General features: G+C 35.4%; 1 protein-coding gene across 3 annotated transcripts; it reads left to right on the top strand.

The window, feature by feature from the left end:
- The first annotated feature begins 16,516 nt into the window (after positions 1-16,516).
- On the top strand, positions 16,517-48,272 carry LOC149777847 (uncharacterized). Of its 3 annotated transcripts, none has more exons than XM_089938270.1 (16): positions 16,517-16,667; positions 24,586-25,492; positions 26,985-27,055; positions 28,100-28,174; positions 29,270-29,389; positions 30,366-30,491; positions 31,905-31,979; positions 32,509-32,632; positions 35,427-35,522; positions 37,960-38,049; positions 38,770-38,865; positions 39,811-39,934; positions 40,575-40,748; positions 42,727-42,821; positions 43,523-43,593; positions 45,224-48,272. In XM_089938270.1, exons 13-16 carry the CDS (start codon positions 40,703-40,705, stop codon positions 45,726-45,728), a joined length of 717 nt encoding a protein of 238 aa, XP_089794396.1. In that variant the 5' UTR covers positions 16,517-16,667; positions 24,586-25,492; positions 26,985-27,055; positions 28,100-28,174; positions 29,270-29,389; positions 30,366-30,491; positions 31,905-31,979; positions 32,509-32,632; positions 35,427-35,522; positions 37,960-38,049; positions 38,770-38,865; positions 39,811-39,934; positions 40,575-40,702; the 3' UTR covers positions 45,729-48,272. The 3 variants fall into 3 exon arrangements, with proteins under 3 accessions (XP_089794396.1, XP_089794398.1, XP_089794397.1); XM_089938272.1 differs by having other exon boundaries at positions 42,714-42,821; XM_089938271.1 differs by having other exon boundaries at positions 29,270-29,395.
- The last annotated feature ends 23,817 nt before the right edge of the window (positions 48,273-72,089 follow it).

The following is a 72,089-nucleotide window of genomic DNA, read 5'->3' as shown; positions in this document are numbered from 1 at the left end:
CGACTCGCTATCAGTACTTCAGTCACTATACAATAGAAAGCTGGAGAATCCATTATTGAAAAACATACTCGTCAAAAATACCGAGATGAGTGTCTCCCACGAGATAAAATTTTGCTGGTTACCTAGCCATATTGGTATGAAAGGTTACGAAAAAGCTGATCGCGCTGCTAAAATGGCCCTTACATTAGAATCATCTGATTTTAAAATACCATATACTGATTTTAAACCTTGTATCAGAATGTTCTTTCGTCAGAAGTGGCAGACATCATGGAATGATGCCGTGAATAACAAACTTCATGCAATCAAGCCAACTCTAGGAGAATGGACTCCTTCCTACAGAACCATTCGTAGGGAGGAGATATTCATTGCAAGAATCCGAATTGGTCATACTTATATCACCCACACCCACATACTATAAGGTGAAGACCCAACAGAGTGCGTTTCTTGGAATGAACCATTCACGGTCAAGCATTTTATGATAGAGTGCTTTGACCTACAACCTACGCGCGATCGTTATTACATTGTGCATGACATGAAAGAACTTTTTGATACTATAAACATCACTCGTATTATAGGTTCCTGAAAACCGTAAATATTTACTCTAAACTCTGACTTTTATGCTATCACCTTGTGCAGCTTTATGCAATATATATATACCGTCCCATTTTAATACCTATTCATCTTTTTTACATCTCCCGTTGATCGGGAAGCTTTATTTTGCACCGTTACCATCTTACCGTTTTTAATTTCAACCATTTGTTCTTTTATATCGCTGGTCGATATATGACCTTTTATCAGTTTTAAAAGATTATACAAATAACACTTTGTTTGGCGCTAAAAAGCCTAACAGTACTGATGCGCCGTTAAAATTCAATCAATCAATCAATCAATCAATCAAATCACCGACATATTTACATCCAGGAACTGGTACATACACGTGTACTGATTTGACAATTTGTACCCCATCGCTGCTTTTGGACTATGAATGGAAAGTCGCTGATGGCCTTCACAGCAGTGATCACTTTCCAATCTCTCTTAAAAATACCAACGTTACAATTGACGAAGCGGTTCCACATTGGAATTTAAAGAAGGCCGACTGGGCCAAATTTGAAACACTTTGTACAACTAGACTTAATAGGGATACTGTCTTAAACCACAAATAACTCTTTTCAATATTTTACTTCTGTTTTAATCGACATTGCAGAAGAATCCATTCCCAAGTCCTCACCAAACGGTAAAAAACTCTCAAAACCATGGTTCACAAAAGAATGTAAAGAGGCCATTAGACAACGCCGAGAAGCACTGAAACATTTTAATAATCGTCCAACTCCCGAAAATTTAACTAAGTACCGTATTGTTCGGGCCAATGCTCGCCGCACTATTAAACAAAGTAAAAGAACATCATGGAAAAAACATGTTTCAACTCTAAACTCTCGTTCCTCTATCAAGAAAGTTTGGGATAGGATCCGCAAAATCAATGGAAATAGGATATACAATTCCTTTTGACATCTCAAAGTAAACAACAAGAATATCAATTCCAAACATGACATTATACTCATACTTGCTGATAGCTTCTCAAAAAATTCCTCATCCTCTAATTACTCAGAAGCATTCAGAAGATTAAAAACTCACAAAGAAAAGACACGGTTGAAATTCACATCGAATAACTCAGAAAGTTAGAATCAACCGTTTACACTGCATGAGCTGAATGAATCTCTGAATAAGGCCCACGATACATCCACTGGGCCTGACGAAATACATTACCAGTTTTTAAAACACTTCCCAGAACCTTCATTAACAGCCCTTCTCGAAATTTTCAACAATTTATGGATTACTGGTAATGTACCTAAAATCTGGAAAGAGGCAACAGTAATACCAGTTCCCAAACCCGGTAAAAATAGCGCAGATCCTAACAGCTATCGACAAATTGCGCTCACAAGCTGTGTGTGCAAAACAATGGAACGAATGATCAATTCTCGGCTTGTATGGTACTTGGAAACTAATAATTTAATATCTCCTTTCCAAAGTAACTTTCGATATGGCCGGAGCACCAATGATCATCTGGTTAGACTAGAAACATTTATTCGAGATGCATTTATCAAGAAAGAACACTTAGTAGCGGTTTTCTATGATTTAGAAAAGGCCTATGACACGACATGGAAGTACGGGCTACTAAATGACCTGCACGATTTAGGTTTAAAAGGCCGTCTGCCCTCTTTCATATCCAACTTCCTAGCAGACAGAGAATTCAAGGTACGAGTGGGTTCTGCTCTCTCAGATCTGCACGAGCAAGAGATGGGTGTGCCCCAGGGCAGTATTTTATCTGTAACACTTTTCAATATCAAAATTAATAACATCACCAAGTGCTTGACTCCTGGTGTGGATTGCTCGCTATATGTTGATGATTTTCTCATATGTTATCGATCGAAGCACATGCATACAATTGACAGACAACTTCAGCAAAATATAAACAAGATTCAAAATTGGGCCAGTGCAAACGGTTTCAAATTCTCGAAGTCCAAAACAGTATGCTTGCATTTCTGTCAGTTACGAAAACGTCACGATGAACCTCACCTCACGCTGGACGGAACACCTATTCCAGTTGTTGAGGAAGCAAAATTGTTAGGTATTATCTTTGACAGAAGACTGACTTTTATTCCACACCTAAAGAACTTGAAAGTTAAAGGCTCAAAAGCACTTGACCTACTTAAAGTAGTAGCACACACTGACTGGGGTGCTGATAGAAAAGTCATACTCAATTTATATAGAACGTTTATACGGTCCAAACTGGACTATGGTTGCGTTGTGTATGGTTCAGCCAGAAAATCATATTTGAAAATGCTTGATCCAATTCATCATCAGGGCATAAGACTGGCTCTGGGAGCATTTAAAACATCCCCTTGTGAAAGCCTACTAGCTGAAGCGAACGAACCACCATTATCGCAACGTAGAGAAATGCTTTCCGCACAGTATGCTCTGAAATTAAAATCAAACTCTCAGAATCCTGCTTTTTCGGCTGTTTTTCAACTCAACTTTTTACACTACACGATGGAAAAAAATCTGAGACAAACCCTTCCGTCTTCCACAACTGTTATCAAGAACTCCTCACCGAACTTAAAAGCTACACCAGAATTTACACTGATGGATCAAAGGATGAGGAAAACCCTGCTGCAGCCTTTGTTTGTGGAAATCACACAACGCAAGTTCGCTTACCAAATGGAACATCGATTTTTTCAGCCGAAATCATAGACCTTGCTCTGCAACATATAGCAATCAAACGTATTTTAAAAAGTATTATCTTCCCTGACTCACTATCAGTACTTCAGTCACTACACAATAGAAAACTGGGGAATCCATTATTGAAAAACATACTCGTCAAAAATACCGAGATGAGTGTCTCCCACGAGATAAACTTTTGCTGGTTACCTAGTCATATTGGTATTAAAGGTAACGAAAAAGCTGATCGCGCTGCTAAAATGGCCCTTACATTAGAATCATCTGATTTTAAAATACCATATACTGATTTTAAACCTTGTATCAGAAAGTTCTTACGTCAGAATTGGCAGGCATCATGGAACGATGCTGTGAATAACAAACTTCATGCAATCAAGCCAACTCTAGGAGAATGGACTCCTTCCTACAGAACCATTCGTAGGGAGTAGATAGTCATTGCAAGAATCTGAATTGGCCATACTTAGATCACCCACACCCACATACTAAAAGGTGAAGACCCACCAGAGTGCGTTTCCTGCAATGAACCATTCACTGTCAAGCATTTTATGATAGAGTGCTTTGACCTACAACCTACGCGCGATCGTTATTACATTGTGCATGACGAAAGAACTTTTTGATACTATAAACATCACTCGTATTATAGAGTTCCTGAAAGTCGTAAATATTTACTCTAAACTCTAACTTTCATTGAATCACCTTGTGCAGTTTTATGCAATATATATACCGTCCCATTTTAATACCTATTCATCTTTTTTACATCTCCCGTTGATCGGGAAGCTTTATTTTTGCACTGTTACCATCTTACCGTTTTTAATTTCAACCATTTGTTCGTTTTTATCGCTGGTCGATATAGGACCTTGTATAAGTTTTAAAACATTATACAAATAACACTTTGTTTGGCGCTAAAAAGCCTAACAGTACTGATGCGCTGTTAAAAATCAATTAATCAATCAATCAATCAACCAAACCCCCTTCGATGTTATAAGTGTCAAAAATACGGCCATCACGAAGACCGCTGCTCAAAAAGCCAAATATGTGACCGATGCGGAGACATTGCCCATCAGGAATGTGATTGTTGAGCAACTCCGCATTGTGTCAAGTGTGGAAAAGAGCACCACGCAAATTCCAAGGATTGCGATATCTGGAAACAGGAGAGGAAAATTCAGAGGGTAAAATACATAACTAATATTCCCTATCCAGAAGCCAGAAAACTTGTACAGGCGAAAACAGCCCATCCTGACCCATCCTTCTCCACTGTAGTGAAGAGCAATCCTAAAACAACGAAGGACGCTCAAACACAAACAGAAACACCCGATTCAACACCAAATTGAAACACACCCCATTACCAAGCACAGAAAAACACGGCATCTACTCAGACTACATTTAATAATACCCAACCACCGAAATCACGAAATAGTAAAAAGTTTCACGGAAACAGTCAACAAAAGGGGTCAGATGACCCCATCAAACCATATAACAGGTTTGGAGACATTGAGAGCATGGATGCAGAAGAATCTGCTCTATGCGCTCAAGGTAGCGCTAGAACTAACAACAAAAAATTCACACCGTACTTCCTCCAGAGAAATAACCACATTGCCTCCGCGAAAGGTCTAACTAGGTCTAGAATCTCTAGTATAAACTTATAATGAAGAACACCATCATACAATGGAACTGTAGAGGACTTAAAGCCAACTATCACGGTATTCTTCTGCTTGTAAACGAACATGATCCTGCAGAACTATGTCTACAGGAAACATTTTTGAAAGATACGGACATCACACTTAAAAACAACTCCCTGTTTAACACCTACTCACAGAATGTTGACAGTGCATCAGGAGGAGTCTCTGTTATTGTGAACAAGATAGCTCCTCATAGCTTCATTAATTTAAACACCAATTTACAAGCCATTGCTGTAAGCGTCACTCTACATCGAGTGATTACATTTTGCTCTATTTACTTACCAACAAACACTAACCTACTACCAAACAAACTCGACAATCTTGTTCAACAGCTTCCCGCACCCTTTGTTTTACTCGGGGATTGTAATGCCCATAGCATTTTATGGGGATCAAATCATATAAGTGACAGAGGTCACAAAGTTGAAGACTTTATTTCTAGACACGATCTGTGCCTATATCACAGCAAGACACCAACATATTTACACCCAGGCACGGGTACATACACATGCATCGATTTGACAACGTGTTCTCCTTCGCTGCTTTTGGACTATGAATGGAAGGTCGCTGATGATCTTCACAGCAGCGATCACTTCCCAAGCTCACTTGTAAATCTTAACTCTACAGTTGATGAAGTAATTCTACAATGGAATTTAAAGAAGGCCGACTGGGCCAAATTTGAAACACTCTGTAAAACTAGGCTGAATGACGATACAGTTTTCAATGTTAACGACCCTATTCAGCATTTTACATCTATTTTAACGGACATTGCAAAAGGATCTATCCCCAAGTCCTCAACAAACTGTAAAAGAACCCTAAAACCTTGGCTCACTAAGAAATGTAAGGAAGCCATACGACAACGCCGAGAAGACTTGAAAAAATTTAACAATCATCCGACGCCTAAGATATGGAAAGAAGCAACAGTAATACCAGTTCCCAAACCCGGCAAAGATAGCGAAGATCCTACCAACTATCGACCTATTGCACTCACAAGCTGCATGTGCAAAACAATGGAACGAATGGTCAATTCTCGGCTTGTATGGTACCTGGAAACTAACAATTTAATATCTCTTTTTCAAAGTGGCTTTCGTTATGAACGAGCAGCAACGATCATCTGGTTAGTCTAGAAACATTCATTCGCGATGCATTTATCAAGAAAGAACATTTAGTAACGGTTTTATTTGATTTAGAAAAGGCCTATGACACAACATGGAAGTACGGGATACTAAAAGACCTGCACGATCTAGGTCTAAAAGGCCGTCTGCCCTCTTTCATATCCAACTTCCTAGCAGACAGAGAATTCAAGGTACGAGTGGGCTCTGCTCTCTCAGATTTGCACGAGCAAGAGATGGGTGTGCCCCAGGGCAGTATTTTATCTGTGACACTTTTCAATATCAAAATTAATAACATCAGCGAGTGTTTGACTCCTGGTGTGGATTGCTCAATATATGTTGATGATTTTCTCATATGTTATCGATCAAAGCACATGTATACAATTGAAAGACAACTACAGCAAAATATAAACAAGATTCAAAATTGGGCTAGTACGAACGGCTTCAAATTCTCAAAACCAAAAAAGCAATGTATGCATTTCTGTCAGTTACGAAGACATCACGATGAACCTCACCTCACGCTGGATGGAACACCTATTCCAGTTGTTGAGGAAACAAAATTTTTAGGTATAATCTTTGACAGAAAACTGACTTTTATTCCACACCTAGAGAACTTCAAAGCTAAATGCTTAAAAGCACTTAACCTACTTAAAGTAGTAGTGCACACTGACTGGGGTGCTGATAGAAAAGTCATCCTGAATCTATACAGAACGTTTATTCGCCCCAAACTGGACTATGGTTGCGTTGTGTATGGGTTAGCCAGAAAATCGTATCTTAAAATGCTTGATGCCATTCATCATAAAGGAATAAGACTGGCTCTGGGAGCATTTAAAACATTCCCGTGTGAAAGCCTGCTAGCTGAAGCGAACGAACCACCGTTATCGCATCGTAGAGAAATGCTTTCCGTACAGTATTCTCTCCAAGTAAAAACAAACCCTCTGAATCCTGCTTTTTCGGCTGTTTTTCAACCCAAATACAAAACCTTATACGAAAATAAACCAAACGCCATACCTTCCTTTGGCATTAGTATATCATCCAGCCTTGACAGTACAAACATTGATCTTTCTACAATTCAGAAAACGTCTATCTCCGAAATACCACCCTGGCGAATGAAACAACCAAAAGTACTTTTTACGCTACACGATGGAAAAAATCGGAGACAAACCCTTCCGTCTTCCACAACTGTTATCAAAACTTCCTACCGAATATAAAAACTACACAATAATTTATACCGACGCTCAAAGGATGAGGTAAAGGCTGCTGCAGCCTTAGTTTGTGGAAATCACAAAATGCAAGTTCGCTTACCAAATGGAACATCATTTCTTTCAGCCAAAATCAGAGCAATAGACTTTGCTCTGCAACATATAGCAAGCAAACGTATTTTAAACAGTATCATCTTCTCCGACTCACTATCAGTACTTCAGTCACTACACAACAGAAAACTGGGGAATCCATTATTGAAAAACAGACTCGTCAAAAATACCGAGCTGAGTGTCTCCCACGATATAATATACTGTTGGTTACCTAGCCACATTGGTATTAAAGGTAACGAAAAAGCTGATCGCGCTGCTAAAATGGCCCTTACTCTAGAACCATCTGATTTTACAATACCGTATACTGATTTTAAACCTAGTATCAGAAAGTCCTTACGACAGAAGTGGCAGGCATCATGGAGTGATGCTGTAAATAACAAACTTCATGCAATCAAGGCAACTCTAGGAGAATGGACTCCTTCCTACAGAACCATGCGTAGGGAGGAGGTAGTCATTGCAAGAATCCGAATTGGTCATACTTATATCACCCACTCCAACATACTAAAAGGTGAAGACCCACCAGAGTGCATTTCTTGCAATGAACCATTCACTGTTAAGCACTTTATGATAGAGTGTTTTCACTTGCAACCTACGTGCGATCGTTATTACATAGTGCATGACATGATAGAACTTTTTTATACCATAAACATCACTCGTATTATAGAGTTCCTGAAAGCAATACATATTTACTCTAAAATCTAACTTTTATGCTGTCACCTTGTGCAGTTTTATGCAATATATATACCGTCCCTTTTTAATACCTTTACATCATTTTTCATTAACATTCAACATTTACATCCCCCGTTGATCGGGAAGCTTTATTTTTCACTGTTACCATCTTACCGTTTTAATTTCAACTATTTGTGTTTTAATATCGCTGGTCGATATGAGACTTATCATAATTTTTAAAAGATTATACATATAACATTTTGTTTGGCGCTAAATAGCTTTACATTGCTGATGCGCCGTTGAAAATAAAATCAATCAATCAATCAATCATTATACCGTCCCATTTTAATACCTTTTCATTTTTTTTTATTAACATAGAACATTTACATCTCCCGTTGATCGGGAAGTTTTATTTTACACCGTTACCATCTTACTGTTTTTAATTTCAACCATTTCTTATTTTATATCTCTGGTCGATATAGGACCTTTTATAATTTTTTAAAAAGATTATACAAATAACATTTTGTTTGGCGCTAAATAGCCTAACAGTGCTGATGCGCCGTTAAAAATAAAATCAATCAATGAATCAGAGGAGAATGAGTCAGTGCAAATTGAGTGTGATAAGCGTATAATAGATGGGCTAAACCAAACTCATCGAGCTCGAGATTTGACTCTGATCCGAATTTCCTGTGATTCTGGGCGATTAGTGGTACTAGTATTAGTAGGCCTACCCTTACTCCTACCTCGTGGACAGCGTACTAACATGAGTTTATACGTGTCAATGGAGCAAGCCGGGTGTGATTCACAATCTGCGATGTTTTTTAGCCCAATATTTACAATTTGAACATATTCCGTGAATATAATCCAATAAATTGAGTAGTCCACTTATTTAATACCGGAAATATCGAAAATCATTGTAGAAATATTTGTAAAATATCGTTTACCTTTTTATTCGATATTTTCGTTTAGATCGTCCGCAATATGAGTTCACATAATGATTACTACAGTACTGAGCCTCGTTTGTTTGTGTGCCATATCAGGACATTGAGGCCTTAGATGGAAGCATAAACAAATCGTAGTAAATATTTGGCGTGGTTTGAGTCAGAAATTCTGCTCATTAAAAGTAAATAAGGTTTCTCGGCAACTTTGAATTTGCACCAGGAAGCGATAATTCGCCACTTGATTGATACTAACATAGCGTAGAATATCCAAATATGGTCTGGCAAGCCTTACGTATAAAAAGGGGTCACGGCGAGAGTCTCGCGTTATCTGTCATGGCGGACACGGTGAGGCTAGTGTAACAATGTTAATTTATTTTATCGTGTTAGGACTAAATAGATTCAAACTAAGCCAAACTTCTTTACAGCATGATTATACTTTTGTAGTAGATTTCTCCACTGTTTGTTTTTCTGACTTTAGTAATGCTTTGTTTTTGTGTGTGCTCCATTACATTATATGGGATTAGTTCCTAGCCTCAACCACAACAAATCAAGCTGAGGCGAGGACATCGTAGCTAGGCGATTAGTGTTATGTTTTGGAGTGTCTGGGTAGTATGTTATTACGTTAGGGATACGGTTTTTGGCAATATTAGCTATGTATCCAAGAAGTCTGTTTCAGTCAATAGCTTTAGCTTTTCTCGAGCTCGATATATATTTGTATTTATTAAAAAAAATGATTTTACGGTTTAAATTGACGCGTATTATTCCCATACTACCTCTGATTTAATCTTTGCACCTCATACAACTTTATTTGATATACGAGGATTTTGAAGTCACTGATCACGATTTCCTGTCAGTAAAATTGTCTTTCGTGCATGATATACCGCACAAGCTCATGAATTTCCCTGACATAAAATACAAATACTTTTAGTAAGGACTTGTCGAAGAGGAATATTCACATCGAGATAGAATTATATTTTGGCTTTACGTCATTCTTCTGAATCAGTCGAATCTCGATGGAATAGTTAGATACCGCAACCACCACTACCACTACCACTACTACTACTAATTTAATATAGAATTTATGAAATGAATTGAATGTCCAACGTTTGCATTCCATTGCTTTCTTGTTGTCACAACATTGTTTATGATGCCGTTATTATTATTATATTATTATTATTATTATTATTATCATTATTATTATTTCAGCTACTTACGAAAATGGACATAAAAAGAAAATGTTTCACAAAAATGAAAGAAATGAAACGAACAAAGATAAACATTTTCAATAGTTTGCTCCGCCTGCAGTGGTCTCCCATTTGTGTATGAAGAAGAATACAATAAGGTATAACTAATAATTTCGTTATCAAAAATTGAGTACTCTTAAGTACTCTTAAGATTTCTTTTAAAGTTTTCTTTTTTTATTACGATAAGGTAAAGATAGAAATATCTTAATACAGCCTTTGAAGATGTGTGAAAGAGTATTCCTACGTATCCATAAAAATGCATGGAGACAAAAAATATGCAGTTTCTTGGTCGGCCAAAGCCAATCTGAAAGAGATTGTACAGCTACATGGATCGACAGTACAACGGCTAGGTCAAGCATTGTACTCTACACCTGTTACTAAATGCTTGCTTAACTCTCATGACGGCGTATGAATCCAAATCACACGCATCAGCCGAATAATCTGGGTAAGATGTGCTGTTCATATCGAACATCACTGTAACATTACATTATATGACAGCTTAAAGTGATGTAAACTGACACTACCGTATACAGCCACAATTGATGCCTAAATTCAAACCAACACTTAGCCACAACATATGCCTCAAGTTGTTTAAATTAACTGTACCGTATACAAGCACTCATGATGCCTAAAGTAGTTTAAAAATAACTATACCGTATACAACCACACATGATGCCTAACGTAGTTTCACAACCACACCAGATGCTTACATTAATTTAAATTAATACTACCGTATACAACCACCTAAAGAAATGTAATCTAACACTCCCGTATACAGACCCATCTGATGTCTAGCTTAACTTAAACTACCACTAACACTACCATATACAACCACCTTTGATGCCTAAATTAAACTAACACTGCTGTATAGAACCATACATGATGACTTAAGTAATTGAAACTACATGTAAAACTACCATATACAACAACGAGTGATGCCTGAAGTAATTTAACCTGGCACTACCATATACACCAACACCGGATGCCTGAAATAATTTAAACTAACAATAACGTACACAACCGCACATCATTCTCAAAGTTATTTAAATTTACACTATCTTATAGTCACACCTCATGTTTCATATAATTTTAGTGAACACTACCGAGCCCCCGTATGTAAAATGTAACAATTTAATCAATTACATAAACAATATGAAATCGAACATGACATTTGAATGATTCATTTTCTCTTAGAACTATAATTACATAATGTATTTTAATTTCAATTACCCGTTTTGTTATACCGATAAAACAAATTTCACCATAGACTCGAGTGAATGATCCAACTCAAATTGCTGGCACGTCAGCATAACCTGGCTGCTTCCGGTCCTTTCCAAATCCCCTTTGGTGACAGATCACCGTTGCCGAATTTCTTTCTTTCTGTTTCTCTTTTCCTCTAGCCTCTTTAGGTCATCAGTCGTAACTTGGTTGTAGACTACTCTATTTTCCACTACGCAGTACATGTATAGAATTATTTGTTCCTTCAAATAAAATATATTCTACAACCTAAATATCTGTGAGTTTTTTTCTTCAGCGATCGAATAACATTCCCACTATTTTTACTTCAGATATAGCTTTATCGTAATTCAAAAAAACTAAGCTAATATGGTCAGTTCGCAACCTGTATACTGATACATACAACCCTATTATCATAAATTGATATCTTTTTAGCATGTAGCCGCATTCCCAACTGGAACCACAAGAAAACTAGACCTCTTTGAATAACGAGTACATCCCACTGCGCTGTAAATTACTAGCAGATCGATGGACCACACACGATGATCTATTGATCAAATGAACCCCCAACTCAACTATATAAATGAATTGACGGACTTTACGTCTTGTTTGAACTACACTACTGTCTAATTAGCAATTCATTGAGACAGACAACGTAACATAAATTTTTAACATACATGCTACATATTACTTAAGACAGATACATTAATTATCACAATTCGTATGAGATTAAATCATGAAATTCCTAAGATACATGACTTATCTTACATGCAAACCACTAAATCAGAACATTGATATCAATAAAATATTGTATAACATTCTTACAATACTGCATCAAATAACATTCAAAACGAATGTACGATTAACTTGTGAACTTAAGGAAAATCGAAGCATGAACTTAAAATAAATAAATTCAACAAATAATTAAAACGTTGCATAAATAAACATATTGTATGTGATTGAGACTAACCGTTGAGCCCATTCGAAACTAGCTCTTCCTATGCAGCCTCTGGTACCGTGTCTGTCAAATTCTTCTAGTCCCACGTCCCTTCGACGATTTATTTTGCGAAAAAAAATACTTGTTAATCTCCTCAGACTTCCCTTTCGGCAGAAAAACTTGGACAGCCGAACTTCGCATAGCAAATTGCTTAAAATATTGAGTTGTTTCTTGGAAACACACTCAATTTTTTTTTTATCTAAGCCAGAAAAGACTAGCTTTTTCTAACAACCAATTTTTTCCCCCGCCCTCATCGAAGTCAGAATAATTCGCCATAGTCCGCCTTTATTAATAACTATCCTCGAAAAGCAAAATTTATGAGACATATTTCAAATGACCCAAGGTTTTTCTAGCTTACTCTTGTTCGTCATTTTCGCCTACGTAAACTTACGTTAACGTGGCTCACTTCCCTCTGTCTCAAGCAAGAGAAGTTAACCATCATAGGCTACCATTTTATTGCAAGTCTTGCCCATATGTCTAAGCTAATGGTTCTGCGTCGCACTGACCAAGACAAAACTCATTGTGGGAATATCTACAAAATTTTGCACTATTATATATATATATATATATATATATATATATATATATATATATATATATATAGAGAGAGAGAGAGAGAGAGAGAGAGAGAGAGAGATTGAGATGGATGGATAGATGGATGGATGGAATGGACGGAGAAAGACGGTCGAAAATATATATAGATAGATTGATAGATGGATCGATATTCTGACAGACAGACAGACGGACGGACAGGTAGATAGATAGATAAAGTTTTATGTTTTTTACGTTTTGCGAGCAATTAGGATAACAAAGGATCTAATCATATAAACTACGGGACTTTCTTTCTCACGCATTTTATCTTACATGTCTCAACATATTACTGTTACGAAGATACTACACCATTTTGTTCTTAATTGTGTACCTTTATGCTATTTTATGAATTAAATATGCTGCTTCCTTGTACCTTTCATCTTCTAAGTACGATGCTTTAGAATGTAGATAAGTCACGTACACGTTTTAGTTAAATGTGTACAAGTACAAAGTCGTGTTACGTTGATGTTGTATTCTGTCAGCAGCTATCGGCCATTGCATCCAAACGACGAAACACAAGCAAAATCAAGGTTAAAAATTCCAAAACTTACAATTAATAAATAAAAGTGCCAAGCACCTTCATCTTTCTGACGGGAACTTTCTCTCATCCTAAGGAGAAAACAAAGATGCCCATATAAAACTTTTTTGAATGGAGGTTTCTGCCACTTTGAATCAAGATCTAAGATTTGTGGAAAATGGATTTATCTGCATCGAGTTTAATCAGATGTTTAAAAGGTATCATGGGCCAAGGGAGAGAAATCTTCCACGACTGTCCCAAGAGTTCCTGCAAGTGGTCTGCCAGGGATTTAGATTTACATGGACTACAATGTGCTGAATTTGATGTATGTTTTCCTCTCAATGACTTGAACACACGGTAGTAGCATGATATGGCTCTTACAATAATCCTAGTTAACTAAGCTAACGAAATAACAATGTCATTCGGCTATACAAACCTCGTCAAGGCCGCTGGGTAAAGGTTGGATAAAAAAAAGTCATGTTACGTTATAAGACCCTGAATTTTTTTTAAGATTCGTTTCCAGCCATTTTCCGCAAGAAAGTCGGAAGTAGAAAATAGTACCTTAGCTATAGTAAAATTCACATGATCCATATGACTTGTACTATAGCTACGGTAATATGTTCTACTTCTGCCTACATAGACATTCATCACCAACTATTTCAGTAAAGGGTGTCGTTTTTTAGAATTTGAGTCTACATACTTTTAAGTGGCAAGTATTCGCTTCATTTAGATTCATAAACATCCTTATTCCTATGGAAGGTCATTATTTAGACGTCTCGATGGTGCAAACGGCAAAATCGATTTTAGAGTAGTTAGACATTTTTAGACGAAATGAACCTAAAGGTGTGATGCAGTACAATCCGTATTGAATGTCGCGCGCTGTGATGTCACAATGAAGGCTACGCATATTGATAAATAAATTCGTACTACCCTCGATTGTGACGATTCCACTCGAAGCGCTCTTATTTAGACCCATGTTTAGTACATGGCTACCATTGTAAAAGTCCATAGCGATATTTAATTTTCATCTGGAAGTTTCTTGGTGACAGTCAAGGTGCAGAGCATTCCATAATAAGGACTGAATAGACTTTGGTAAAGAAAATTAGTGTCAAATTTTCTAATGACACTTTATATTCAATTTAAAATGAGTAAATGCGCATACATGACCCATGTGACTTGTTCTATCGACAATATCCGGGATGTATTTCTGTAGAACAGCTTTAAATTGCGCACTACATGTTTATTTCTCTCAAAAAAGATTAATCAGGTTGAGTAATTGAAAATCTGAGAATATGATGACAATACAGTTTGTAGGTTAATTACTGGCAACATATTATGATTAACAGGGATAGAGATGACTTTCATAAATTTATTTTGGACCGCTCCGGTGGCCTAGTGGTTAGAGCGTCCGCCTCGGAAGCGGGAGGTCGTGAGGGTGTCTGGATTAGGATTTTTAATTTAGCTTTAAAATAAATTCAGTCATATCGCTACGATGTCTGCAGTGTGGCAGGTTATAGTGATGTCTAGCACCGGCGCATCAATGCCGCAGACATGTAGCATCACATATATCTACAGAGCAAAGTAATTTTAAGTTCAATATCATATAAAACATGTTTACAAGTGTATTTCCAAATGCCGTGCTGACAGGAGGCCCCTCGTGTAAATCGCGAGGGACTTGCCAAAAGGATCCAAATCGTGCCCCGCGTTTGCTAGGCCGGTGCTGACATCATGTTCCACCCATTCACTTTATCCTGACACCAGGCCGACCAGTGCCAACACTAACCACTTAATGCTGATCGCCAAACGACGCAGCTGGTAGTACCATTTTTTAAGTATTTGGTATGATTCCACCGAGGTTCGAACCTGCGACCTTCCGTATTCGAGCGGACGCTCTAAACACTTAGGCCACAGGAGCTGTCTCTAACAGGTTGTCATTAACATTTAAAGGAAGTCAGATAATTGAGACCATCATGTGCTGGTACTGTGTTACTGTCGCTCTTACTATTATAAACAGCTGAATTAGTTTTCCTCAATTTGACTTCCAATGTCCAGCAAATTCTCTTGTGAAATAGTATGGATGACGTAGCTAAAGTTGCCTTTCTGAACCTGAAGATAAATACCAGCTTTGTATAGGCGTCCATTTTATTCCTTTCACATACAGGTACTGGAAATAGAACACAGGACCAAAGATGTGAATGAATTACCAGCACCATATACGGACCTCAAATACATATTTCTGTGTAATAAATACTCCAGAACTCAAACACACAATGCAAACAAAGATCCATATTCGGCCATATCTATATACCTTTATAGTGAAAAGAGCGATATGTATACTGATATTAACCTTCTGGTTATTAGAACTTTTCAATTCTATTTAATATATGGAGAGCTATTACATATTACTGCCATGAATATTTAGGAAACATTTTATTGGCCAGTCTGAATATTAATAATAATAATAATAATAATGCTCAGTATATATATATATATATATATATATATATATATATATATATATATATATATATATATATGTGTGTGTGTGTGATCTTGATTCAATAAAGTATGTAAATATGTCATAATAGAAGCCGAGATAAGAATCTTCAGTCTATGACTGACAGCTTTGTATGAGAGAAAGAGAGAGAGATATTGAATATTACGCTCTTACTGAAAAACAGCAATGTTGCCTATTTTTGGCAAAGCTAGAAAGCCATACGTCAATCACAAAAAGAAGCAGAAAAATAATCAGCTCATGTACATAAATATAATTGGCAGATTGACATTAATATGGTCTTTTTGAAAATACATGATAACTGTTTAAAATAAATTGTAAGATTTCATCTACACGGTCAGGTTAAAGCCATGCCTTTAAATGTGTATATGATCTTACATTGAACACGTGACTAGTTGATTAATTAGTGTTGTTTATAATAACAAGGTTTTTCCTCTGACACACTTTCATTTCATGCATTACAGCCTCAAAGTCACGCCGACAATGCATCCATGATTACAGGTATTTTAATTGTCCGATGAATAAGTTTTGGAATATTTGATTGTGGTTACACGACGGGTCATATATGTGGTAGATTACACTTCCTGTTTAAGCGTAGGAGTACAAGCATGTGAATATCCAGGTGAGCAGTGTTATATCTTTAGTTCATAACGCCATTGTATATCTTCCACTAGTACATGTACATTTTGCACATTTGTTAGAAGAGGTTTTATCTTGTACAGAAAATAATTACGCTTTATAATTGTCCAATAGTCTTGTGAAAATCTTTGCTTCAGTACACATGAATAAGGCAAAGCCAGTTGCGAACGAGTCTTCCTCTCTTTGTGTGTAAATCTCTAGTCTCAGGGGGCCCCGGGTGGCCGAGTTATCTAAAGCGCTCGTCTTAATCGATCACTTACTTCTATTAGCGTGGGTTTGAGAGCCATACTCAGCCACTGTGGATATGTAAGAAAGTTTGTCAGTAGTGTCTCGTAAGTCGGTGGTTCTTCCTGGGGTTTTCGCGGGTTCTTCCTCTCCACTATTAATACTGGCAGCCATGCATAGCCTATCGTGTGCTGAAAAATTGCGTTCAACCCCACAACAACAACTGGAGTTTTAACGGGCTCATTCTCCACCAGTTATGCTGGCCGCTATGTGTACAACTATCGTGTGCTGAACAATGGCTTAAAGGGCACAACTCTTTTAAACAGTCACACCCACCCCTACCACTAACCAATGTTCTCTGTGCATAATATAGTTACTGTATTATACTGGGAAAGAAGTACAGCACTTTTTGCTATTAAAAATAATAGAGAAGACAACTTACGTATTAAATTATTGTTTGTAGTCTCCCTTACGAGATTTTACGTTTGTAGTCTCCCTTACGAGATTAACTTACATGGGTTAACTTCCTTTTGATTCTACGTTTATGTGTGTCAGTCATGTGTCTGCACTGTTTAGTATAGGTATATGTACAGCAATTTTTGACATATATATATATATATATATATATATATATATATATATATATATATATATGTGTGTGTGTGTGTGTGTGTGTGTACTTTATATATGATGTACACATAGTACACAGGGCCGGATTTACCCATTAACTCGTAATTTAACAAGGCTAATAGCCGTGGACCTTCATGTTTTGACATTCCTTTAAGCCTTCCATTTGAATGTCATACATCCATACATCCTTAGGCCCTTGCCATCTATTAGCTGTAGGCCCCTCATAACCTTAATCTGGTCTGATTCCCATCTATTATCTGTAGGCCCCTCCTAACCCCTTAATCTGGTCTGATTCCCATCTATTATCTGTAGGCCCCTCCTAACCTTAATCTGGTCTGATTCCCATCTATTAGCTGTAGGCCCCTCATAACCTTAATCTGGTCTGATTCCCATCTATTATCTGTAGGCCCCTCCTAACCCCTTAATCTGGTCTGATTCCCATCTATTATCTGTAGGCCCCTCCTAACCTTAATCTGGTCTGATTCCCATCTATTATCTGTAGGCCCCTCCTAACCTTAATCTGGTCTGATTCCCATCTATTAGCTGTAGGCCCCTCATAACCTTAATCTGGTCTGATTCCCATCTATTATCTGTAGGCCCCTCCTAACCTTAATCTGCTCTGATTCCCATCTATTATCTGTAGGCCCCTCCTAACCTTAATCTGGTCTGATTCCCATCTATTATCTGTAGGCCCCTCCTAACCTTAATCTGGTCTGATTCCAACCTATTAGCTGTAGGCCCCTCATAAGCTTAATCTGGTCTGATTCCCATCTATTATCTGTAGGCCCCTCATAACCTTAATCTGGTCTGATTCCCATCTATTATCTGTAGGCCCCTCCTAACCTTAATCTGGTCTGATTCCCATATATTAGCTGTAGGCCCCTCCTAACCTTAATCTGGTCTGATTCCCATCTATTATCTGTAGGCCCCTCCTAACCTTAATCTGCTCTGATTCCCATCTATTATCTGTAGGCCCCTCCTAACCTTAATCTGGTCTGATTCCCATCTATTATCTGTAGGCCCCTCATAACCTTAATCTAGTCTGATTCCCATCTATTATCTGTAGGCCCCTCCTAACCTTAATCTGGTCTGATTCCCATCTATTAGCTGTAGGCCCCTCCTAACCTTAATCTGGTCTGATTCCCATCTATTATCTGTAGGCCCCTCATAACCTTAATCTGGTCTGATTCCCATCTATTATATGTAGGCCCCTCCTAACCTTAATCTGGTCTGATTCCCATCTATTATCTGTAGGCCCCTCATAACCTTAATCTGGTCTGATTCCCATCTATTATATGTAGGCCCCTCCTAACCTTAATCTGGTCTGATTCCCATCTATTAGCTGTAGGCCCCTCCTAATCTTAATCTGGTCTGATTCCCATCTATTAGCTGTAGGCCCCTCATAACCTTAATCTGGTACGATTGTATGTTTATCTGATGGTATCACTAGGACACATTTACTATATGATCATTATTCATTGTGCAGTAATGTCTTTACTTTTCCGTTTATATGTGTTTAATTTTGAGTACGTAGTAAGTAGTAAACACAAAAGGGCAATTAAAGCACACTTGTGCTTCTTATAAACTCTCACAAAACTTCACCGATAATGGAAGCACGGATATGGGGGAATACGGGTGGCTGGTTAGGGCACCGGTGGGGTTTGGGTCCATTTTAAAGAGTGCGGTTCTTTTCTTTAGAAGGACCAAAGGCGACGCTCTCCTGCTTCGCCATTTCGTCCAGTGGAAATTTGTGACGGGCCTGGACAGAAGCGTTAATTTAATTCAGAACGTGCAAAGTATGATAGGAAAAGACAAAAGATAAGCATAGGAAAGCATAAGAAGAAAGTCCTCATTTATTGAGCAATTTTGAATCACGTTTTGCTTAATAAAAATAAGTCTAATAGGACCGGCTGGATAAGAGCAACAACAACACCAAGAACAACATTAAGACTGCAATTCCTGTATGTATGCAATGTTTAGTTTTATACCTGTTTCAACAAATGTACAGATGAGGGTTCGTAGTAAAAGGCACATTTGTTATTGTGGTCACTCCTTAGCCCCTCCATTTATAAAATGTTATGCATACTTAGGGCCTGTTGTCATTTTGCAGATAGTTGTTTTCCTAATTAAGTGTAATAAGTAATGTAAGTCGCATTGTTGACTAATGAAATATTGTTCCATTCGTATTGAGAGTAAAATTAAGAGACAGTTTTCATGATGAGATCGTAACGAATTCTATCAGAATAATATGCATATTTTGGACTAGATACTATTGCTGGCCTTGTATGGCACGTTTAAAATTATCGTGATACGAATTATCGTATTTTAATTCTCAGACCTCAAAGAGAAATGCGTTAAATGTCATTTGTGCTTTGTTGAGGTTGTGTCTGACATGCTCGACATTGGTGATATTCGTGTTTTGAATACTGAATATGCAGAGGTCATTTCTGTGTGATTGTATTACAGCGAGCTTCACGACGGAGTCGAAACCATGAAAATGTAACATCACGCAAAGTGCGTGAGCACAATAACGTGTCACCAAAATCGTTAAAAGTAAGCATGCATCTTGTTCCAAAATAGTACATTCATGACAAAGTATCAACACGGACATTTCCCCCAAACGCACTGTTAGGTTCAGTTTATATTCAACGGAAATTCATTGCGGGAGCAAAGTCAAGACAGAGACATGCGATATTACCATAATATCGTTAACTATAGTTTCCATTTTTTAAAAATTATTTTCTGACGAGACAACCATCAAAAATTACAAACTAATCATTCCAAAGGAAGCTAACTATTTGACAATGTGTCTCTGATTAAAGAAAACGAACTATTGTCTTCGACATTGCATTGATAAGATTTCAGCACTCTAACATCACATGGTAATTGAAATATTTTTTAGGGACTTGACCGATTCATCTAACTAAACATACTTGCACTTAGATACAAAATTATGATTCAGTTACTCTACATAATTAGGGAGGTTTTTCTCAGTGTTTATATAGTTATATATACATAAACGCATACATACATACATACATACATAAAACTCGCTGATATTGCAGAGTTTACTGCTTGAAACAAATCAAAGTATCAAAGAACATAAAAAGTCCCGTGTAATATAACGCAGAAGTTGAGAATAAATAACTTTGTCGGATGAAAATTAATATGCTTTTTCCTCCATATCCCAACATAATGCGAACATAATACTATTTAATAAATTGCTGGTATAATAATGTAACCCATTCAAAATTTAACCCATTCAAAATTTCTACATGCATGATATTTTTCGACCTTGAAGTGAAATTACAGTAGATTGTTAAAATATGACAAAAAAGCATGTGTTTGTAATAGCTACATTTATAATTTAAAAAAAAATGGTTTTGTAACAAGAGAAGTAAATTGGTTCGAAGATCATTATGATTTTTCTCTTTGATTCCATCCAATATTACATTTTTTCTTGGAGAAAAAAAAATTGGTGTGTTTGCACTTCCTCGTCACCATTGCAATGTGTTATTTATAAATATCGGTGATATGTGACAATCCAAGGGCACATGGATATTTGTTCGGCACATTGCATATATAAAAAGCAAAGACTGTTTGTGACAATTGTTTTGTATTAAGTAGCATTTTTATCAATCTGATTAAAATCTACTGGTCTAGGTGGAGACCTGACCTCTTGGGGTCATGGCCTGTTGACCTTTGTTATTATCTAAATCGCTAATTTTATCAGCCGATCAGGTGTGTGTGTGTGTGTGTGCGTGTGTGTGTGTGTGAAAGAGATTTAGATTTGTAACTTAGCTTTAACAATTTTTCCGTTATATCGCTACAATGTCTGCAGTGTGAGAGTTTATAGTGATGTCTAGCACTTGTGCATCATGTCGCAGACACGTAGTATGATGTCCCACTCAGTCACATTATCCTGACACCAGGCCGACCAGTCCGAACACTAACGTCTTGATGCTGAGCGCCAAGCGAGGCAGCTGTTAGTATAATTTTTGTAAGTCTTTGGTATGACTTGACTGGGGATCGAACCCACGAACCCTCGTTAATATCCTTATAGAAATAATACGAAATATTGACGAGGAACCGATGCCTATAAATGGTGGACAAGGTGGCGCTTTACCGTATTATTTTTTGCTCAGGGTTAGAATTTTAAGGAAAAAGAATTTCCTCGGGTGTCCTCATTGGTTATACTGGCTATTAAAAAAAGATCTTGTATATCTTAGATATAATTCAAAGACCCTTTAATTCCCTTTCGTTTGGTGTATGATTAATGGGCGTAATATGGATTATAAAGTATACAGCTTTGCCTTAATCCAGATGTGCAGCTTTCAAAAAAACTGCTAGCTCCACTTGGTCATTTTCATTTCCTAGACTTTAGAGGTAAATTGTTAAAAAAGGAGCCGATAACTTGTTTGACATTTTATATATTTGTAAAATCATACATCGCACTTTCAGAAGCTGGTATTGTCTAGTTGTGCAAATTTCATTTCCTGTTTTAATAGGAGCTAAAGATAATGTACTTTAGACTAATTCAGGCTGATTTTGTTTTAGCACAAGGGAGCAGTAATTTTAGCTAACACTGTGCTTAGATCATGTACAATTTCAATAAGTACTATGTCCAAAGAAATGACAGTCACATTACATCAAAGTAACATATCAATCAACTTCAGCTTACAAACGTCACACTCTCAAAATTACATATTAACTTCCAAAGGTGTAGATGCAACAGCTACGAAAATATTTATACACATTACTAATGTAGTTGAAAAAGAAATATGCACTGACAGACTGACAGATGGACTGATAGACATATAGATAGATAACGACGATAAATAGATGGATGATTAATGCGTGGTTGGTTACATATCTAGGCATCATTTGAGATATCAAGCAAGGACTTAATATTAAGGAGGGTCCCGAGTGGTCTAAAGTGCTCACCGCTCCAGATCACTGCCATCTCACCTCTGTCTGCCTTGGTTCGAGTCGAAGGCACGGCTAGCATCTGTATGTGGGTAAGCCTGCCAGCATCATCTTGTGGGTCGGTGGTTCTTCCCTGGGTTTTCCAGAGTTCTTCCTCCACCAGTTATACTGGCCGCCATGTATAGCCTATCTTGTGCCGAAAATGGCGTTAAACCCAAGAACAACAACTACTTAATATTAAGGAAAACTGCGTAATTATATTTTATTTTTAAAAGATGGATCGTTATTTTGATAAATACTTGGGATCTGAAAAGGATATTTATATGACGATTTGGATACCAAGTAAATCTCGATAAAAAGTGTTTATTCGTCAGAAACAGTAGTACAATGTGCCATGTGTTAGGGGAAATAGCATAAAATCCATAGAGAAGGATAGGTAAAACGAAATTAAATTATAAGCACCTCACGGCATAACTTTACTCATATCTATCTATCTATCTATCTATCTATCTATCTATCTATCTATCTGTCTGTCTGTCTGTCTGTCTGTTACAAGGCTATCTGTCCTACATCTTACATTAGCATAAACATCAAATGATTGGATACGTTATCCTTCTATTATATTCCTAGAGAGAGATGAATACGTAGCAATACTTGTATAAATTCTACTTTTTAATGTATCGTTATTAATTGTCCACAAGAATTATTGTGAATTCTGATTTAAAAAAACATATAAATATAACATACAGACAATCGTCTACATTATATAAAGGCTATTCTTATTTCCTACCGCTGGTAGAGCTAATCCGAATGTAAAGAAATATATCATCTAGTAACAAATCTGTATATACCTACCTGTTTTTTACCTCTTATAAATTCATCGTGTAATATACAACTTTTGTGATAGTTATATCAGGTATATACTTACATTAGGCTATACAACCTTTATTTTTTTATCATGAAGAAGAAGATTTGAATGCTACAGTCGTGCACATGGTATACTCTCAACAGATACTGTGCACACTATTAGGTACTAATTTTGTTTACAAACATATTGGACACCTGTGGGAACTAAAATAAAAGGATAGCAATACATTGATATTTGTTAACTGAATTGCCAACTTAAATTCGTCCATATTGTTGCAACTCTATGGTTTTAATCAACGTATTAAAATAGAGTGCAAACCCACAAGTCTTGTAAAATTCAAAACGTAATTATTTCCCTTAGATGTAAAGTGACAAACTATAAGTAACTTACAGTTTGGTAAATGAAATCCCATTTAGTCCTAAAAGTTCTTTCATATGTCCAAAAGTATTGAGTAAACCCAAATAAGTTACAGTGGTAATCATACGAAGTTCACACTCTTCTGACGACGTGCCAATGGTCTTGAAGTATCATGATGATAAAATCCAAAATGTCTTTAAAAGACATCGCAGTAATCCAATACCGCTACTAAATCCGAAAAAAAAACTGAACACCGAATAATCCCCCCCCCAAAAAAATCCCCAAAACTATATGACTCCAGTAAAACCGATGACAATGCTAATAATTTGTAGTAATCATCCAAATATCAACTCCTGAAGCGCAATACCAGGTTTGAATTAATCATGTTGGCATTTCGAAATCACTCTAACTGTAAATGAGGTCAAATAATTACCAGCTAACCAATCAGAAATTTGGTCAGCTGGAATTCCTTCCGGGGAATCACATGACCTGTACTGAACTCATTAACATTTTTACTTCAATAAGAATACATATCATTGTCTCTGAAACTATGAATGTGCTTACAAGAATGACCTCCTGTTATAGTACAAACGTAGAACTATATATAATATTAGTATCTAATATCTTATTTAGTAAATGACACTTTCGATCTGGAATCATGAAAGTTAACACACATAATATAGATGTAATAAACAATATGGCGAAATGGTGTTCCTATGAAAATTGTCACAGTTAAGTAAGTTAATTATTATAACTGATCAATACACATTATATATTTATGAACAAGTTAAACTATATTTTATGATGTAAGATTAATTTCTGTGGAATAAGTTTATATGTTATATACTAGTTTATTTATTTACTGATCGAAACTTATAAACGAATGTCATTCTAGCGCATCCAAGGACAGAATGAAAGTATAAAAGAATGAGAAGGGGAAAGCATTTCCGTTTGGACAACCATGACAATTATGAGGAAGTCACTGTTTTGGTCAACACTCTTAACAGGCTGGCGACTCGTATAGACACTCTTAACCATCGACTGGTAAAGGGAAACAAATTGGTTATGTGCTCATCCATGCTGTCATAAACACATCAAACATACCAGTAGTTCTGTAAGCTGCATCAATGTCCATGAGTTGGCTGGCGACCGTGAACCTAGTGCATTGAAATCCACAAATCACGGATCGCTTGAGATAAATAAGGGAGCTTTGGATATTCATATGATTGGTGAAAAACTGCATAAGCGACCACCAAAACCAAATGTGATTCACAAATACTGGAACCTTACCAGTTCTTACTAACGCAACAACCATGTGATTTAAAAGAGCAAAAAGACACGTATCATTTATTGACACATTGGCAGGAAAACCCCCAAAAAATGATACAAATCAACCAGCCATGACTATCAAAGTGGACAACGATCAGGAACAGCCGGATATTAGAGGGGTCCAAAATATGAGGGATAGATCAGACGAAGGTAATTCACCTGCTCAGTTTGTTCGTATTTGTTCATCCGGGTTGAAAAGCGTCAAAGCGGATCCGAAAGAAGACAATAGAAAAAGACAATTAAGGAAGATTTTGAAAACGATACTAACTCTGCCCAATTAAATGTTGGTAAAAATAAAAATAAAAACCAAATCGTGAACCTAATTTAAAGAAATACGAGGACGTCCAGTCCAAAGGACATATAAAACATGCAAACAGACAGAAGAAAGAAGTGACACCATCTTCCAACATCGTAATGGCCGATGACAAACCCAGATCAGAGAGAAATGTTGTGACGATGGAAGATAAACATAGGTTATAGTTATAGTTATTACATCTTTTCTTTTCTTTCCTTTCATTATTACTTGTCTCATCTTGGTTTGATTTATTCATCTATCGATTGAACGATTTCTCTAGTTAGCTAGGTAGCTGCCTGGAGTATGAAGTGAAGTTTAGAATGTATACTTCAGTATGATAAAATAACCCTTTGATATACTTAGATGAAAGTATAATCTAGCAGGCTACGCTGGAACTAAGGAATGCGTGTGTGTGTGTTTGTGTGTGCGTGCGCGCTTGCAGAGGGATTGGCGAGGAGTGAGACAATTTGAGCAAGAAATAAATGGATGTGTTTCTGTTCAAGCAACAAAAGAGATGATAAGGTATTAAATATGGCGTAGTTAATAAACTAATAAACGATAAAAACGACCACTCTTACATTTTCGCTTTGGACTGGGTTAAGTTAGCCAAGTTCGTAACCTACCTCAGTTTCTTAAAAGTAAACGAAAGTAAAAGTTTTATACACGATCATTTTCAAGCATGAAAATGTACTGAAATACACATTCGTTTACACATCTATACACCCTTAAAACATCATTTCTTCATGAGCGACAACCATGTATCAGTTAAACATCAAAACTACAATTTCTTTCTTGGGATTCCATAATCGAAATTTCAAAGACTCTTCATATAAACTCAAGGCAACTTCATCATCAATTCATGCCTGTAGCCTAAATTGTGATGTAATCTGCAGTAAGCCTAACTAGTAACGTCATCGACATTAGACCTGAATAGTAACGTTATCTACATTAAGTCTGAGTAGTAACGTCATCTACATTAAGCTTAACTAGTAACGTCATATACATTAAGCCTAAATAGTAACGTCATCTACATTAAGCCTAACTAGTAACGTCATATACATTAAGCCTGACTAGTAACGTCATCTACATTAAGCCTAACTAGTAAGTCACATACATTAAGCCTAACTAGTAACGTCATATACATTAAGCCTGACTAGTAACGTCATCTACATTAAGACTAACTAGTAAGTCACATACATTAAGCCTAATTAGTAACGCCATCTACATTAAGCCTAACTCATCAACATTAAGCCTAAGTAGTAATGTTATCTACATTAAGCCTAACTAATAACGTCATCTACATTAAGCCTAACTAGTAACGTCATTTACATTAAGCCTGACTAGTAACGTCATATACTTTAAGCCTGACAAGTAACGTCATGTACATTAAAGCCTAACTTTGCAATGCTACTGATTATATCATGTCGCTGATATGGAATACAAAATGTAATTGTGATTCAATGCGCTTGACATTGCTATGCTTCATTATATGGTGTTGCTCTTGGCGTAATTGTTTTCTGTGTCTAACAGTGTGGTCTGTTTTACTGATCTTTTAAATCAGATTGGATTATTGGATACATACATACATACATACATACATACATACATACATACATACATACGTGAGTTAGTGCGATGAAATATATTACATTTATTGTCTTATATTACAGGAATGAACATATCTGTAGTACCATATCAGCACCTGTTGTCTCCCACACTGCCAAGACACTTACAAGAGCAAGTGAGTTTCAGTTATATCGCTATATTTTTGCCAGAAAAAAAGAAATGCTGATGAAAATTAAATACAATGATGCATAAAGATAGTAAGAGTAAATGAGTGTGTGTGTGTGTGTGTGTGTGTGTGTGTGTGTGTGTGTGTGTGATCTGCATTTTTAATGCAGCTTTAATATTTTTTCCTGTCATATCCGCTACGATGTCTGCAGTGTGGTAGTTTATGGTGACATCAGGCCGACCAGTCCTAACACTAACCTGATGCTGACACTTTTTATATATAAGTCTTTGGTATGAATCGGTCTGGGATCCAACCCGCGACCTTCAGCATCTTGGCGGACTCTCTAACCACTAGGCGGCCAGAGCGGAAGTGAGAGGAAATACATAATTTATTTGACTCCCAAGTTACTGTCAGTCTAATTCGTATCCTCTTTTGGTCATTTCTGTATGGCGAGAAAAAATTGTACATGTCGGGAAATTGAAAAGCTTTTGAAAAGTCATTTAGGTTCTTTGTGCAATTGACACGATTATCCGATCTTCAACTTTTATTATAGAACTTTGTTGGTGTGACGGCAGAGCAGAATCAATATGCACTTTCACCGTTTAGAGAAACAAAATTTCGATCAATGTTGTGTCTTTCTTTTATAATTAAACTCGTGTTTGGAGATTTATCTGTTATACAAACATGTAGGTAGTCCAGAGTTTTCTTGGTTTTGAGTTTGGTGATTGTTTTGTGGATGTTAGATGTTCCTTTCTTCAAAAATTTTGTTAAGTATTTCTTTTGTTATATATTCTCTCTGTCTGTCTGTCTGTCTGTCTGTCTCTCTCTCTCTCTCTCTCTCTCTCTCTCTCTCTCTCTCTATATATATATATATATATATATATATATATATATATATATATATATATATATATATATATCTGTGTGTGTGCGTGTATGTGTGGGTGATGATGCAAACAGGAAGTGATTGTCACGAGAATAGTCTCCTTCCGGAACCATTGTAGCTAATAAATATATAACTGACCATTTTTAAAATTTCTCTTCCTCTTTCAGATGCACCATTCATGGTGCAGACTCATTTGCCACAGGAATACTGGGACTAAGTTTTCGACGAAACCTCCCAGAAAGGTTCGATATATTTCAGACTAAGTCATTTTACACATCATTACATGAATTGCGGCTATATATTTCATTCTCTTTCTTTAAATACGCAATTACATGTACATTATGTTGAATGACAAAGTATCACTATAGTTTAGACAATTGTTACTTCAAGCTGTGATGACTGTATCTAAGCCTGACAGATAGCGCCGGTATAACGTTCATACCTGCTATAATTGATTTAATAAGAGTCGATCCGTTCATGGTGTCAACTTCAATATGCCCAAATGATGATACGCCAACTGACATATTATTTATACGTGTATAATAGTGTATCGAAGCAGATACTTATACATGGGTAAGAAGTATATGAAAAATGATAATCTCTTTTTAAATTGGAATAAGTAACCGAGCTACTATTTAGTTATCCAACTGTATTTTAGATTTATCAAAAGGTAATCGAACCTTGGTGCTTTGGCTGAATTAGGACTATGTCATATGTATGATGATGTCATTCATCAGATAACAGACTATCAGGCAGGGTTCTATGAGACATTGCATGATTGCATGGTGCTTTCACTAAATAGAAGTCTCTCGGCAACTGCAGTAAAATCAAACAGACTCCGCATCAGCACACATCTACAACGTGGTAAACTGTGTAGGTATTGACATCAATGTTCATAATTTTACTTCTGTTCATATTAAATTGGGCATTAGAAAAGACAATCACCTAAAAGAGTTGAAAAACAAACCAAGAAGAGACTCCTTTGAAGATGGCATTCAAAAGATGCATCTTTAAATCTTTATTGCATTCAGAACTACCTCTTTATATATATATATATATATATATATATATATATATATATATATATATATATATATATATATATATATATATATATATATATATATATCTTCACTTTATAGCTATCTTATCATTTGTTGGAACAAATTTGATTTATACACACACACACACACACACACACACACACACACACACACACATATATATATATATATATATATATATATATATATATATATATATATATATATATATATATATATATATATGTGTGTGTGTGTGTGTGTGTGTGCGTGTGTGTGTGTGTGTACTTGCAGCTAAGGAAATCTTGAAATCAAGGTCCTTGGGATTCGACACAGGAATATGTCTGGATACATCAGCGTCAGTAGCTGAATACTGGGGAGATATCACTGACTTCCTCCGGAACCTCATCAACGGTAGAGGTATACACAATTTAGTTTCAGTACACCCTCTCGATTCATAAGATCTGAAATTATATTTTTATACACATTCACATTTCATAAATCCTTAAAATGAGCTGCGGCAGCAAAACTAAAGGTCTACGATAGCGCCATAGTTTTAATATTATGTTATTCGGATTTCTTATGAAACTGTATTCACCAATATTATTAGGTATTATTATCTTCCGAGTGCTTAAGTTAACTTTTCCTTGATATAAATAGTCCAATATCACATAAGCGAATATAACAAAACCAATAAATACACAATATTTAATTGTGCACGTGACATGCTGTCAATACCCTTATTTGAAACATTGTATCATTGCTATCGTCTTTGAAACGGAGGTCCTGTCGGCAAAAAATGTTTTCTGTTCTAAACATGTTTCATGGGAAGTTTCATTATACCTTGGGAGAACTTGATCATGTTTACTGCATCTACATATTTCGAGAACGAGAAAGATAATGCTAGTGAATTTAATAATTAATCAAAATCAATATCCGTTTTTAGAGTCAGAAATGACCGCTTTTATAATGTCCTTCTCCGCGCATACTGGAATCATATAATGCAATGAAAAGATTGCATGAGAGCAAGGCCAATAATTATAGCATAAACGTCTTTGTCAATCAAAATAATTTTTTTAAACTTTACACTCTATACAAAAATATTGCTTGAAATCACGATGCAACATGATGATTTGTAATTCGCTAGAGAACCACAAATTCAAACGCTTATAACACTAGAGTTGAACCTCCAAACGAACCGATACGTAACAAATTAATCTGGAAGATGTCAGTAAAAGGCCAGTTTATTTTGAAGAGAAAATAAAGACCTTACATGTTTTAAAAACTCAGTCTTGGTGAGAGTAATCCTGGTCGTGCTAGCTACCGATGATGATAGCTATGATGAAAAACAAAAAGGCGATGACGGTGGTGATTATTTTTGTTATTGCAGAAATAGAGATCTCGCAACCGATGGCGGGAGGATTAATGGAACATATTGCATTGGTGACGTTTGGCCATGAGACACGTGTGCTCGAACACTTTACGACAAAATACAAGGAAGTGCTTGCAAAAATACGTAAGTAGGATCAAAACAATCATTCTCATGTTTCTTATATCTGTATTGTTTTCATTCCCTGTATTTGTTTTTGAGTTTTGATATTGTTTGTGACAAGAGACAAGAAGGTAAGATAAAAACCTCTGAAGTTTCCTGTAAACGTATTTTGTAGCCTGAATGTTGTATTGGACCCTTTGTTCTTTCATGGACGTTGATGTTAAGTGCGCCAAAACAATATATGCCGATACGTTTTGCAGTCACGTTTTAATTTTAATTTTTCATTCACGTTTCGATCTCATCGGCCCAAGACGGATTCAAAACGATCGCAAGATACACTACTGTCTCCATAAATTTTAATGGCTGCCTTTAATATTTGGATCCTATATAGACACTTACTATCCATCGTACCTGAAGTATAACAGTAATATTTTGGCAATGCTTACCATTTCTTTTACCTGAAATAGAACTATCACAATGCACCGATACTTATCATATTGGATACATGAACAAGTATAACAATATCACCGTGCCAATACTTACCATCTCTGTTATGTTATACGAATTACTGCGCCGACACTTACCATCTTTTACATGAAATATATTACTGCACCGATACATACCATCTCTGGTCAATGAACATATATATATATATATATATATATATATATATATATATATATATATATATATATATATATATATGTATATATATATATATATATATATATATATATATATATATATATATATATATATATATACCGCGCCAATACTTTTGCATAAACTATTTGCAGCACTGTGCCAGTACTTACCGTATATAAGACGAGAACTATAATTTTGCGCAAACACTTACTATCTATGGTATGGAAAGTGTAACACTGCCTTGACGTTTGGCATTGATAGTGTATTTTATACTATGCTAATTTTAACAGTTACCCGCAGAAATTACCTTGAATATAGTAGTTTATTTGAGTCAGCATCTTATTATTATGCTATGGTGTTCGTAATAGACATAAATCCGTCCTGCTATGGTGTACATAATAAAGACAGGCATCCGTCATTCTGTGTTATACGTAACAAAAACGTAAATCTTTCTTACTATAGTATGCATAAGAAATCTGTCCTTTCATGGTATACGTAACAAAGACATAACTCCCTTATGATATGGTGTTTATAACGAGGACGTAAATCCGTCTGGCTTACGTGTTACGTAATAAACGGTAATTCTGTCTTGCTATGATACGCGTAATGAAGAGCGGAATCCGCCTTGCTATGATATACGTAATGACGTAGTTATTCCGTCTTGCTATGGTGTTTATCATAAAGATGGAGATCTGTCTTGCTATGATATACGTAATAGAGACTTTAATTCGTTTTGATATGGTATTCGTAATGATAGTGTCCAAAGAGGTACAAATCTGCTCTTACTTCCAGATCCGATATATTCCGAAGGCTCCACTCCTTTGTTCTGGGCAGTGTATTTGTGTCAAGCAATATTGGCAGGAAGTGGTGAGTTTTTCCCTCCCAATACCAGCTGTGGACAGGACCTAATACAAAGTAGTAACGCTTGTTTGGTAATACATCATTACATAAATGACATGCATCTATTGAACATATTTTGAGCTTTATTAATACGGAGTTATTTTATTCTTATGTAATTTGTTTCCAGACCATTTTAGAACAGACGTAATATTTATTAGCATAAAATTAATACGATATGATGCGTCTCTTCTGTCAATTTAAAAAAAAATATGTAAAATAGCATAATATCATGATGTATATATATATATATATATATATATATATATATATATATATATATATATATATATATATATATATATATATTAGTTTGAAAGCTTGAAAACATCATTTACATATTTCAATATAGCATTCGTATTTAATATATGCACATCAATCAGCGCCCACATATATGGATGAACTATTATTACTTGTTCATGTGTTTTACGTTTAAATTCTTTCATTGCTGTTTCAATTGTATATATTCATTCTTCATACAACGACCTGTCTGTTGCAGCGTTGGCACCGGAACTGAGAGATTTTGATTTGCCCCGAGGTTGGTGCTTATCACAGACGGACGACCAGCAAACAAATTTATGACCGGAGGACTATACGAATCTGTGAAATATGACGAAGACAAGGTTATAATTTAGATATCTGCAGTCAGTTTTGGTTGACGATTTCTAGACCACCCTCTAAAAATTAATATGAAAGTATCTTGAGCTGCAGTTTTAATAACAAAAGGAAATAATTGTTATGAACTAATGGTTAGGTTCCATTAGCTTTGAGCATTATAAACTATTAGCTATAAAATAAGGAGTATTGCGCTACCTCTTGCTAAGATACCAACGTTGTAGGTTTCTACTCATTTTACTTCTTCAGGATCAGTCTAATTATTTCGAAAAGCTAATGACGTTGATTCAAAATGTTTGTTCGAAATAAAATCCCTCTTTCATCACAATGACCTTTTTTTCTGCAATTTTGTGTCCGCGTAGGACTTAATATTGGGCTGTTTTATGTAAACTCAAACAACAATGATACGCATAAATGTTTCTAGTTTATTTTAATTTATAATTATTTTAAATTCTATTCATATATAAGACTTCCGTTGAAGTGAAAATATAATCTTTTATATAAATCCGTATAATCATTTATCTAGCTTTCAAAACGTGCATGCAAAGGTAAATCTATATAATTGGAAAACATTAAGACATTTACTTATGTTGTTTACAAATTGTTTTCATTTCCCTGAATCATAATCAGTTTTAATTTGGAAACGCTTGTCAGGAAAGTATCGCCACAAGAAATAATTTGTGGAATGAGGCCAATGATGAAGTAGATTGTTATCAAGGACCTTACATGGTCATTATAGTTTATGAATGATGTCAATCAGTACTTTCGTACGTCAGCCAAAAGATGGTGCGTATCATCTTATGACAATGTCCTTCCGTCAGTCAGCCCGGATTTCCTCCCTGCTATTTTCCACCAAGTGCTTCAAGTTTTACACCATTTACAAAATTTTCATGGATAGCATGACTTTAGTTTTAGAAATGAACGTGTAGGTTTTAGGGTTGAAAGGTCAAAGGACATGATGAATGTTTGTATAATAAAGAATGATGATGGTACGTACATAGAAGGGATGGTTCAAAACCTAATAGTCAAAGGAAATGACAAAATCACTGACATCCGTTAGTCAGAGAAATGTCTACAATCAATCAATCCCTACCAAGGGATATAACAGGGATTATTAAGCCCGGGGTGGACGTATACTGTCCCGTTCATGGTACTCTTGCTTAGAAACATGATGGTCAGTTCCACAACTTGTGGGGCAAACCATAAGGGTATTCCACGTCTGGCATTTTGGAATACGTTTTTGCCTGGTAAGATAGACGATCTGGGTCTGTATTCTATGAACATTTTGAGTACGAGACCAACTTTTATAGTTACAAATTATTTAGCATTCTGTTAGTACCAATAGCGTAATGAATATATAACTTTCAGTACATGCTTAATAACAATTATAGCGCCAGCAGGTAATATTTAAATGACATATATGTAGTCTGAAAGTGCTATTGTTTTCTCCTCCTGACTAAATATATCCATTACTTTAGCCAATCTTCATTTTCTTCTTCTTCTCTCCCTTTTTCTCTCTCTTCTCTCTCTCTGCTGGATAATGTCTCTTCAATCATGCATTTCACATTGTGAAGTTTTCTTTATTGCGAAATGAACAATCTATCACGAGTATTCTTCAGTCTTTTTCCCAACATAAACCTTGTGTATAATGATAGAGATACAATAATTTTAATATGCAATACGTTTTATACTCTTCTGATAATCCCATGTAATTCTTCCGCAGTTTTTTCTAAACGGTGGAGGCTAGAGAGGTGGGCAACATGTATGCAGTATGGAATCCTCCCTATATTTAAGAGTGGTCAAATGTTAGCTTATAGTAATAAATGAAATCACCTCTGTTCACAGTAGAATGTGGACATAAGCATGTCAACAAACTGACTTATCTAACAACAGCATGTTTATGCGTTATAGTAGCTCTAAGGTTCTAACATTTCTCACTATGTGATGCATTTCCGACTCTAAACAAGCTTTGTCTATGTCTGCTGCAGAATACTGTTCCAAATATAAAAAAATGCAAATATCCGGTCACGAACACATTACTGCAAGTCTGGAATATCTGCACATCTAATTATACCTTCCTACGAATATCCAACAACTGCAATGCACATTAGTGAAACTCACACGCTTCCGCTGTTAAGTATTGATCTAACTGAACTCGAATCGAACTATGTGACGTCATACTGAACTTGCATATACGTTCTATTTTGAAAAGTTATGTAGAGTTAATAGTCTGTTTTTTAGGAATGACGGATGCTTGTTGATTTATAATTGGTAAAAAGAAGATTTAATAAATGTTGCTGGTTATAGTACAGCACAAATATTCCACTAAATCCAGGGACCCATTTCACGCGCAACAAATGAAAGATGCAATTTCTGTTTCATGCGCAACAAATTGAGTTTGCAATTTCTGAGTAAGAATGAACGAAATTATATCTTGTTCTTTCTCTCCTATTTTTATTACAATATGTGATAAACAGAATATAAAGCGGACAATGGCTTAATATTGAATTTATGAAACTCGTTGAATAATGTCCAGTTCTTGTTAGTCAAGGCTCGCAAAATCTAGATGTTATTTAATACGTTTCATACATTCAGTAGTAAATCATTACCTGCTCTAGATCCTCTAATTCTTTACTTATTTCATATTGTTGATGACGGCCTGGACACACACACACACACACACACACACACACTCATATATATATATATATATATATATATATATATATATATATATATATATATATATATATATATATATATATATAGTTTTGTATATAATTTCTTATTTTCTTCTTTTAGGTAAAAACAGATGTTGCCACAATACTGATTTTAATTAGCGCGAGCATCCCATTGTTCCGAGCTTATCCGGTCGCTGTTGGCAAAAACTGTGATATGGTAAGATGCATAATATTTAATAAATAATCACTGTTATAATTTGAAGAGTCACTATAACCTTAGTAATTGGTCTTTGTTGCAATTGCTTGAGTACTTGACTCTTGCTAAATGAATTCTATTCAATCTTGTTTATTACTCGAAGTTTCCTTGTAATTATACAGTACAAGTCAGCTAGTCTTATTATATAGGTATCTCTCTTCCAGAAAAAAATCATATTTGTATTGTTATTTTACAGGTGTCCGTCTTCCAGAAAGAACTCGTATTTGTATTGTAATTATGCAGGTATTCCTCTTCAAGAAAGAAATCGTATTTTTGTCTTGTTTGAAAGGCCAGATTACTTTAAAACTAGTCATAATTGCTCTATTCACTAACTAATATAGAATGTCCACGAGACGAAATGTCTTGACCTATGGACATCGCGTAACTTTTGTTTTGTTATGAATAAACATCATGCTAAAAAGCTAAATTTACTCTAATGCACTGCTTCAAATCTTGCTGACATTTGTTGCTTCGTACGGCGATTCAAATTTGCCATATGACTTTTCTATTTTCTGATAACAGACAATCTCAATGAATACAACTTCTAAAGTTGAGATATATTAATAAATCCACCCCTCATTCTGATTTTGAAATATTATCGGCTTGATACTATTAGCAGCAGTATTAAAATTGTAAAGAACTCTTTCTGGAAAAATATTCAATACTGTTTCTATGAAGAATTGCAATTGCTAAATGTAGATATCAGATCAGGATACAGCGGATCAAAACATGTAAAAAAGAACAGTGTATTCGGAATTAAATTGCCTAAAATTAAATGCTCTGTCTATAAATTACAGGATGTACGATGTTATATATATATATATATATATATATATATATATATATATATATATATATATATATATATATATATATATATATATATGAAGAGAGAGAGAGGATGGAGAGAGACAAAGAGGATGGAGAGCCATATTGTAATAAAGATCACGGAATAGAAACTACCTATGTAACAGTAAGTTAAGAAATATATGAAGCATGCAATTTTTAATTCAGACCAATAATGAAATATGGGCGTCTCTCTACTTTGTTTTGTAAGGTTCAAATACCACGTCGCTGACTAGCTTTGTTTTATATGACGTGTTAAGGCGTGATGACTGTTACGTCATCACACGTGACCGACTAAGTTCGTGATTCAGATTCCTTTGTCGCGCTTTACTGAGTATTACAAAATTATTAGAAGTTTGTTTTAGGGGTTTCAAGAGTTGAGAATCTGAAATCAACATGGGTAGGGCAGTGTTTTGAGCTTTTCAAAAACTGTCATCTAATCAACAATCATGAGATATACAATCTTGCTTTGGACTCATGAACTCAGACAAACATGTATTTTACACGAAATGTTTAGAAGATCGTGCATGAGGGTTCATTCTGTTTTTTATTTTTGTGTTTTGGTCAGGACAAGGTTGACATATTCAACTCATTTTATATGTCAAAATTCCGTTTGATTGTCGTCATCATGTTAACTCATTCTTGATTTACTTTTGATGACACTGCAAAAGGGTGTAGAAATATTACTTTAAGTACAATGAAATGTGTCAGCTGTTTAGCGTTCGTCTTACCTTTCGCCAATGAATAATGCGTCTCTATGACAAGTGTTACATATTAAAAATATGATACGGTAAAATTAAATTTAGACGCCTGAATAATCATGTGGCAATATACAGTTATTGACTTTTTATGAGGTTATTTCATGAATTTATTGACCTCGTGTAGACGACATTCACCGACGATGCACGATGAGAAGATTATTATTGTTTGCGTTCGAGACATATTTTATTACATGACTTTTAAGTTTTACGTGATCTGATTGGTGACACTAAAACTTTGTATCATATATATATCTATATATCTATCTATCTATACATACATACATATATATATATATATATATATATATATATATATATATATATATATATATATATATATATATATATATATATATATATATATATATATATTACGTAATGAAAAGTAAACCCATCTTGTGATTTACCCTGTTTTTCTTTGGTAATCGTTAAATGTCATGAAATAATTTACCTTTGATATTGGTTGATGCAAATAATTCATCAGGCCTAGAAGGAACGATATTTACCAAGGCTTCATCTCTTCAAAAGTCTATTTTGATTGCTGCCGTTAAACTAATAGACAGTAAACGTTGGGAAAAATATATTTACAGTTTCCACATTAATGGAAGTTTTTAAGCTGCTGTTTACGGCCCAACATAGGGTGGAATATTGTTTGAATGTAGTACGCGGATAAGATTTTAACAAAAGACTAGGTGGTAATTGAATCTGAGTGCAGAAAACCTTGAAGCCATGAAAGAAAAGCGATGTAAGGCATCTAATTATTTGAACATTTTTATTTAATTTCGATGCAGGATTTTTTAACAGCGATTGCAAATTCTTGTGGCGGAAAAGTAATGACTCTGTCAGACTGATCACCAGTGGCGCAATATGGGAAGAAAATGGTATGTAGCCCATTTGGAATATTTACACAATTAAAATGAAAACAGCATTTAAAACATCTTTCATCATGACATAAACATAAAATAAAACACAAAGTAAGTTGCGTTAAATATACTCCTGTTGCTCAAAGTCCTTTACAAATTACAGTTCAGGAAACAGATAAAAAACAACAGATTGAGTCCATAATTTTGTCCTGTGATACTCTGTTGTCTTTTCCGTAGCCTGTCATCTATGAAAACAAGAGCTGTGTATATTTCATCTATTTGCACACATCCAATTATAATACTGGAAATAATTACATAATTACATATAATCCAATATAGAGATGCAATATATATATATATATATATATATATATATATATATATATATATATATATATATATATATATATATATATATGTGTGTGTGTGTGTGTGTGTGTGTAACCTCAAGCTAAGTTGCATTATATAATGTTTCCAAAGCTTATTTTGAATGCCTTATAACAAATGTGCAGTGATGCTAGTTTTCTCTGATCTGCTATAATCCACCCTGATCAATACTGACCCGTTGTGCTAGAGTATTATGACACGGGTCAAAGATGCTACCTCTGGTAAGGATGCGTGAGATTTGGATAGGCAAGCTAAACTGGTACAGCATTTAATTAAAAGCTAAAGCTATGCTTGAAACAGAAAGGCGTGTAATAGTGACTTATCACATTTTTTTCCTGCTTCTTATTTTAGGAACTGGCTTCAAAATACTTAGGTCTTGCCAGTGTGTCACAAGATTTATTGGCTAAAGTGCTGAGGGAGTCGAGCGGTTTACCGCAAGAAGATATAGTAAGTGGAATACATGTATTGTAAAAATTGTAATTTCTATTGAAATTTAATAAGAAAATGCTTTATAATATTAAAATGATTTACTGTCATGTTAGCAGTTGAAAAAAGGAAATTGAAACAAGAAGACAAAAGCAAAACAAACCAAACCAAACCAAACCCACCCACCCCCAACATAACGCAAAGCAAAACAAAGCAAAAATACTAAAACAACCCAACCATTATCGACCACAAATGGTCGTTGATCTTCTTCCGTCTTAATATATCCATAGTCTTCATTTTTGCATAATTTGATATTATATATATATATATATATATATATATATATATATATATATATATATATATATATATATATATATATATAAATGGAAACTAATGATCTGGAGACATGTCGAGGACAAAATCAGACCCTTAGGGATGCTAATTTTTTTTCTTATATCGACTGTTCGTTTGCAGACAGAAAGAGCGTATTAGGTAATCATTGAGAATAATGTCAGTAAATGCAAAACGAATTCAAATGCTGAAGTATTAACGGACGCTGATCTGCGAGTTGGTAGCACTATTTTGTTAAATGGCTCTAATTAGTTTAATAATTACTACATATGTATTCATATCTTATTCATACTCTTTCAAACCATTCATGCTGTGTTGTTCGGCTGTATTCACTCTGTCATGTTGTTAGTAATGAGCTAACAAAGAGTCTTCGCTTACAATTCTCGATGCTAATAACAGGTGACGTGAGCCAGGCGATAATTACATGCTCAGTCGTTAAACAAAGTCTGCTAATTACATTTACAGCCAAGGAGCATATACCATGCTAGCATTTCCACTCATGCATATGAATTAATGATCATGCCAGGCAAAACTAGACTTTAACAAATTATAGAAGCTCCTATAGTAAAATCATAAAATATACTATGTGCATGTATGTATGTGTGTATGTAGGTGGTGGAATGTTCCTACCAGCTTCCTCCAGTGTAGTCCGGTGTTCGAAGAGGTCCTGATTGGAGCCGACATGATGATGACAACAACGGTCCTGGAACGACAATTTCTTATTGCAAGGGTAAAGGTACGAAAGCCTGTAAAGTGCCAAAAGACATATTTTTAGATATATTAAGCTAAAATGTAATTTTTATAGATTCGATTTGCTGTACATACCATACATGGGCATAAAGTTTCAATTGTTCCATTTAACCGGATATTATTACAATTGTATCATATAAAATGCAGGATAGATTATTACAATTTAGTTTGATCTGTTTGGATTAAAATCGTTATAGAGCATCATTTAGGACTTTATTAACGGCCATGTTGGCCTATGAAATGTAAATATGGAATTACAGAATCGCTTGCTTTCCTTTGTGACTGCATCTGGTAACTGCAGATTGCGTTTAACTGTTTAACACCAATATAATGATGATCTCTGAATGTGAACTATTTGACGTCAAAAGTAATGCCGGCTTTTAGGAGCAAACATACCAATTTATGAATTGACAGTTTCATGAAATCAAATTTATTTAGGATATATAGATAAAGGTCTACATCTAAATGACTGTATTATAAAGTAAATAATGGTCTTAGAACTGAAAATATGGAAAGTCACGTACATTTCTTTCCTGTGATGTATATTAGCTATAGCAAACTTCATGCTCAGTGGAACATTTTATTATTGTAAACATTAAGAGCGTATTTCGTTCTTTTAATATCAGTTTTTGCCGGCTGGGTAATTGTGGAATGGGACAAAGAAAAGAACTACAGCCGATTGAGGTTCCGCTACCGTTATGGTGCAGAAAATGCATATGATGTCAAAGTACAGGCACGCGAAGGACCGAGAGTAATGGAATATTCATTCATCATGAAAATCGGTTATGAGGTAGTAAGAGGTAAATCTGAAACATTTATCTAAAACCTTAACATTTAAATCATTACGATATTCAACCAGCCATGCTTTGCTGTTTGGATTAATTATGTTTTCAACCATTGGTGGGTTGGAGACGTATAGTACACCGACTAGATTTACCCTTCTTCAGGTCTTAAAAGATGATTAATCGAGGTACGAGCCGCAGCTGCTTAGAGGTTTACGTGGCGTAGTCGCAACCTAAAGAGTGTGAATTTGAAACCTACCATCAGACCAACCATTGGCGATTACCAAGTTATGCCCTTGGGAAGCGGATATTACTCTAATTACCTCGGCAATTAATAACCTACTTATGTTGATGTGCCTTAACAAAACGAAACCAAACAAAACCGAAGAGACGAGTTACGTGCAAATGCTAGCTTCTTAGAATTTGACAATGAACAGCACCCTGCAAAACTGTAAACTGTAGGACAGAACCAAAAACAGCATAAACTACATTTAAATAAATATTCGCACTATTTTCAAAACTGAAGTTTTAGAAATGTTTTATTATCTTAAAAATTTACAGTTTTACTGTAGGGCGAACTGAACGTTTACATGCGGAGGGAAGGATGGACGTCAAGGATATAATGTCATCCTGTAAAGTATAAAATCAATTCAATCACACGAATAAAACGACAAGCAAGGAATATATAATATTACCCAAATGGTACTCCAAGTACAGGCATAGTCCGCGTTCCAAGACTTCATCTGTGAGCATCATTTTCCAAAAGGATTAATTGTTTCTAGGTACCATCAAGTGATGGGAAAATACTGGCAGCAGACATTGTGTTAGCAGCGGACCTTAACATTTCCAAGGCTAATATTGAATCTACAATAATTATATATATATATATATATATATATATATATATATATATATATATATATATATATATATATATATATATATATATATATATATCCGGTGAGTTGATGAGAGTCAGTAGAAGAAAATAAAATAAATCCGTTTAGAAGAAACCAAATGGTTTCATTTTGCAGAAATTGGAATCTACCTATAACTGTTTAAAAATAATGACTTACCAGTTATAAGTTAGTCTACAAGCATGACAAAATATTACAAGTTCCTTTGACTTTGAAAAACGAATCGAGAGTTTCTGTAAGTTTATAGTTGGAACTTTTCGAAGTTCAAGTTCAATAGCTACTAAAAGCAACACAAAGAAGATTCGCTTGAAACTTGTTATTATTCGGTTTCTAACGAGAATCAGAAAATATCTTCTTTCCTTTAAAAGTGTTTTATAGGTTCAAGTCTGCGCATTTTCAAAAGCACCCTTCAAATTGTATTCCGGCTTGAAGAATTGGATAGGAAAACTAGTATGGATTTTTATGTATAAGTATTCAAATGTTTATCAGGTAAGCATATGAGTAATATCGTTACCATCAATCGGTATCAAATTTCCTCTTTTTCCATCAGGGACGAATTACAACACATTGTGAACAAATAATATTTTAGTACATACATTGCGTTCCCAGCATTTTTGGAAGGGGTGTATGATCGTGGCCAGCATTGGATCTTTCATCATTATGCATGGGTATATTACTTTTCTTGTCATTTCTAAAGGCTGCACCCAAGCCAGATAATTTTGTTCATAGTCGTAAATCCATACGGTTGCAAATTGATTTGCTTGCCTCCGTAGCACTCAAAAGGTTGCAGGGTCAAATCCTGAGCAGACCAGGTCCGATTGGTACCCTAAATGTTTTTCGGAAAGTTAGTTTACTCTGATTGCCTAGGCATTAATATAACCTTTAATTTATTGATTTGTTGTTTAAATGAAAAAAACTTATCAGGCTTCCTTTGTCTCTCTGTGCATCTTTGTCTGTCTGTCTGTCTGTCTGTCTGTCTGTCTCTCTCTCTCTCTCTCTCTCTCTCTCTCTCTATATATATATATATATATATATATATATATATATATCTTAATTTATATGGAAGATCTGTTTGCAAGGGAGTTACCGGAAGTCCAGTGATGATGATGGAATTGAGGAGGGAACAAAAGGCATGGTGTATAATACAAACATGGACGGTAAAAATGTTGCCAAGGTACCATTGTGTTTCTGATATTCATCTTCTAAACGTATACGCGTGATAATGAAAATACTTCACTCAAGGAACATGTGTTGCTACTGAAATAATTAAAGTGTACAATAGGGTCCAAACCGTGGGTTTCTATGTTCAGTGGCATCACATACAGATGAAATTATTACTCTCCTTCGTTGAATTAGTTAATCTGAGAATTCTATTAAATTGCAGTTAATTTCTGTTACACACGTTTAATGTAGTCTGTATTTGATCACATGATTGATGGTTGCCAATCTATGCGTATGGCAATATGTTTATCTCTTTGGTTGGTTAGGATGTATCGTTTTGCGTTGTTCCTAATGCTAACAGCCTGATAAAATATATTGAGTACAGTAAAGAAACCATAGACTCATACTAATTTCAAAGTAGGTCCAATGGTGTGTAGAAATCTGCACTGAAAAATCATTTATGAAGGAAGACATAGATCACTTTCCGACATATGTATTCTGACTTGTAAATGTAAATTGAATTCATGCAAATAAGCTAACTAATAAAAAAATCCCTATAAGAACGTCTGATATTGGAAAAAATATCCAAATAGTTAATACAAACGCATTTAACAAAGTATATGCAAAGTTTTATACGTGTTGGTGTACTTATAATCTGTCCATGTTAAAGGTCCTTATTATAGTCTAATACATGTATCTTTATAATCTATGCAGATTCGCTGGCAAAATGGGAGAAAAGGGATATACAGAGGCGAAGCTCTGAACTCTGACGAGATTCAATTAAGGTTTGTTTTTATCTCAAATCGTAATTTTGTCTTCTCACAATATATGGCAAACGTGTAATACGTGTCTTTTATTGAGTTTAAGAATTCATGTATAGATATTGTTATGGTTTTCGCTAAAACATATTTAGTTTATAAGATACATCGTGAAGAATAATACATATGTGAAGCTTCTGAAACATTGAATACAAATCGTCGACCCCCTCCCTCTTTGGTCATACGTGGAAGAGTAGAATATAATGTACACTGCATCTTCTTACCCTGTTATTGTCTGATTCAGCTTGAATCTCAAAGAGCCTAATTGATACAACTGATATACTTATTTCCTCGGCTTGAATATCAAAGGGCCTAATTGATACAACTGATATACTTAATTCTGCAGCTTAAATATCAAGGGGCCTAATTGATACAACTGATATACGTATTTCCTCGGCTTGAATATCAAAGGGCCTACTTCATACATCTGATATACTTATTTCTTAGGCTTGAATATCAACGGGCCTAATTGACACAACTGTTATACTTATTTCTTCTGCTTGAATATGAACGGGCCTAATTGATACAACTAATAGTTTAGTTCAAATCACCAGTACAAAATTAATGCCTAAATCGAGGTATCAGAGATACACTTACTGCCTCATTTTGTAATGACTATATAACATAGTGCAGATATTTTCGATACTATATGGATAATTTATCAGTGTATATGAAATTATTAATTAATCGATTCCCAATGTATTGTTCTCGAGTATCCATTAACAAGTGTGTTCGATTCTTTTAGTGTTTAGTTTGTTGGTGTTCTGTTTAAATTATTCATTTATATGTTGGTGTGGTTGCCATTACGGCCTGGGTGTAGTTATGACTCGGGCCATTTATGGATGGCTTCTTGCAACGACACCTCAAACAAGATGCTACCACTATGCTCTACAGCAAAAATATAAAACCACCTAACTGTACATATTTTTCTTTTACAATTGGTCTTATACTGAGTATCACTACGTTAGTCTACCGCATTGTTAGGATCATTGCCTTAGTTTTCTCTAACGTTTACAGAGGGCATTTTTCACATTTAGCGTCAAAACAAGAGGTTTGCTGATAATAATGTGATACTACATTATAGGCCATGTTTTAATTTGTTTTGTTCAGTTGGAAGTAATTAAAATGCGGAAGAGAAATTACACTGTTCATAAGATAGCAAGTTCACAAGGTTACTTCCACAAATGTTTGGAAAAACGGACATGTGAAGCTACAGCATATAACTCTGGAGCACCAGTCATAGAGTAACTCATGCAATAACTTTCTTATCATGTTGCTCCTATTTATATACACAATGACAATCACACATACACACGGATAAGACACACACTCATTTAGATAAAGCATGAGCAAATCCCAAATAAGACAATATACATGAACTGACTCCCCCCCCCACCAAATCTACAAAACAAAAGAACAAACATATCCCCCCAACAAATCAACAAAACAAAAGAATGAACATACTAATCATTATTCATTATTCAGAAAGGTGAGCAATATCTTGGCAAGGAAAAGGCAGACATACAATTCAAATATGTGGGTGTCATATGTTACATAATATGTTATATTTGTTGTGGCGTTTATCAATTCTTTTCAGTCCTCGCAGCCGGCCATATTACGAGATGATGCTGTTCAGTCCATTGCAGTTTTCACCCAATCTACCTCCGTCTACAAGCAAACCGAGTTTGGGCGATTCCAGACGACACCCATCGAGACAAGAAGCCTTGCCGGCATCTACAGGCCAGTTATCAACAAGAGAACTGCAAAATCCCAGCGTTTTGGATAATGAGGGTAGTGACAGTGATCTTACAGGGGAGAGAGAAGCGTTGACAATAGAGAATGTAACACATTTTGGACTGTCGTTCGTAGACGATATGAATAGCAGGAATCAAATCCTGACAAAAAGAGAAGAAAGAAGGAAGAAACAGAACATTGGTGCAGCTAGAAATAGTTCTTATTTAAAGAGGAGCTCTGGGCAAATGGAGATGATGAAGTCAGATACCCAGACAGCTCCACATGCAGATGGATCTTATGATGGTACAAAACTACGTAGGATAAGTAGTAAGAAATCTGATGTTCAATCTACTAGTGTTGATTTCTGAAATCTGAAACATCTTTACACTGTTAGTCTACTTTAGAATAATGACTTTGAGGCGGTCGCAGTCCCGCCGTGTTAAAACTAGTACTTCAGTCCCACGCAATTCATCCCATGAAGCAGCTAGCACGAACAGAAGGACTACAGCATCAGAGCCCTATTCACAAACACATATCTTGCAAGAGGTCAGTCCAATTTGTGTATTGGCCAATGTGTTTTTAAAATCAAAAGGTCCCGAGTGTTGACCATTACTAGGTTCCAGATGGGCAAAGTCATTCGGATAATATGCCAGTCTTGATTGGTCCAGACAGAAATGTAAACAGAACGAACGATTCCTTGGTAAATAGGAATATTGATGTGAAGGTTAAAAATATTTTATAGGATTGGAAAGGTGAACTTGTTTCTTTGAAAACAACAATACAGCTTGAAATGGTTGTTTTTAAGGAAATGCGAATGCTGTTGAGATGAAATGCATTTTCATTGGAATGAGCTCGATGATTGAATTAGGCGTGTAGAGAACAATTTGCTCAATTACCTCACAATGTTAGAAAGAACCAATCTGTTAAAATATTATCGTCAACAACTTACAATATCTCTTATCTCAGTTTGTCAAAAATGCTTGCTTCACATTGAAATATGTGTTAAAGATTCCATATTACATTTCAAACTTTAACGTTTAAGCATTAGTACATAAAAAACCCCACAGCTGTTTGGTTTTGAAAGTTACTCTAGCTGTAAGAACAGAACATACTTAGATGATGATTTAATTTGGGGAACACGCGGGTGTAATTGATAAACTATATTATATTCAACAGCTCTCACAGATAGGACACAAATGATTTAACTTGGGGCACGCGCGGATGTAATTTATAAACTATATTATATTCAACAGATCTCACAGATAGGAACATTACTAAAATTAAAAAGTAGTTTGATGATAGGAAAAAAGCACATCTTACACCTTTGGCAGAGTTAGTCTTTTTTTAAAAAGTTTGATACTGACTAAATTAACCCCATATACTACTTTTATCGTGGAACTACCTCCCTTTGCTGTAGGATTATTTCGAACCACACACACACACACACACACACACACACACAGAGTGGGATGTAACTGACAACAATTCTAAGAACGGAGGATTAAATGTGTTGGATTTTTTGTTACTTGTTGATTAAATGGAGATCATCTGGCTGAACATCGGCTTCGAAAAGTGGTATAAATGTTATTCAGGCAGTGTCCTGGGTGGACGAGTCGCTGCAATGTTCTTGACTTTACAGACCACCCACACATCTAGCCTTTGTCATCCCAGCCTGGAGTCTCAGGTCTTAACAAATGTGATAATGTGAGCAAGCTTGTCAGTTGCTTCCCGTGGGTTGTGGTTGCTTAAGGGGTTAGGCGGGTTCTTCATTCACTTGTTCAGTATCTACCTGTTGTATTCCAAACAAATTAATTACTCGAGTAAAATAGTATTATTACTAAAACAAATTCCTTAAATCATAAATTGAATATGCTAATCAATAGCAAGTTTCAGATGCTTTCATTCACATACTATATAATATGTATCAACATAAATAACATAGGCTACATAAATATTTACGCAAAAATTGCAGAAAATATGGGAAATGTCATCTGGTTGAATAAAAAAGCAAAGAAATCTCAGGATAAATTAAAACTGACAGGCAAGGTATTTTTGGTTCTTAGAATAACCGAATGCCCTATGTCGAGGTGGGTTATTACTAAAATGTTAGGTATTCTCTGCTAATACAGCATGAATCTAAATTGGAAAACGGGAAGAACAAAGCTTTTTGGCGAATTTAAAGAAAATGGTTTGACACCTGCTCTGGAAATTTAAGTATAGCCAGTCTGTTTTGGACAAACTATTAGTAGTAATAAATAGCAAATGTATACATTCATTTAGTAGTTCAGAAGAAAAGGCGCTTTTTGCTATAGCTAATAATCGAAATGCAGATGATATTATGAATGTGATTTTACTGAGTAATAAAAACATATACACTTGAAAAAAATGTAATCGCATTTACCGTTTTTGTTTTTAAACTTAGTATTATTCTGCGGAAAAGTATATTGCTTTCACGCACTTTGTGTGGAATGCCTTTATGAGAAGGTTGATGCTATATAGATGGATTATATAGGGAATATCTCGTGGAATCGTTACAAACGCTATACTAATCTATGGCAATGCATAAAACAATCTATAATTTTATATTAATTGATATCCTAAGCGTGTGTTCTCTAGATTTTTTTTTCTTTTTATTTTTCGTTATCTCTCGTGCAACATAAACTGTACCTTCTAGACAGGACCATACATTTCGACATTGTTCGGTCCGTGTTATCCCCCACTTTGTGTGAAAAATGTATTGCCTCGCTCTCTTTATTTGTACAATGCTTATGTAAGCATGTATGCATGTAGGATGGATGTATACATGTATGTAGTGATACCACTGAATCTTTGTGATGTTAAACTTAAGAAAAAGGAATGAGAGAATGCGTTTTAAGAAACATAAAATGTATCCAGATGAGTTAATGACTGTTTATCGCCTTAATAATAAAGGAGTGAAATATGAAAGAAAAATGTGTTTTCTCCGTTGCTATTGAGTACCAAAAACGAGAACAAAAACTGAAGCTGATATTGCCAGCCGTCGCCACCACCGTCACCACCTGCCCCTCCCGCATCATACCGTTAGGAAAGGTGGCTGCTGCCTGCGGTCCCAAAAAGGTGACCAATCACATAATATAATAATTTTTGATTCTCGAGAATCAGCATGTACTATAGATATTCTAGGTTTAGACGACAGCACTCAAAGAATCTGCCCGAGAGACAAACCCATGTAGAGGCGTTGAGGATGGTGTAAAAGGGTGCAATCTTGCCCCGAATAGTTATTTATATCATACGCCCATCGATGACAAATCAGGGATCTCAGTTGTGGATCTATGTATTATAAGATAATTACCTAAGTTATGGATCTATGTATTATAAGACAATTACCAAAGTTGTCGATCTATGTATTATAAAATAATTACCTAATTGCGTACTTCGAATATCCACGTTCAGACAAACTTGAGAAATGCACTAAAATGGGCGGGGTGTCTTCAAACACAATCCTACAGAGGGCTGACCCCTGGCACTTTGCCTTTTTACTTTTCTATCTTTAGTCTACAAAAGTTCGCTAAAAAAAATTAAGTCCTAGATATTTGAAGGTTGTTTCTTTTTCTCCAACAACCCATATAAAATTATCAAACAGCAAGCGCATACATGGCGTCTCTCTATATGGTTATAGATTTAAACCATATCATGTTACGGGTTAACAAGATCATTTTTACAACTACATGATTAAGGGGCCCAAGTAAAATATAAATGTTAATGACTTAGACTTAGTCAAGTTTTGGTAAGGTTTTAATGTCTAAAAGCTTGATGTATCCTTTTCGTTTTTGTAAAACGAACATCAATTGTCCAGATTAGTAAAGGACGTGTATCGTTTGTTCTACCTCTTGAGACTATCAGTACTGTACCCTATCCCACCTTCTTCTTGTCTACTACAGCGTACTATTAGCAAAGCAAATTTGTTTTGTTACTTAGGCTATTGCAAATTGAATTGAGCGAAGAAATTGAAATTACAGAATGCTAAGCAAATATACTTTTCAAAGACGTTAATGTAGCTTTCATATAAATCTACCATGAATATTTGTGGTATTTTAAGAAGAAACATTTCCTAGAAACTGTGATGTAAACGTCTTGGGGTTCTAGATAAATGTAGCGCAATTTTTATATTGAGAAAGTCTCTCTCTCTCTCTCTCTCTCTCTCTCTCTCTTAAAACATGAAAGCAACAATCACAGTTGTGTGTTGCAATAAAGAATATTATACACATAATTTTCATGGGCGAGAAAACAAAACGGTTTGAGTCTTAAGCGAATTAACACCTTGTAATCTAGTTGTTTGTAGCCTGAACTGTGGGTGACTTTATTTCTGAGAAGATTAAAACGTTCATTTTCTTGCACAGAAGGATATAGGGGTAAATACGAAATGGTCAATATAATGGCACTCAAAACATTTACGACGCCGTTATCTTTGCCCTTTCTCTTCAGCATGCTGATGCTTTGAGCGTGGCGGACTTAAGACCAAAACGGTTGAAGTCTGACTTCTTCACAAAACAGGCCGAGTTGACTACCACTGTATGTCTCTTTAGAGTCCCACATTACTTTATTTGTCACAACATGATGCAACCTTTCGCATATTAATGTACAATGAATTATCAATCCCTCATTCTGGGCAGTTACAACTCTATCAGTGTCTTCTTTTTCTCTATTATCCTAAGTAATAATATTTTTTTTGTTTCGTTATCGTCATCATCGTCGTCCTTATCATTGTCATTAAAAGTATTAGTAATAACAGTAGTATCAGTGGATAAAGCAGCTTTGAATTGTCATAATTATAATAATCAGCATCGTAAACGTTGTTGTTAAAGTGAGCAGTAGAGGTTACAGTAGATGTTTAGTGTCAGTAGTGGTGGTTCTGTCCGTTGCAGAACGAGAAGCAGTTGTAATGTTTTGACATGGTAAATAAGGATAGAGTGAAATGAACAGCGCTTGGACTGTGTCATATTTTCCTTGTTATCTCCGTGAAATGCGCAAATAACTATGTTCCTCACAGTGTTATGATGGCCCAGTATATGAATATTAAACCTTGATATATTACCCACTTAGATATTGAAATTGTATTGATATATCTGAAGTTAAGTGTTTATAAACAGGTCTCATTTCTCATATATCAATCTAGTTACATGTACGTTTATTTTAGTACAATTTCGAGTTGAAAAAACAGTTGTTGTAATTATTATTTTTGCAATTCATATTCTCATTGTTATGTCTGAAAGGTAAAGCAATTGTAGAGAAAAGTTTAATAGGCGACTATTTCATTATTTGTGAGGGTTGCGTTTAATTTTATGGATGTGAATGGACTGAATTTGTTAATGTTCCTATTGTTATCAATGTGCAGGATCTCTGCAATACACAGTTCGGACGCTGCGTATTGACACTAACATCACTGGGCGTTGTGTATTGACACAAACATCACTGTCTCAATCACGCTTTTTATTCTTGCAAAAATGTAGAGCAGATGCTGCTGAAATTATTTTATTGTATTGCATCCCTTTAGAAATATGCACCTAATTATAAATGTGGACACATCTTCGCATAGCTTCTAAATGGTTTCTAGCTGGAACTCATGGTCCATCAAGGAGTTTGATTCGTTGCCCTGTCAATATAGCACTTATCACGTTTTCTTCTTCACTTTAACGATTAATCCGCCAACGTCGCATCAGATGGCTGGGCTATGTACATCGGATGGATGACGGACGGATCCCCAAAGACATTTTTTTATTCGAAACTCGCCTCTGGCAAAAGGTCGATCAGCTGGCCACATTTCCGCTTCACCGATATCTGCAAGCGCGACATGAAAGTCCTTGACATCGATGTCAACACCTGGAAAGAGCTCGCTCTAGACAGATCAAGTTGGCGACATGCTCTGATCACTGGTCTGAAAGCCGGCGAGGACAAGCTACGCTTGCTAGCTGATGAAAAGCGATCACAGAGGAAGAAGAAGCAGCTCTAACCAACACCAGACGCAACTTCAAGTGCAGCAAGGACTGCCACTCCCGTGTTGGACTACATAGCCACAGCAGGCGCTACACAACCACCAACCAGGACATCTCTCATGTGCGCATTTCCATCGTCTCTCGAAACTAACGGATAACAACAACAATATATGTATATATATATATATATACATGGTCGTATAATATTTAAAAGTGGTTCATCCCTCAAAAGTCTGTACGTTATGTTGATAACTGGAAACATGCACACTATTGGTCTTTTAACAGTTTCATCCATATACCAATGAGGAGAAAAAGTACTTTCAGAGGAATATATTTTTGTAAAAATAATATTTTCACTTATACGATCTACTCAGAAATTAATACATCATTCTTATGTAGTAAAGTTGGTAACAAATATAGCGTTAAAACTCATCTGATATCCTTTTCAGACGAATCAATACTTGGTCTTAATTGCACGAATATTAGTTTACCTCATTATGATTCAAACAGACAGTAGGTTAATTACCAGAAACCAAACAATTTTTCGCGGCAATTTTTAGCAAATTTGTAAACCAACCCAACACAACCACCCAACCAATCACCCCTAAAAAACCAACAAAGCTACAAATTCGGCAGACATTCCTCCATAACTGGCACAACAGTTGAATAACCATACCAAGATCAAACTTAGCAAAGACAGCACTAAAATATCCGTCATTTAAAAAGATAATATTTTTGAAATTTTTTGTTCTGAATGTTTTATTTTGTAATTTTTTTTCAATCACTTAAAACACAACTTTTCGAATTTGTGAACATATTAGATTTGACACACAGGCATTTTTATTCCTTGCCTTATCGGCTTTCATATACAAAACGTTCCAGCTTTTTACACCTCTTACGAGATAACATATTCAAGGAACGCATTTAATGTATGCCGTTAGTGTTATAATCCCCGGGATCGTACTGAACCGCATTTAGATTTGTCTAGTATCGATTCTAGAAGCATCTTTGTAATAATCTGATAATGTTATATCATAGAAACGTATGTCCAATCTCATAGTACACCATCAAAAAGTATGTCCAATCTGAGCATAGTATACCATAGCAAAGTATGTCCAATCTAATCATAGTATATCATAGAAAGGTATGTCCAGTCGCATAGTATATCATAGAAAATTATACATAATCTCATCTAGGTATATCATAGAAACATACGTCCAGCCCCATAGTATATTATAGAAAAGTATATCATATAAACGTGTCCAATCCCATCTTAGTATCATATAAAAGTGTGTCCAATCTAATCATAGTAAATGATAGAAAAGTATGTCCAGTCTCATCATCTTATATTACAGAAAAGTATGTCCAATTTCATCTTGGTGTATCATAGGAACGTAGGTCCAATCTAATCATATAATTATAATATCATAGAAAAGTATGTCCAATCTCATCCAAGTGTATCATATAACATAATGTCCAATCTCACTATAGTATATCATAGGAAAATATGTTCAATCTCGTCTTTGAGTATCACTGAAAAACATGCCTAATCTCATATAGTATGTCATCTAGAAGCATGAGGAAAACTCTTCATAATATATCATGGAACATTATATCAATGAAAGCACATCCTTTCTGAGTTTCCATCAACCATCAAACTGTCAGTGGGTTAACAACTCTCAAATGGAAACTAATATAAAATGTTCATCATTTTAATATGTAAGTTTACATATGGTATGGCAATTGAAACTGAATTTTATCTTAATTAGGCGTCAAAATCACTGGTTTATGTCGAGTTTAGTTTTGTTCTTTAATTAATATAGACTATAGATATAACTAAAATAATCGTATTCATGCTTACAAATTTGTAATACAGGACGAGAAAATCATATCTTGATACGAGTGGTCTTCTAGACACTATATATATATATATATATATATATATATATATATATATATATATATATATATATATATATATATATATCCCATCTCAGGTGTTTTAAGTAATAATGGGATGAAACGTAGTCGAAGCTAATGTCTGTGCCTGTGCTTAAAGTTTAACAAACTTTATCTGATGGCAGAAAAACGGAGAGCCCGAAATAATATGATAATGTTTATGATACATATGATAATTTTATAAAATCGTGCGTAACATTTTAGTTACCATTTTGATTTGTTTGTTCTTTTAATTTGAGATATATTGTTCAACATCTTCTAAGATGAATATTTCACGACAGCTGATATACTTTGTTAAATTCATATCAGAATGCCGAACTGTGAACTTTCTCCCAATGCTAAGAAACTGCAGACTAAAAGTATTACAAGCTTAGCAATGAAAATATATCATAGGATAAGTCTGCAGGCGAGTAGCAATGGACGAGGGTTTGTTTCATGCCAAGTCGACTCGAAGATAGTGTATGGACGAAGAACTGATATCGCCGGGCATATGCAAACACATGTCATCTACTTTATCCAACACACTCATTTGACTGGCTCAGAAGTGAAGAAAGTGGCACTTGCAGAGGTTATTTGAATGTTGCAGTAGAACATAATTTACTATTCATCACAGTAGGACAGGGTAATAAATAAGTCAAAGTGTTGCTTAAAGACTGAGATTGTACATACATTTTCATATCAGCATAAAGACGTGTCACTCAGGCCCTCCCCCCACAAAATAGTTGAGAATATGTGTACGCGTCACAAGGTCATTCTCGGGGTTGCACGATCAAGCGAATGATAAAGTGTTAAAAGTTATAGTCCGTGTGTGTGAGGAATCAGTTCAGTATGATTCTTCCAGATTTCTTGGTGTACCCGTATGCAAGATAGGCGCAGGCGACAACTTTATTAAATCTTGCATTTTTGTTGTGATTTTTGAATGTGAGGAACATCTGGACCAGAAAAGTATTGAAAACTATACTAGTTATGTATACAGCTAAATAATCATAAATAGTCACGACTCTGAGATAACTTATGTATTTGAAGTTTAATCAAATTTAAAATTAAGGAGAACAAAAAGATATACAACTCTTCCTTTCTCATTTAATTGACAATAAACTTGCCCGTATTGATTTTAATTGTAATAGTTTCCATTACAAACTGACCCGTTTTAAAAACTTGTTCTATTATTACAGTATGAAAAATATGCCTATTGCGGCAGAAAATAGACTTGTTGCATGTGTTCAATCCTTCATGTAGCGAACATTGAAGGAAACTCTACTCTTTAACAATTCTTGTGACTTAGAAGCTTATTAAAGAAAACATTAATAATGGAAACATATGGGTATCTGATGTACGAGAGCCTCGATTTAAAATCTTTATACGACTAAAATATGAAACTTATTAGTTTGGTTTGATTTGCTACTTTACGTCACATCAACACAAAAAGGGTTAGTTAGCGCTGAGGCAATTGGAGAAGTATACTCTTTTTGCCAAGGGCAAATCGCAAGTAGCAGGTTCGAGTCTAGGATTCGGCCAATGTGGTATTTGAGAAAACTTGCCAATAGCTTCTCGTGGGTCGGTGGTTCTTCCCGGGGTTTTCCCGGGTTCTTCCTCCACCATTATTACTGGCCGCCATGCATAGCCTATCGTGTGCTGAAAAATGGCGTTCAACCCCATGACAACGTCAACGAAAGCTCACCCAACATGAGCCAACTGTAGGATTCCAGTATATTGACAAATCTTCTGATGTTGGACCTGCTGTTAGATGTAGATTGAAAGGCTCCATCTCTTGGAAATCACTCGTAATGGTCCGGTTCGGTTGAGAATTATTTCTACTCTCTCTAAATGTTCAAATATATAATATATGTATCTTAAGCTTGTACGTAGAAACTGAAAGCAGACCGGGAAGGGGCCTTGAAAAGTATTGATTTCCTGGAAGACAAGTTATTGCAACTTAATATTCACTAGATTTTGACCTGCTATCATTTTGTATGATGTTAGTGAAGATAGGCATGCGCCATCCACTTAATTACGACACAAGACAGCAGACAGCTCAAGGCGTGTAGAGGTCAAACATGCATCTCGTCCATGTGAGTATAGCATACTACGTGATTATTCCTATGATGAGTAACGCATCTTTCGGTAAGTCTAATAGAGCATGTTAATTTACAAGACCATTCAAATCGTAGTGATTATTACAAGAAATATAAACCTTTAAAAAAGCGCACGAGGAATGAGAGAATGGTTCAGTTGTACAATGAGGTACTTGCTGCATGACCATATCTGATTTTAATTAGTATTAGTGTCATGGGAATGCTAATCAAATATGAATTTTCTAAAGACATCTTCAAAAAATAAGAAAGTGGTTTCATTTATTGTTTTGTCTGTAGTATTATCAGGCACATCGTCTTGGATATCATCAGTGGTATAACATTGGTACAGCTGGCAATGTCCATGGATTATAACCCCAGTTCCCTCGTGCATATTACCTTTAACATTTAATACTTACGATACATTCACACACAATGTTAGTGTACTTACATACTAAGTATGTACATTCTAACTGTGGTAATATACGATATTAACATTATGTTGCTACAAATGGTCTGAGAGTTAAAGCTCCAGTTTTTCACTCAGTTGTAATCTATCCATTAAAGATGTTAGCCCAAACCATGTTTTGTGTTGTTTAGCAAAACATAACATGGTGACACAAGTGAAAATTTTGGAATAACTTGGATTTATACCATTAAGAAGTATTTCTCTATAATAATACCAAAATTTGGATGCACAAGTTTATGTCTAAGTAGTGACATCATGGAAAAACGCAATCATCCACCTGAACTGGGCTTTAATTCCTACCATGTAGCAGAAACGTGGAGGAAGTGGAAGCAGACAATGCAGTTGTACAAAGATGTTGCGCTTGCAGATAAAATATTTAGTGTTTTCCTATATATTATTGGTCAGGATGGTATAGACATTTACAATCCGTTTACGTTTGGTCAGGATGGTATAGACATTTACAATCCATTTATATTTGAGCCAATGAAGCTCAAACATTTGGTCCACTGATAAAAAATTTTGAGGATTATTGCAATCCGAAGCAGAACATTGCATTAGAAAGGCACATATTCAATACAAGAATCCAAAAAAAAAAAAAGGAAACCGCTGACTAATATGTAACTAAACTTAAATTGATTGCAAAGAACTGCAAATTTGAAAATCTACAGGATGAAATGATTAGAGATCAAATTGTCTGTGGCACTAATTTTGAAAAAGTAAAAGAAAGACTTCTACAAGAAGATAAAGTGACATTACAAAAAGCACTGGCTATCTGTACAGCAGACAAAGAATCCAAAAAGCAGATTCAAATTATTCAAAATGAAGCAGCTGCATCAGAACTTAATGGTGTAAAAATGAAGAAAAAGGAAAAGAAAATGGCACTACCAAAGAAACAGAAACTAGACTCCCGATTATTCAACTGTGGTAAATGTGGCAAATTACATGCAAAAGGTAGGTGACCAGCCTATGGAAAAGCTTGCTACAGGTGTCGAAAACAGCATCATTTTCTGAAATGTTGCAAGACAAAACGGGTGCATAGTATGCAAGAACACTCAAAAATAGAGGAAGAAACATCTTTTGTAGGAACAGTGACCAAGGCTAACAGTGAAATCAGTGCTAAAATTGCTAGGTCACTCTGACTCTTCATGGTAATGATGCCAATCTCAAAATTGATACGGGCTCGCACGTAAACATCATTCCAAATCACATTTTTGCACAATGAACATTGACATCGTTGAAGTAAAACCAAGGAAGACCTGTCTCCTAAGCTACTCTGTTGACAAACTAATTGTCAAAGGCAAATGCAAATTAAACTCCATGAATCAAGAACTTGATTTTTATATCACAAAATCAAACCCACCGCCTATTCTTAGGTTCAACGCGTCTCAAGATTTACACTTAAATCAAGTAGTTTGCATATTTCACAGGGATAAGGACAAACGTATCGTGAAAACATTTCCCAGTGTGTTCAAAGTTCTAGGATGCCTGCAAAAATATAATATTGCAATTGACAACAATGAGAAACCTGTCATTAATCCACCAATTACGGTTCCTACAGCTTTACGAGAACCACTTAAATCAACTTTGGAAGAGGTGGAATGGAAAAATGTCATACGGAAAGTAGAAGAACCAACATAATGAGTCAGTCTTTAGTAGTGGTTGAAAAACCCAATTCGGGAAAACTAGGAATTTGTTTAGATCCGAGAAATTTGAATTTGTTTGGGAAACTGCAAAGAAACATGCATTTGAAGATATCAAACAGATTCTAAGCTAAGAACCTTTGTTGAAATACTTCGATGTTAAGAAGCCGGTTGTTGTTAGGTGTGATGCATCAAAACCAGGACTTGGAACCGTGTTAATGCAGTCAGGCAAACACATGGCATTTGTGTCAAGGTCTTTAACAGATGCAGAAATTAGGTATGCACAGATCAAGTATGTATGTATGTATGTATGTATGTATGTATGTATGTATGTATGTATGTATGTATGTATGTATGTAAATTTTGCTATTTAGTTTCTACCTATTTTCTTTTCGGAAATTAATATGACTGCTTCTTGATTTCAGGAAATGTTGTACAAACGCCATATTTAATCGGCGTCTTATTTTGATACAGGAGCAGTCACATCTGCGCAAAATGATCCAATGACATGTTGCCGGGGGACCTGCACACAACATAACAAAGTAAACTTTCATATAAAAACTGCATGCAACTTACAAGGTATCCATTGATTCAACGGATATATGTTAAAATTGAAATCGGGGATAGAACGGTAAAAATGTACCCCGACGCTCTACTAAGCTAGAGCAGTATACTGAAAGTTACACACTCAACAGTTTATGTAGATGTACTTTAGTATTTGGACTCTAATCAGTTATTAAAATAAATGTCTACACAACTGTATAAAATATGTAAATAGTGGTATTTTAATTTCTAATTATATTTTTTAATGAAATATACTTTTAAAAAGAGATTGAAACATTTTAATCAGATAGCAGTTTTTGAGTGTTAAATTTGTTTTCGTTCCTTTTTAAATAACTTGTGTTGGCTTTATAAGCGTAAACATTCGGTTTGTATCTATATTTTAGTTTAACAATAACAATAATAATAATAATAATAATAATAATAATAATAATTATAGTAAAAATAATAATAATAATAATAACAAAAATCATATAATAATACAATAATAAAGAAGACAAGCAAAATTGTTAATATTTCGAAGTAAAATTGATCAAGTCCTGCATATCTTGTACATCTAAATATTTTATATTTCTAGTCAATTTTATTATGGAAACATTAGAATGATTTCGTTATATATCTAGGCTAAAGGCAATGTATTATGGTAACATTTGTGGGATGATTTTGAAGCGCGCACATACACACACACACACAAACACACACACACACACACGTATACATATACACACACATACACACACACACGAATTTGAAACGAAATTATATGCTGTTGAAATATTTCCTCTATCGGTTGCTCGTTTTATGGACTCGTCGATGGATTTGCCTTGAGCTGTTATGTGCTACAGGTAATATGTGATTGTGTTAAGAGATTATGAAGTACTATTCAAACATTTTCCAATCTACGCATATATGATAACGGGCATGTATTAGTTATGTATTTTTTTGTGTCAATTTCATGAGTTTGGTGTCTTCATGCCATACATTTTGTTAAATTACATCGTTTGGCGTCGTTAAAAATAAATAAATTGATTGGCAATTGACGCCAAAAGGCATCTCAAAGAGATCATCTAAGAAGGGTCTTTACAAGATGCATTTTATATTGGAATGCCAGTATATTACCATTGACCTTGTCTTCCTAGTTTCAAGTTTAATATTTGGGAAAAAGGCAGAAGAAAACGTAGATGGATGCATATAACCGTTGTTTTTAATATTTCCAGAAGACCACTACGAGCTGCGAACGTGTCAGTTGAGAATCAGTCTTGACAGCAAGAAGATGTGTGAACAAACCTCCCTCTTACAAGATATCGGTTATGGTTTTAAACATGCCTATATCATGATTGTAGAGACAAACACCTGCTACGACTATAGAAACTGGGGCTATGCAGTATGTCACTGTAATCACAAAAGATAAACTTCATGTAAAGGCATATATCATACAAGACAACAAGAACAAAAGGGGGAGAGGGAATATAGATGTTAAATAGGTACAGTCAGTTAAATATTGGGTGAACATTTGTTATATAATCTGCATTCCCTTATAAACTCCAAGATACTGTCTTGTCACAAATAATAGAGTCGTGGAATAAACAGACTGGGGTATAGCCCGATGTGTTTTATTCCGGTCATACAGACCTTGTTAAGATCTAAGTATTTCTACTTTAGTTCGATTGTGTATAATTCAGCTCGTACGTTTTACGTGAAGATGCTTGATCTCATCCATGGTCAGGAAGTTCGACCTTTGCCAAAAATATATATAGTATAGTATAGTATAGTATAGTATAGTATAGTATAGTATAGTATAGTATAGTATAGTATAGTATAGTATAGTATAGTATAGTATAGCATAGCATAGTATAGCATAGTATAGTATAGTATAGTATAGTATAGTATAGTATAGTATAGTATAGCATAGTATAGTATAGCATAGTATAGTATAGCATAGTATAGTATAGTATAGTATAGTATAGTATAGTATAGTATAGTATAGTATAGTATAGTATAGTATAGTATAGTATAGTATAGTATAGTATAGTATTGTATAGTATGGTATAGTATAGTATAGTATAGTATAGTATTGTAAAGTATGGTATAGTATAGTATAGTATAGTATAGTATAGTATAGTATAGTATAGTATAGCATAGTATAGTATAGTATAGTATAGTATAGTATAGTATAGTATAGTATAGTATAGTATAGTATAGTATAGTATAGTATAGCAAAAGGATCAATTCAATTCAATCACATTGAATTAATTGCTATTAATTCATGCTGATTACAAATGTACTATTGTGCCATACTAAAAAAAGTGGCTATACCCCACCACACCAAGAAGACTAACTTTCAAAATACTTACTCTGTGGACCATCTAAATAATTAGGTTGAGGTTACGAAGGCCAGCATATAATAGCATTTGTTTATTACATATGTCCCACGTAATCAAATACATATATTGATGATTTTAGTCATATTCTCCTTTATTAAGCATCTTCTTACAATTTCACAGTCAAATGTATTATTACCTTTACACAAGTTATCTTATACCTCCCCCCCCCCATCGGTTGCAAATGGTATCAGAAGTAGGGTGCAATATTTATATGTGACATCCAGGATCAAATCTAACTCCATCTTCGAATAGTGGCGGCAACATCAACAGCATTAAATACCGACCCATAATTACTTGAGGTCCCAAAGGAGGGCAAAATACCAGTTGATTACCCAGCGTTCATTGTTTTGAGAATGGCACAAAGTCCCGACTAGGAAACTGGATTGAGACAGGAAGACTAAAATCACGTAGAAATGGCCAAGGAGACGTAACTGTGGAAGAAAATGAAGTTTCCCACGACGGTTCTGATGAAGTCTATAATAACGAAGATGGTGGAGATGTAATGGAGTACTAAGCATGCACACCGCCAGGTGACCTAGAAATAACAGAACAAGTAATGTTTTTAGTATTAAGCCAGAACTATTTAGTGGAACCGAAGATTTGGTAGAATATATTTCCAGTTTTGAAATGAGATCAGAGCTTGGACATTGGATAAAAACAGAAAAGGTTCTAGCCCTGACCGCAAGCTTATGAGGAACAGCCAGAAAAGTTTACATTAGTTTATCGACAGAAGAAAAGAGATCTTACAAAACATTATTTCATCAACATGGAAAAAGATTTGATAGTACGAGACAAAAAAGCAGATGGCTGGCACGACTGGAATGCAGTAAGAGCTTTCCTGGGGAGCCGATCGCAGCACTGGCAGACGATTTGAGACAGATGTTATATAGGGGAAATGTCAACCTTGTTTCAAAAACGCAGGAAGCATTGGCTCTAAACCAGCTTTATAAAGGTATTTTGCTTCATATGAGAAATGGAGATACAAAGACTAAGACTGTCAGACCGTTGCACATGCAGTCGAAATAATTGAGAGATACGTTGCCACTACGGGTGATCAAGGGAGATAATGAACCGTCAGAAAGAGTGTTCAGTCTTTGTGATTCAGGAAAGAAGTTAAATAATGTACAGACAGAAGGTGATAGGACACTTGAGAAGTTGAATAGATTGCTTTCCAAACGACAAGAACACCTAGAAAATACCAGATTTTCCAGAGAGGGCCAAATTCAATCTTTGAATAGGAACACCGGAAAGAAGACATGTTTCATATGCAGTGCATCCGACTACCTTTTCAGGAATTGTCCCATTTAAAAGAAATCTCAGGGTCAAACAAGTACTACCAATCAAGGCCTCGGAAGCAAGCCATGAACAGGAAATGAAAAAGGGAGAGGAAAACTTGAAACTGTCAACTTTGTAATTCGTGAGTTGATGGATAAGGAACGGCCTACAGTATAAAAGAAGGGAAGTGGCATATATGGCAACTGTATACGTCAGGGGTATATTGAGAAAACAACAGGACAATGGGATAATAGTATTTTTGCGAAAGGTGACCTTTATGGACTGCTATTAAATGTCCTAATAGACAACGGTTCTACCTCTACAATACTTCCATGTCATACATATTTGATGAAGGATGATGAAAGATGATAAGTAACCTCCTCAAGAGGAAGTACACTTCAAATTACTTGACGTAAATGGATATGAATTAAAAGTGCACGGATGTTTCAATATGCCAATATCACTTGGTTCCTCAGTTTATAGAACGACTGTTTTCGTCTGTGACATAGACCCCTATGCAATTTTAGGGCAAGACTTCCTGTTGCAGCATGACAGCAACATTGAGTATAAGCCTTTACATCTAACCGATAAAGGCATTGTCATGACCTCTCAAAATGTAGGCAGGAAAAGAAAATAAATCGCACTCACAAGAGGGATAATACATTCAAAAGCTGAGAATCAAGCGGTACATATATTAAACTTTGGCTCAAATCCAGTTATTCTCTATCCAAATACGAAACTTGGAATATGTGTGTCCTGTTAGCATATTTCAAACAAGGAGTTAAACCAGTGCAATGCAATATCTACAGACGAACTGGAAGCAGCAGCTGATAAACTGCCAGTACATCTACACGATTTATGGGAGAGAAGCTCTGTCCAACTTAAAAACTAAGAAAAGAGGAGGCTTGCATAAAATACCAGTATATATTCTCGAAGGCATCTGATTTCTTTGGAAATCGTAAAACAACATATCAACACATCTATAAGGGCAGCCTCCACGTAGATTGCCTATTGGGTAAAGAGAAATAGAGAAGACTGCTTTCAAGAAAATTGTAGATCAAGGAGTCACTGAGCCCCCAAACAGTGCATGGAATTCCAACATAGTGCTGATCATCAGGAAGGAATATTCCACCCAATTTTGTGTAGACTACAGGAGACTCAGTGCGTTAAACGTGAAGGAAGCTTATCTCTTACCTTGGGTTGATGAATATCTTGATGCCCTTTCAGGTTCAAAGTGAGTCAGTTGCTTGGACCTCAGTTCTTGAGTTTGGGAATTTGAAATGGCCTATGAAGATTGGGAGAAAACTACCTTGTCTACTAGTCCTGCTCTGTATCAATTCACTATAATGCTATTCTATTTGAGTAAGCAAACAGACTATCCACGTTTGAGAATCTGATGGAGATTGTCTTGAGGAGTTTGCCAGGGGAAGAATGCTTAATATACATGGAAGATTGTATGATCCCAGGGTCGACTTATGTAGAAAGTCTCATAAGGTTGGAGCATGTGTTTGTCCGTCTGGAAGAAGCAAACCTGAAGCTGAAACAATCAACATGTATCTTTTTTCAGCAAAGTGTAAATTTCCTGGGACATGACGTTTCTGAGAATCGAGTTCATAAAACCCAGGCAAGATCACTGCAATTAAGGATTGGCCAGTTCCACGGAATGTCAAGGAACTTAAGTTTTGTCTTGGACTCGGCTCCTATTATAGGAGATTTGTCAAAGGATTTGCCAGAATTGCAAAGCGATTTTATAAGATATGCGAAAAGGGCAAGAAGTTCAATTGGTCTGAAGAATGTGAAAAATCCATCAACCGATTAAAATAAGCTTTATTGTCGCCTACAAATTTAGCTTACCCAAAGCCTGGACTACAACGTGTTCTAGAAATAGATGCCAGTTACCAGTTGGGGACTGCCGTTCTGTTGCAGTAGCAAGGTGGCGTCGAAAACGTTATCGTTTACATCGGCAAATCCCTCAACAAACACGAAGTCTCATGCTGTATCCTACAGAAGGAGTTATTAGCAGTTGTGCTAGCTGCTAGTAGTTTCCAGTCATTTTTGTACGGTCAAAAAGTACTCCTTCGCACTGACAATGCAACAGTGAGCTGGATGTGGAACTTAAAATAAAATCCAGCTGGGTGAGTCACAAGATGGTTGCAGGAGCGAGGTACATACGATATGGAGGTTACTCAGAGAGCGGGAGACAAACACAGAAATGATGACGCTTTTTCGACAAACCAATGTAAGGTCTGTTACAGACATCAAGTAGGGAATAAAATGTATGAAGATAATACTTTTTGTCAAAATGCCGCTAGTCCAATTCAACATATGGTAGTTACAGGCGACGGATATAATCACAGAGTGAAAGCCTCAGAGCTGTTACCAGAAGTTGCAGAAGGACAAAATAGAGCAATGAAGAATAATACGTGTGACTTGCTGGATGGGAACCAGAGGAAATTATGCGTCATAAATTGAAGGACCCCACTATCGGACTCATAATGACTGCTCTAGAAGTCTGAAGAGATAGAGTGAAATGGGAGGATGCCTCAAGCAGTGCAGTATTATTAAAAAAGCCCTGGAGTCAGTGGGACCGTCAATATTTGAAAGGAGGCAAGGTGTATCGCAAATTTGATTGCAAGAAACAAGAGCTATTGAGGTATTTTCATGATACACCAACAGCAGCCCATCTTAGAGCTGAGAAACTTCTAGAGAGACTGAAGATTGGATTCTACTGGGTAGACATGAAAGTATATTTACTAGAATATTGTCGAAAATGTGACAATTGTTCCGTACGTGAATCTTCAGGAAACCAAAATAGAGCCCCGTTAGGACAATATATTGTTGTAGAACCCTTGGAAAGAGTAGCAATTGATAATCTTGGACCACTCCCAAGGACAAGACTTGGAAAACAAGTGGATACTTGTCAACTGTGATTGTTTTACTAAATGGACAGAGGCCATTGCTATACCAGATCAGGAAGCTGTAACCGTTGAAAACGCAGTTGTTAACAGTTTCATATGTAGATTTGGAACGCCGCTGAAATAACACTCGGATTAGGGGAAGAATGTCGTATGTCAGGTCTTTTAAAATATGTGCCGATATCTGCATATTGAAAAAACTATAATTAAGATCATGAGACCAAAGTCAAATGGAATTGTGAGGAGCTTCCATCGCTCGCTTTAAGTGATGTTGATGAAGTATTCTGAATCAAATCAGAACTGGTGGGATGAAAAACTGCCACAAGTTTTGCTTGCATACCGCGCTTCTGTTCACTCAAGCACATCTCAGACACCAAATTTGATGACTACAGGAAGAGAAGTTGTCATGCCACTACAAGCAGGAATCGAACAGCCAAACATTATGGATACGCCTATAGAATGTGGAGAGTATGTATTTAGCGTAATGGATAAGTTTGTTTTAGGTTCATGAAATAGCCAGGAAAGTTCTGAAACTAGGGACAGTGCATGATAAGAAATGCTATGATGTATTAGCTAGGAAAAGATCTTTACAATTAGAACAATTTGTGTCGGTGCATGCGCCGTTCGGAGTTTGTAAAAAAACTAACCCCCTTCATTGTTGTAAATATAATTGATGTTTTGACTTATCACGTTTCGACGTCTATTAAACAGCCGTCGAAGGTGTTCCACATTGATAGTTTGACACCTTATTATAGAAGAAACAGCCCATTGTGGGCAAGGCAGCACCAAACGTTGGAATCTTGTCGACCTTGAGGATATTCCGACATTCTATTTACCGTTAGATGTACATGCATATTGTCATTTAGTTCAGTTTTATTTATGAGGGCTGCAACGTTGCAGAGGTTTCAAAATGGTCTGGAAAAATCACATCAGAACGGGCACCGAATTTATTTTTTTATAGGTGTTTGCTAGCACACCATTTTAGCTGGAAGGAGAAGCGCTTTATCGTGAGGTTTATATATGGATAGGGACTTAAATGATCATCCAGTTGCCTCTCTAATGATGCTATACTTATTCTTGCCAGACGGACAGTGCATGTAAGATGGTTCCATTATCAGACGTGATGATGGAGGGGGTGCGTCCATGACAAGTATATTGTTTTCCATTTGTGATGAAACAACTGTACGGAGTATAAAGTCGTTTTTTTGTGGTTGAAATGTTGTGAAAAGTGCTCAATTCGCACGGTAATAGAATGGTAGCCAAAGATAAGTATACTTTTCAAGCTTCCAATTATCCACACCTAGATATGTATGGTGCAGGTCCTTTTACGAAAATAGGGCCTTCAAACCACATATTAGTAAAGGAAAAATAAATGACTATACCAACTTGTAAGGGAGATAGCTATTAGATGATTAACTCGTTGTTGTGGTACAAATGATACTTATAAATATCTGATTTTAACGGAACCTTTTCTTTCTTTAAATATTCTTCCTTTGGTTACGGAGTGGCTGCATCCAAATCAGGACTCACTTGCTGGATCTTTCATGAAAAAGTTAGTAGTAATCGGGATTTAAAGAACCATCTATTGGCCAGTCCACAAGGCTGCATGAAGGTCATTTGCCCCTGATGTACCCTTGAAAAGTCAATATGTAGAAGGATGACAGAACTGAAGAAGCATGTTCTCGTGAAGACACTACAACCTGAATTTTTAGCGAGTGCAATGGGTTCTGGCTGTCACGACAGACAGAAAAGTATAAAATTGTTTTAGCCCTAACGCATATGAGTCGACTATGGCAATCCGAACGAGAGTAGCAGTGTCGGGCCAGCTGAGAACTATTAGTAAGCCATTGACGGGACAGACGGAGTAGGAGTCTGATTGTGATGCCATGATAGGGCAAGCATCAAAATCAAGCCAGCAATACAGCACAAACATAAGACCCTAGACGACAATGTCGGAATCCAGATTTGTTCCTAATTATGATTAAGAGATTGAAGAACCACAGTGCTAAAAGCCCCGATGCGAGTCCTACCCGCCCCTCCCCCGACCTGAAATCCAGGCAGGAGTGCAATCCTTTCGTAATTCTTGAGACGGAATTACGATATATGTTTCATCTATCAGTGGTACTATGTGTTACAGATGCGAAGTAAACCCAGACGAAATAAGTGCGAGGTTGCTAGATATTCTCCTCCGAAGAGTGAATGCTAAAACTCACCACTTCGATGAACCCTCTTTCCATTATGACAATTCGGGAAGACCCAGAAAGAGAACGGAAACTCAGGTTGGCCATAATTATAGCAGTTAATAATTATGCAATTATAAGTATCAGCCAAGCTACAGACGCATTTACCCTGCCTCGTGCAGTTGAGAACCTTCTGATAGTCTACCAACCATGGCAAAAGAACTGGATCTAAACCCGCTAGCGAAGACAAGGTGTACAACGAGAGGCACACACATCATAGCGGAGGAAGCTCTGGGAACCCTAGACCTATCTGTGAGGAATTTGTCTCCATCATAAATTCCACACGCAGCCAATAATACGCCAAAGAAGTGCTTGGCCAAGAAGGAAAGAATGTTGTTGCTCTTGGAAATGGGATGCGTGCCCTGCTTAGCTTCTGCTCGCCGGGATTGAAAGAAATATATGCATTTCACTTTTACGGACGGGTCTACTGAAATCCACTGGATACCCAAGGGATGGAGCAAAATAATGCCTGACCAGACGCTGTTATCATGGGAATATGTAGCTATGACGCTAGAGATAGGGGTGGGATCAAATCAAGAATGAATCCAATCCTGAAGAGGAGTTACCTCCTAGATAAACACAACATGCTGGCTTTTCCAGTAACAGCTAAACATGCATATGAGGATGTTATGGTACCAAGAAAAGCCAGATAATATAACTATGAATGGCTGCGACAACTGCCTATACATAGTTGCAAATCAATAGCAGACAAAGATTTCTTAGCGATGCTTGAAGAGATCAATTTACTGAAGAACCTTAAAAAAGATAAAAACAATTCTCCTGCGTATTAACTAAAATGCATTATTTTTTTTTAACTGCTGCGCTGACTGAAATTTTGGGCTTCCGTTTTAATTCAGAAGAATCAATTTTATTGAAGCAGGGGGTGGTGTAATAGACCTGGGGCTATAAAGTTTTAAGATGATGAATATGGAGGGTGGTTTTTATATGTCATAAAATAAACATATTTTTCATTTCCTTGATATCTGTATTAAATCATTTCTGTTGTATGTAAAGTGTGAATGCCGGTCATGTGGTAACAACTGCTCCGTCATCAAATTTAATCTCGCAAATTGTTAAATACTCATAAAGTCTTCTAGAATCTTATTTTATTTGAATGTGTCCCATCCAGAAATTTGTTTATAACAATTAAATTTCCATCCAAAAAGTTTGATTAGCACTAAGCTCTGTGACTCTAACATCAGATATCACAAAAATATGTATTCGGGTAAGATGGCCGACACTATATCACATAACGGTTCCATAAAGTAGGTTTGTCACGTTCATATTTTGAATAAATTTCACTTAGATTGCTTTTAGACAAGCGCGATTATGTTTTGAATATTTAATATTGTATTCTTCATTTTTATGCTGGTTACTGTATTTTCAATGTTATCGGCTTTATCAGTATTTGTTTACTCTTCACCCAAGCTGAGCAGTCTTTGTTACGACTTAAAATACTATGATACTTGAAAGACAAAGTGTAACCAGACAAGTGATGCTAGTCAAATTGTATATTAACCATCAGTTTGTGTCGCTGGTTGTAGAATATCTGTTCGGCATCCTCGGACCTATTCGGCTTGCCGGACAAGCAATAAGCAGTGAAAATTACGTAGCATGACTATTTTCCAAAGAGATCGGCAGATAGCTGTCAACATAGGCGTCTATATTTACATATTTCTAACAAATAAAACGAACACTGTATTGAGGTAGTTATAATTACAAATTTACTGAAAAGCATTAAGAAGCGCATAGATACTTATAAAAATAAGATAACGAATTTTAATTTGTAAGCATAAATAGACTGGAATTACACACACACACACACACACACACACACACACACACATATATATATATATATATATATATATATATATATATATATATATATATATATATATATATATATATATATATATATATATATATATATATATATATATATATATATAGTGCAACAATACAAATCAATTCAATTCAATCAAATTAAATTAATTGCCATGGATTCTGGCTTAAATACAAAAGTAATATGCATACTCCCAAAATTAACAAATTCACGTTAATATGTACTTAGTGGTGCTCAATTTGTATTCGTCTTTCTTCAGCTTTAAGTAACTGATATCTTGTACCTGATTAGCAAAACGTCAAAACCAAACTATCAGTGTTATCTAATTGAATCATATTAACCTGTATAATACCCGCCAACGTCACCCGAGGTCAATGACAACAAGCTGTTACCGTAAACTTATAGTGTCTACAAGTACAATATATTTTTAATATTCATTATATTATCTGCAAGCGAAATATGCACTTAGAGTTTGTTATTGTCTAAAAATAAAATATGCAGTCATGGTTTATTATTGTGTCCACAAGTAAAATATGCAGTGTTTGTTAGTCTTTTTTATATATATATCCAAGGGTACAAGGATTCTGAACTTGACCTTGGCCACAATCAACTTTATATTGTTCCTGACCTGAATCTGATTGTGGTTTTGTAAGTAACATGTTTATGTCAACCTGAGCCCAGAACACTGGATATTCCCCATGACAAAATTCGGGGTCCAACTGTTGGTTTTACGACATTTTATATTATAATTTTAGCAATAGACATTTTAGCTATGACGACAATTTTATCTAAATATTTTCAACCTTCCAGAACGAAATTGTGCATTAAGTAATAGTTTGTTTTAAAGAAAATACTAATCCTGACCTGATCTCAAGTAAAGGTCTAAATTATCTTGATTATTCAGAAATTATTAATTAGTTCTTTAATATCCAACGACAATCAGTTGCATTATTGTTGTGTCCAGTATTTCATTTTGGATGGAATTTATTTATTCAAATTATTTAATTCAAGTTATTTTTTCTGGATATATAAAGTGGTCAACAATTACATTCTTGGAAATAGAGACTTCAATTTACAGTATTCAAATAAAGATATGTACCTGAATTGCATTATTGTGATTCAACAAAAGACTCTAGGCCATCAGAGGAGAAATCAAAACTTCCAGCGTTGGATTTGTTTTGAAATAGCACTAAAATTTATACAGAACTTTAATCATTAGGACTTGTGTTAGAAAGTTCTAGAATTATTTGGAATTTAATTCGCACTACCATCAGTTCATATTACATTTTGCACTTTTGTATTCATAAGAAATAAACAATGTGATGAATTCTATAAAACATTTTGATTTTCGCTTTTCTATTACTTAAAGTCCACTATTTAATAGTATCTACTATTAAAATGCGCACATAAGGTTTATTATATTATCTACAAGTAAAATATGCACATACAGTATATTACAGTGTCTACAAGCAAAATATGCACTTAAGTGTTATTATTGTGACTAAAAGTAAATGCACGTAATGTCGATTATAATGTCTAAAAGTAAAATATGCTTTTAAGATTTTGACTTATGAGAGTCAACCGGTATGGACTGCAAGAAATCTATGTATATAAACGTATGGAGGTTGAAACGCAAATCAGCACTATTCTAGCTTCGAAGTGCTAGTTAAAATATTTCGAAAATGCAATGACAAAAAATTATTTAAAGCTTGAAAAATATAAATCCTTCCAATAAACCGTAAACGTGTTGTCCTGCGAGGAAAAATATAAAAATTTAAAGACGTTAAATTCTCTCTAACGTCTATCAATTTAAAGAGAAATATAAAACATAAAATCATTTAAATTTAGTTACGTAATGCTACATTAAATATGGGGATAAGGTCGAAATCAAGTTACTCGTAATTATCATTATTATGAAACTTAGAGACACATTTGTAAGATATCTAAATTTACAAGCAAGTTGATACAAGCAGAAGCTCGTTATGAAATACAGCATTGATTCCAACAGAAACGAACTATAGATATTAAATCTGTTAGAAGAACTGTATCTCACATATGATATGTTACTTTCCACATGTGCCGTTATGAAATGTAATTGTGATGAAATACCTTACTTGTCCTTATCTTACATTTATTACTAAATTTATCGAATTGAATACGTTTACATGTTTGTTTTGTCTTTGCTAGGTTAACTAGCTCTGCACTGTTCTTCCAGTAGTTTTCTCACTTAAAGTACCATCTCGTGGGATCTCTCCAAAATCTGTGTTCATGCGGACTCATTATACAGCATTTGTACAGCACATCTGCATTATTAATGCCGTAATTGTCATAATTTAATAGTATTTTCCTGCTGAGTTAAGTCTTTATGAATGACATTTCATTGATTTCAGAGGAACTTGACTTGTAATGACACCGATATCAAATGCTGTGCAAGAAATAGTCAGTTAGAATCCAATGGAACGACTTCATGCGCATCTAATATTAGTGTGTTCCAAAATGATTGGAAACAACAAGCAAAAAAGTACAAATTGTTGACCTGGAACTGCCAAAGGTAATGCTTTATTAAGCATGATATAAGAGTCATTACTATGAATTTACAACCATTTGAATCCATTTTCTTCATTTTCTTCTTCGTTTTCTTATTCTACTTCTATTCTCCCACTACTGTAAAATATTATAATCAAGAAGCTGACGACCATCAATACTACTACCACGAAGTACTACTGCATTGATTTTATTCTGCACGTTCTCGTTCTAATCATTTTTACTTTTAACTTCTTCTACTCTAATAAACCGTGTACTGTAACTGATATTCTTACACTCATCTTTCTTATCCAGCTTTTCTGCCACTGCTGATAATATCGATGTTGTAATCTAACATATATGTTACAATTACTGTCCAAGCAATGAGTCTTAAACAGCTGGTATCTATATTAAAAACATCATATTGGTTTCTAAGTAGTGTATTCTTAATGAATAGCTCTATTTTCATAGTTTGATTTTCGCGTTTTAGCGCCTAGTGGCGTCGATACATACAAATACCACAAGTTGACATCTGCAATTGGATGCAGCAGGTGTCATCAGACAGTAAATATAGACAAAGGACCTTTTAACTGGAATCGAAAGCCTAAGAGTTTAACGATATCGTTCAAAAATTGTCCCATTATATTTTTGTGATGATTTGCTAAGGTAAAAGTCTTGATTGCAATTTGACCTATGTAAAGGATGTTGACATGTTTGTGCCACGCGCAAAATGATCCATAATTATTTTAGCCCTTTATTGTCAGCTCTTCCAGTTTGGAGGTTTGTAGTTTTTGTGCGCTGTAAAATTTTCAGTTTGGAGGCAAGTAAATATTGCATGTAGTCCACAATCCCATGATGCTATCCGATATGGAA

Source organism: Sinohyriopsis cumingii, chromosome 17 (assembly GCF_028554795.1).
Source record: "Sinohyriopsis cumingii isolate HCF-2022 chromosome 17, ASM2855479v2, whole genome shotgun sequence".
Taxonomy (NCBI): Eukaryota; Metazoa; Mollusca; class Bivalvia; order Unionida; family Unionidae; genus Sinohyriopsis; species Sinohyriopsis cumingii.
This window is presented reverse-complemented; position numbering and strand designations above follow the sequence as displayed.

Excerpts from the sequence above, each read along its gene's own strand:
- LOC149777847 (XM_089938270.1), top strand. The coding sequence starts at position 40,703 with ATGGAATATTCATTCATCATGAAAATCGGTTATGAGGTAGTAAGAG. Across the intron at positions 40,749-42,726 it reads CGGTTATGAGGTAGTAAGAG|GGAGTTACCGGAAGTCCAGT; the intron begins GTAAATCTGAAA and ends TCTGTTTGCAAG. Across the intron at positions 42,822-43,522 it reads ACGGTAAAAATGTTGCCAAG|ATTCGCTGGCAAAATGGGAG; the intron begins GTACCATTGTGT and ends TAATCTATGCAG.